The sequence below is a fragment of the Ranitomeya variabilis genome, chromosome 1, assembly GCF_051348905.1.
Source record: "Ranitomeya variabilis isolate aRanVar5 chromosome 1, aRanVar5.hap1, whole genome shotgun sequence".
NCBI classification, from domain to species: domain Eukaryota; kingdom Metazoa; phylum Chordata; class Amphibia; order Anura; family Dendrobatidae; genus Ranitomeya; species Ranitomeya variabilis.
In genome coordinates this window covers 544523751-544595839 of record NC_135232.1, presented here as the reverse complement: position 1 = coordinate 544595839, position 72089 = coordinate 544523751, and the positions used below count along the sequence as shown (strand labels likewise).

Genomic DNA, 72089 nt, shown 5'->3' with positions numbered 1-72089 from the left:
CCCCAAATCGGACCCCCGAGGGGCCCCGCCCACCAAATCGGACCCCCAGTGGCCCCGCCCACCAATTCGGACCCCGAGGGGCCCCACCCACCAAATCGGACCCAGAGTGGCCCCGCCCACCAAATCGTACCCAGAGTGGCTCCGCCCACCAAATTGGACCCAGAGTGGCCCCGCCCACCAAATCGGACTCAGACTTGCCCCGCCCACCAAATTGGACCCAGAGTGGCCCCGCCCACCAAATCAGACCCAGAGTGGCCCCGCCCACCAAATCGGACCCAGAGGGGCCCGTTCACCAAATCGGACCCAGAGGGGACCCGCCCACCAAATCAGACCCAGAGTGGACCCGCCCACCAAAACGGACCCCGAGGGGCCCCGCCCACCAAATCGGACCCCGAGGGGCCCCGCCCACCAAATCGGACCCCTAGGGGCCCCGCCTACCAAATCGGACCCCAAGTGACCACGCCCACCAAATCGGACCCCGAGGGGCTCCGCCCACCAAATCGGACCCAGAGTGACCCTGCCCACCAAATCGGACCCAGAGTGACCCCGCCCACCAAATCGGACCCAGAGTGGCCCCGCCCACCAAATCGGACCCAGAGTGGCCCCGACCCACCAAACCGGACCCCCAGGGGCCCCGCCCAACAGATCGGACCCCCTGGGGCCCCACCCACCAAATCGGACCTCGAGGGGCTCCGCCCACCAAATCGAACCCCGAGGGGCCTCGCCCACCAACTCGGACCCCGAGTGGCACCACCCACCAAATTGAACCCCGAGGTGCCCAGCCCACCAAATCCTCAACCCTGAGGGGCTACAACTACCAAACCAGCGCCTGAGGGGCACCCAAGTGTGAAAGTCTTGCAGGGGCAGCCGGGCACCATTCCAAAGCACTATCTGTAGTTCCTTCAGGAAATACCCATCTAGTTTAGCATCTATAAATCAATTAACATGTTCTAAATAATTTTTGGTTCCAGAGACAATAGGTCTGCCTGGAGGTATTTCCTTATTTTTATGTATTTTGGGCAGTAGATAAAACGTAGGGATTATAGGCTCAGTGACCTGTAGTGCCGTAAATAGATCTTTAGATATAATACCGTCATTTTTAGCTTTGAGTAGTAGATCGTGGAGTTGTGTACAAAAACTTGCAGAGGGATTGTGAGTTTTTTATAGCAGTTTTTATTTCTGAGTTGACGAAAGGCTTACTGTTCATATAAATTGATAGGCCAGATTACAATATTACCGCCTTTGTCTGATGGTTTAATGACCACAACATCCAAGTTCTGGAGTTTTTTTTTTAAGATGCACGTTTATTATGGGAAAGATTGTCATGCCTAATACCCTTAGGAATTTTTTCAAACTCTTTAGACACCAGTTTTACAAAAAGGTCCCATTGGGACACGTGGCAAAGGGTGGAAACTTTTGATTTGGGGCATATAGATAGAGGAATCTTACCACATTCCGGAGTATAAGGCTATGTCTCCACGTTCAGGATGGCCGGCGGTATCGCCGCAGCGGCAAAGCCGCTCGGCGCTAAGCCCCGCCCCCTTTCTGGGACGCGATCATGCCGGATGTGTTAACTCTTCACATCCGGGATGATCGCTCTGTCCCATAGGGCCCTGTGATATGCCTTGCGGGGACGCTGCGTCCCCGCAAGGTGTACGGACATGCTGCGATCTGAAAAGACGCGCAGCATGTCCGGAGTCGCAGGGCCGCCGCGTGCGGGTTTCCACGCATAGTGGAGACGGGAGTTCATAAAATTCCCTCCACTATGCTGGAACATCTGGACGCTGCTTGTTTGACGCTGCAGCTCTGCGCAGCGTCAAACAAGCAGCGTTTCCTGACCGTGGAAACATACCCTTATGTTCTATTGCCAGTTCCTCAAGATTCCTTAAAGCCTCCTGTTCTGTTTCTGTAGGAAACATGATGTGAAGAGTTTGATCATGGAAATGTTTCTTAAAAATTCAAGTCCGTTCAAAAATATGCATATCTTTAATGGCAGTAAAGGGGTCAAAATTAGACTGGGGAGAGAATGAAAGACCTTTAGAGAGGACGGAACAGTCGGTATGAGAAAGGTCATGCGTACTGAGGTTAATTAAATTCAAGTCGCGCTTATTTCTCTCTGGTGACATATCCATGTTCTGCTTATAAGGAAAATGTCTCTGATCACGGTTACATCTTGTTCTATTTCCGAAACGTGTTGTCATGGTAAAAGATGGACAGAGGTATCACTCACAGATGTCATCGAGGAAATGGAGGTTGTGCAAGATAACTGTCTGGATTGTTGTATTGTTTTTCTCCAACGATACACTGTTTTTGCTGAAAATCCTTTAGATCGTGATTATACTTGTGGGTCTGGGTTTCTTGTATACCTTTAACTAGAGTCTCAATATGTTTCTCAATCTGTATATTAGTAGCTTGGAAATTGTCAGCTGACAGTTCAGCTTTCATTTACGTAAACAGTTCATCAAGCTGTTTATCAAGAATCACAAGGGTTTTATTATTGGAGTCGACTAATAGTTCCATAAATCTCTTTGATGCATTATTACACACTTCTTTCCATGCTTTTATGAAATTATCATCTTCAATGGGGAATGACGGTATGACCTTAAGGGTCCCTTTCCACTTGCGAGGAAAACGGATGCGTGCAATCCGATAAAAAATCGGATTGCACTCGGACCAATGTTAGTTAATAGGTGTCTTTTCTTTTGCGATTTTTTTCTCACCCGAAATCGGACTGAGAAAAATCTGGATCGGCTGAGAAAAAAATCGCAGCATGCTGCGTATTGCTGCGATTCTCGGACGAGACTCGCCAATGCAAATCAATGGGTGCGAGAAAAAAATCGCACAGCACTCGCACCATGCGAGTTCTGTCCGATTTTTACGCACCAGTGTCCTTTGAAAAGCCGGTAATTCAGTGCGGTGTACAGTAAAATCACACTGACAGGTTAGAATAGAGAAGATATATACACATAGAATAGGTATATATACATATATATATGTCAGTGAGACACCTATATATGTATATTTATATTTAATGCAGCGATAGATAGCTTAAAAGCCGCTAATTCAATTGCCGGCTTTTTCCTTCTCCTTCACAAACCCGACAGGATATGAGACATGATTACATACAGTAAACCATCTCATATCCCTTTTTTTATTACATCTTCCTCTTCACTAATGTAACAAGTGTCTGTGTGCACAATTTGGGGGCTCTAGCTATTAAAGGGTTAAATGGCGGAAAAAATTGGCGTGGGCTCCCGCGCAATTTTCTCCGCCAGAGTGGTAAAGCCAGTGACTGACGGCAGATATTAATAGCCAGGAGAGGGTCCATGGTTATTGGCCCCCCCGTGGCTACAAACATCTGCCCCCAGCCACCCCAGAAAAGGCACATCTGGAAGATGCGCCTATTCTGGCACTTGGCCACTCTCTTCCCACTCCCGTGTAGCGGTGGGATATGGGGTAATGAAGGGTTAATGCCACCTTGCTATTGTAAGGTGACATTAAGCCAGATTAATAATGGAGAGGCGTCAATTGTGACACCTATACATTATTAATCCAATTGTTTGAAAGGGTTAAAAAACACACACACATAATTTAAAAGTATTTTAATGAAATAAACACAGCGGTTGTTTTAATATTTTATTGCTCTCTCAATCCATTTGCAGACCCTCTCTTGGTAAAACAATAAACACACAATATACATACCTTCTGCTAACCCCTCACGTCCCACGAGGTAATCCATCTGAAGGGGTTAAAATAATTTACAAGCAGGAGCCCTGCAAATGCAGCTGTGCTCGTGCTTGTAATTCCCCGGCGAATGAAGGAAATGTAGGTCATTGACCTACATTTCCTTCAGTCGCGGTGATGCGCCCCTGCTGGATGTTCTCATGAACTGCAGCCTGGGAACTTTTTCCCATGCTCCAGGTCATATGAGGACATCCACCAGGGGGCGCATCACCGCAACTCAATGTAAGTAAAGATCACTCAGATTTCCTTCATTCCCCAGGGATTACAACCACGAGCGAGTGCATTAGCACAGCTCATGGCTGTAAAATAATTAACCCCTTCAGATGGATTACCTCGTGGGACGTGACGGTTCATCTGAGGGTATGTATCTTGTGCGTTTATTATTTTGCCAAGCGAGGGTTTGCAAATGGATTGAGAGAGCAATAAAATACTAAAACAACCTGTGTGTTTATTTCATTAAAATACTTTTTAATCATGTGTGTGTGTGTTTTATTAACCATTTCGTACTATTGGATTAATAATGGATAGGTGTCATAATTGACGCCTCTCCATTATTAATCTGGCTTAATGTCACCTTACAATAGCAAGGTGGCATTAACCCTTCATTACCCCATATCCCACCGCTACAGGGAGTGGGAAGAGAGTGGACAAGTGCCAGAATAGGCGCATCGTCCAGATGTGCCTTTTCTGGGGTGGCTGGGGGCAGATGTTTTTAGCCACGGGGGGACCAATAACCATGGACCCTCTCCTGGCTATTAATATCTGCCCTCAGTCACTGGCTTTACCACTCTGGCGGAGAAAATTGCGCGGGAGCCCACGCCAATTTTTTCCGCCATTTAACCCTTTATTTGAGCAGCTACAGCGGCCAAATTTTGCACATACACACTATTAACATTAGTAGTGTGGAATATGCAAAAAAAATGGGGATATGAGATGGTTTACTGTATGTAAACCATGTCTCATATCATGTCGGGTTTGTGAAGGAGAAGGAAAAAGCCGGCAATTGAATTAGAGGCTTTTAAGCTATCTAGCGCTGCATTAAATATAAATATACATATATAGGTGTCTCACTGACATGTATATATGTATATATACACATTCTATGTGCATATATCTACTCTATTCTAACCTGTCAGGTCGGTTTCACACGTCAGTGGCTCCGGTACGTGAGGTGACAGTTTCCTCACGTACCGGAGACACTGACACACGTAGACCCATAAAAATCAATGCATCTGTGCAGATGTCATTGATTTTTTGCGGACCGTGTCTCCGTGTGCCAAACACGGAGACATGTCAGTGTTCGTGGGAGCGCACGTTTTACACGGACCCAATAGAGTCAATGGGTCCGCGTAAAACACGGACCTCACACGGACATTCTCCGTCTGGGGTCCGTGTGCGTGCAGGAGACATCGCTACAGTAAGCGCTGTCCCCCCCACATGGTGCTGAAGCCGGTATTCATATCTTCCCTGTAGCAGCGTTTGCTATAGAGAAAATATGAAGAATAGTGTTAAAAATAAAGATCCATGTGTCCGCCGCCCCCCCATCCCCTGTGCGCCCCCCCGCTGGTCAGAAAATACTTACCCGCTCCCTCGCTCCTTCCTGGTCTGGCCGCGGCTTACTGTATGCGGTCACGTGGGGCCGATCATTTACAATCATGAATAGTCGGCTCCGCCCCTATGGGAGGTGGAGCCACATATTCATGATTGTAAATGATCGGGCCCACGTGACCGCATACACTAGAAGCCGCGGCCAGACCAGGAAGGAGCGACAGCCGACGGGGGACCCGGGTAAGTATTTTCTGACCAGCGGGGGGGCGCACAGGGGGTGGGGGGGCGGCGGACACATAGATCTTTATTTTAAACACTATTATTCATATTTTCTCTGCAGCAAACGCTACTGCAGAGAGGATATGAATCGCGGCTTCAGCATGATGCAGAGTGGGTACCACACGCTCCGTGTGGTACCCACTCGCCATACGGGCGGCACACGTGTGCCGCACGTATGGCCTCCGTGAGTTCCCAGGCACACGGACACGGATAACTCCGGTACCGATTTATTCCGGTACCGGAATTATCTGGACGTGTGGGACAGCCCTCAGTGTGATTTTACTGTACACGGTGCTGAATTGCCGGCTTTTCAAAGGACACTGGTGCGTAAAAATCGGACAGCAATACGGATGTCATACTGATGTCATACGGATGGTGCGATTAAAAAATCGCATGGCACTCGCATAACACTCGCATGACAATCGCATACGTTCCATCCGTTTTTTCGGTCCAGATTATGGACCATTTTTTATCTCGCAAGTGGAAAGGGACCCTAATGCTGAGGCCCCTAGGAATTATGTTTTACAATATAATTCTCAAGGAATGTTTTATTCCACCATAAGCATGTCCGTTTAGACAAGAGATGTTTAGTATTGGTAATCAATTCATCACTTCTCTGATTACTATTACATTGCACATTAGATCCATTATTAAAAACCTGCTTAATTTTCCCAAGCCAGTTTTGTTCACTTGCCTTGAAGTCCATGTCCTTTGTAGAAACCTGTGCAGAACACAGCAATAGAGAAGATCAGTAATAAAAACAAAGGAGTGCTTAATGTGGTAGTAAGGGAATAGTCGTGCCAAATAAATATTGAGTAAATTAATATATAGTGCCTACTACCAAGAAACCGGACCGGTGTAAAAATACATGGACAGTCGGAAACAAACCATAAACAAACAAAAGCACCACAAACCCACCAAGCAGTCCTATATAAAATAGTTTTATTTTATTAATATGTAATTGAAATAAAAGAAGATACAAAACAGGAAAATAATTACAGGTAAAAATTATAGGCCAAAATCCAAATGGTACGGAAAAAATTGTACGAGGAAAACAAGGACGCACACCCAGGAGAAAATGCGATATAAATCAAGCTGGGTAAAACACAATAGTGTATGAACTGATAAAAAAAACTATAGGGATCATAAATACTAATTCTCTCCTGTGTCATACTGTCTGCTGAGCCGTGTATCTAATCTTACCATGTGATACTGTCTACTGAACCGTGTATCTAAACCTATCCTGTGATACTGACTGCTGAGCCGTGTACTTAATCCTATTCTGTGTGATACTGTCTGCTGAGCCGTGTATCTAGTCCTATCCTGTGTGAGTCTGCTAAGCAATGTATCTAATCCTATAGTGTGTGATGCTGTCTGCTGAGCCGTGTATCTAATCCTCTCTTGTGACTGTCTGCTGAGCCATGTATCTAACCTTATCCTATGTGATACTGTCTGCCGAGCAGTGTATCTAATCCTATCCTGTGATACTGTCTGCTGAGCCGTGTATCTAATCATATTCTGTGTAATACTGTCTGCTGAGCCGTATATCTAATCCTATCCTGTGTGATACTTTCTGCTGAGCTGAGTATCTAATCTTACCCTGTGTGATACTGGCTGCTGAGCTGTGTATCTAATACTATCCTGTGTAATACTATCTGCTGAGCCGTTTATCTAATCCTCTCCTGTGATACTGCCTGCTGAGCTGTGTATCTGATCCTCTCGTGTGTGACAGTTTGCTAAGCCATGTATCTAATCCTATCCTGTGTAATACTATCTGCTGAGCCATGTAGCTAATCCTCTGCTGTGAAACCGACTGCTGAGCTGTGTAGCTAATCCTATCCTGTGATACTGTCTGCTGAGCCGTGTATCTAATCCTGTATGATACTGCCTGCTGAGCCGTGTATCTAATCCTCTCCTGTGTGATACTTTCTGCTGAGCCAAGTATCTAATCTTACCCTGTGTGATACTGGCTTCTGAGCCGTGTATCTAATCCTCTCCTGTGTGATGCTGCCTGCTGAGCTGTGTATCTAATCCTCTCCTGTGTGACAGTTTGCTAAGCCATGTATCTAATCCTATTCTGTGTAATACTATCTGCTGAGCCATGTAGCTAATCCTCTGCTGTGAAACTGACTGCTGAGCTGTGTAGCTAATCCTATCCTGTGATACTGTCTGCTGAGCCATGTATCTAATCCTATTCTGTGTAATACTGTCTGCTGAGCCATGTATCTAATCCTATTCTGTGTAATACTGTCTGCTGAGCCATGTATCTAATCCTATCCTGTGTGATACTGCCTGCTGAGCCGTGTATCTAATCCTCTCCTGTGTGATACTTTCTGCTGAGCCGAGTATCTAATCTTACCCTGTGTGATACTGGCTGCTGAGCTGTGTATCTAATACTATCCTGTGTAATACTATCTGCTGAGCCGTGTATCTAATCCTCTCCTGTGTGATTCTGCCTGCTGAGCTGTGTATCTAATCCTCTCCTGTGTGTTTGCTAAGCCATGTATCTAATCCTATTCTGTGTAATACTGTCTGCTGAGCTGTGTATCTAATCCTATCCTGTGTGATACTGCATGCTGAGCCGTGTATCTAATCCTCTCCTGTGATACTTTCTGCTGAGCCGAGTACCTAATCTTACCCTGTGTGATACTGGCTGCTGAGCTGTGTATCTAATACTATCCTGTGTGATACTGCCTGCTGAGCTGTGTATCTAATCCTCTCCTGTGTGTTTGCTAAGCCATGTATCTAATCCTATCCTGTGTAATACTATCTGCTGAGCCATGTAGCTAATCCTCTGCTGTGAAACTGACTGCTGAGCTGTGTATCTAATCCTATCCTTTGTGATACTCTGCTAAGCCATGTATCTAATCTAATGTGTGATGCTGTCTGCTGAGCCATGTGCCTTAACCCCTTCACCGCCAAGGGTGGTTTGCACGTTAATGACCAGGCCAATTTTTACAATTCTGACCACTGTCCCTTTATGAGGTTATAACTCTGGAACGCTTCAACGGATCCCGGTGATTCTGACACTGTTTTCTCGTGACATATTGTACTTCATGATAGTGGTAAAAATTCTTTGATATTACCTGCGTTTATTTGTGAAAAAAATGGAAATTTGGCAAAAATTTTGAAAATTTCGCAATTTTCCAACTTTGAATTTTTATGCAATTAAATCACAGTGATATGTCACACAAAATACTTAATAAGTAACATATCCCACATGCCTACTTTACATCAGCACAATTTTGGAACCAAAATTTTTTTTTTGTTAGAGAGTAATAAGGGTTAAAAGTTGACCAGCAATTTCTCATTTTTACAAGACCATTTTTTTTTAGGGACCACATCTCATTTGAACTCATTTTGAGGGGTCTATATGATAGAAAATACCCAAGTGTGACACCATTCTAAAAACTGCACCCCTCAAGGTGCTCAAAACCACATTCAAGAAGCTTATTAACCCTTCAGGTGTTTCACAGGAATTTTTGGAATGTTTAAATAAAAATGAACATTTAACTTTTTTTCACACAAAATTTACTTCAGCTCCAATTTGTTTTATTTTACCAAGGGTAACAGAAGAAAATGGACACCAAAAGATGTTGTACAATTTGTCCTGAGTACGCCGATACCCCATATGTGGGGGTAAACCACTGTTTGGGCGCATGACAGAGCTCGGAAGTGAAGGAGCGCCATTTGACTTTTCAATGCAAAATTGACTGGAATTGAGATGGGACGCCATGTTGCGTTTGGAGAGCCCCTGATGTGCTAAACATTGAAACCCCCCACAAGTGACACCATTTTGGAAAGTAGACCCCTTAAGGAGCTTATCTAGAGGTGTGGTGAGCACTTTGACTCACCAAGTGCTTCACAGAAGTTTATAATGCAGAACCGTAAAAATAAAAAATCATATTTTTTCACAAAAATTATCTTTTTGCCCCCAATTTTTTATTTTCCCAAGGGTAAGAGAAGAAATTGGACCCCAAAAGTTGTTGTACAATTTGTCCTGAGTACGCTGATACCCCATATGTGGGGGTAAACCACTGTTTGGGCGCATGGGAGAGCTCGGAAGGGAAGGAGCGATGTTTGACTTTTCAATGCAAAACTGACAGGAATTGAGATGGAATGCCATGTTGCGTTTGGAGAGCCACTGATGTGCCTAAACATTGAAACCCCCCCACAAGTGACACCATTTTGGAAAGTAGACCCCCTAAGGAACTTATCTAGAGGTGTAGTGAGCACTTTGACCCACCAAGTGCTTCACAGAAGTTTATAATGCAGAGCCGTAAAAATAAAACAAAAATATTTTCCCACAAAAATTATTTTTTAGCCCCCAGTTTTGTATTTTCCCGAGGGTAACAGGAGAAATTGGACCCCAAAAGTTGTTGTCCAATTTGTCCTGAGTACGCTGATACCCCATTTGGGGGGGGGGGAAACCACTGTTTGGGCGCATAGGAGGGCTCGGAAGGGATGGATCGCCATTTGGAATGCAGACTTAGATGGAATGGTCTGCAGGCATCACATTGCGTTTGCAGAGCCCCTAATGTACCTAAACAGTAAAAAAAACACAAGTGACACCATTTTGGAAAGTAGACCCCCTAAGGAACTCATCTAGATGTGTTGTGAGAGTTTTGAACTCTCAAGTGTTTCACTAGTTTGTAACGCAGAGCCGTGAAAATAAAAAAATTTCCCCCAAAAATTATTTTTTAGCCCCCAGTTTTGTATTTTCCCAAGGGTAACAGGAGAAATTGGACCCCAAAAGTTGTTGTCCAATTTGTCTTGAGTATGCGGATACCCCATATGTGGGGGGGAACCACCGTTTGGGCGCATGGGAGGGCTCGGAAGGGAAGGAGCGCCATTTGGAATGTAGACTTAGATGGAATGGTCTGCAGGTGTTACATTGCGTTTGCAGAGGCCCTAATGTACCTAAACAGTAGAAACCCCCCACAAGTGACACCATTTTGGAAAGTAGACCCCCTAAGGAACTCATCTAGATGTGTTGTGAGAGCTTTGAACACCCAAGTGTTTCACTACATTTATAACGCAGAGCCGTGCAAATAAAAAATATTTTTTTTTCCCCACAAAAATTATTTTTTAGCCCCCAGTTTTGTATTTTCCCAAGGGTAACAGGAGAAATTGGACCCCAAAAGTTGTTCTCCAATGTGTTCCTAGTACGCGGATACCCCATATGTTTGGGTAAACCCCTGTTTGGGCGCACGGGAGAGCTCGGAAGGGAAGGAGCACTGTTTTACTTTTTCAACGCAGAATTGGCTGAAATTGAGATCGGACGCCATGTCGCGTTTGGAGAGCCCCTGATGTGCCTAAACAGTGGAAACCAACCAATTATAACTGAAACCCTAATCCAAACACACCCCTAACCCTAATCCCAACGGTAACCCTAACCACACCTCTAACCCAGGCACACCCCTAACCCTAATCCCAACCCTATTCCCAACCGTAAATGTAATCCAAACCCTAACTTTAGCCCCAACCCTAACTGTAGCCTTAACCCTAGCCCCAACTGTAACCCTAGCCCTAATGGGAAAATGGAAATAAATACATTTTTTAAATTTTTGAATTTTTCCCTAATTAAGCGGGTGATGAAGGGGGGTTTGATTTACTTTTATAGCGGCTTTTTTGGCGGATTTTTATGATTGTTAGCCGTCACACACTGAAAGACGCTTTTTATTGCAAAAAATATTTTTTGCATTACCACATTTTGAGAGCTATAATTTTTCCATATTTGAGTCCACAGAGTCATGTGAGGTCTTGTTTTTTGCGGGACGAGTTGATGTTTTTATTGGTAACATGTTCGGGCACGGGAGATTTTTTGATCGCTTTTTATTCCGATTTTTGTGAGGCAGAATGACCAAAAACCAGCTATTCATGAATTTCTTTTCGGGGAGGCGTTTATACCGTTCCGCATTTGGTAAAATTGATAAAGCAGTTTTATTCTTCAGGTCAGTACGATTACAGCGATACCTCATTTATATCAATTTTTTTATGTTTTGGCGCTTTTATACGATAATTTTATAGAAAAAATAATTATTTTGGCATCGCTTTATTCTGAGGACTATAACTTTATTTTTTCGCTGATGATACTGTATGGCGGCTCGTTTTTTGCGGGATAAGATGACGTTTTCAGCGGTACCATGGTTATTTATATCCGTCTTTTTGATCGCGTGTTATTCCACTTTTTGTTTGGCGGTATGAGAATAAAGCGTTGTTTTTTGCCTCGGTTTTTTTTTTTTTTTTTTTACGGAGTTCACTGAAGGGGTTAACTAGTGATATAGTTTTATAGGTGGGGTCGTTACGGACGCGGCGATACTAAATATGTGTACTTTTATTGATTTTTTTTATTTAGATAAAGAAATTTATTTATGGGAATAATATATATTTTTTTCTTTATTTAGGAATTTTTTTTTTTCTTTTTTACACGTGGGAATTTTTTTTTTTACTTTGTCCCAGGGGGGGACATCACAGATCGATGACCTGACAGTTTGCACAGCACTCTGTCAGATCACCGATCTGACATACAGCCGTGCAGGCTTACCAGCGCCTGCACGGCACCCGGAAGTAATCCCTGCAGGACCCGGATGCAGCCCCGCGGCCATTTTGGATCCGGGGCCTGCAGGGATAGGAGGTAAGAGACCCTCGCAGCAACACGATCACATCGCGTTGCTCCGGGGGTCTCAGGGAAGCCCGCAGGGAGCCCCCTCCCTGCGCGATGCTTCCCTATACCGCCGGCACACCACGATCATGTTTGATCGCGGTGTGCCAGGGGTTAATGTGCTGGGGGCGGTCCGTGACCGCTCCTGGCACATAGTGCCGGATGTCAGCTGCGATAGGCAGCTGACACCTGGCCGCGATCGGCCACGCTCCCCCCGTGAGCGCGGCTGATCGTGCTGGACGTACTATTCCGTCCTTGGGAATTAGGGCCCACCCCACATGGACAGAATAGTACGTCCAATGGCAGAAAGGGGTTAAGGTACCGTCACACTCAGCAACTTTGCAAAGAGAACGACAACAATCCGTGACGTTGCAGCGTCCTGGATGGCGATCTCGTTGTGTTTGACATGAAGCAGCGATCTGGATCCCGCTGTGCCATCGCTGGTTGGAGCTAGAAGTCCAGAACTTTGCTTCGTCGCCAGGTCGGCGTGTATCGTCATGTTTGTCATCAAAAGCAACGACGCTAACAATGGATGTAATGGAGCTAACAACCAGCGAGAATGAGAAGTGAGTCGCCGTTACGTCACTGGATCGCTCCTGCATCGTTCTGGAGTTGCTGTGTTTGACGTCTCTACAGCGACCTAAACAGCGACGCTCCAGCGATCTAGTTTAGGTCGGCTCGTTGTCTATATCGCCGCAGCGTCGCTGAGTGTGACGGTACCTTAGCCTTATCCTGTGTGATACTGTCTGCTGAGCCGTGTATCTAATCTTATCCTGATACTGACTGCTGAGCCGTGTATCTAATCCTCTCGTGTGATGAGCTGTGTATCTTATCCTCCCTTGTGTTACTGCCTGCTGAGCCGTGTATCTAATTTTTACCGTGAGATACTGTCTGCTGAGCCGTGTATCTAATCTTACCTGTATGATATTGTCTGCTGAGCCATGTATCTAATCCTATCCTGTGTGATACTGTCTGCTGAGCGGTGAATCTAATCCTATCCCGTGTGATACTGACTGCTGAGCCGTGTATCTAATCCTATCCTGTGATACTGTCTGCTGAGCTGTGTATCTAATCTTATTATTATTAATTTATATAGCACCATTAATTCCATGGTGCTGTACATGAGACTGGGTTACATCAAAATGCAAATATGACTTACAGTAAACAAACTAACAATGACAGACTGGTACAGAGGGGAGAGGACCCTGCCCTTGCGGGCTTACATGCTACAGGATTATGGGGAAGGAGACAGTAGGTCGAGGGTTGCAGTAGCTCCGATGGTGTTGAGGTGGTCGTGTGGTTATTACAGGCTGTAAGCTTCTTTGAAGAGATGGGTTTTCAGGTTCCGTTTGAAGGATCCAAATGTTGTGGATAACCAGACGTCTTGGGGCACAGAATTCCAGAGGATGGGGGATATTCGGGAGTAGTCTTGAGGCGATTGGGTGAGGAGCGAATCAGCGTGGAGGAGGGAAGTTGTTGGGAAGACCAGAGATTACGTGAGGGAAGATATTGAGAGATTAGTACAGAAATATACAGAGGCGAAAGGTTATGGATGGCTTGTAGGTCAGCGTTAGTAGTTTAAACTGGATACACTGGGAAATTGGGAGCCAGTAAAGAGATTTGCAAAGAGGGGAAGCAGGAGTGTAGCGAGGAGAGAGATTAATTAGTTGGGCAGCACAGTTAAGGACGGACTGGAGAGGTGCGAGAGTATTAGCGGGTAGCCCACAAAGGAGGATGTTGCAGTAGTCAAGGCGGGAGATGATGAGGGCATGCACAAGCATTTTGGTAGAGTTAGGGTATGTGTCCACGTTCAGGAAACGCTGCGTTTTTGACGCAGCGTTGAGCAGCATGCATAAAAAAAACGCAGCATCCAGATGTTATAGCATAGTGGAGGGGATTTCATGAAATCCTGTCTCCACTATGCAGTAAAAGACGCATGCGGCACACCCGAGAAAACTCACATGCGGCGCGTCTTTTAGGAACGCAGCATGTCCTTACATTGCAGAAAAAACTCAAGGACAACACAGGTGACCTCAGGTGCAGATTTGGTCAGGATTTTGCCTGCATAAAATCCTGACCAAATCCTGAAGCAATCAGTGATAAGCAGTTCTGCTGGAGATAGAGACATTTCTTACTACTTGTGTGTCACTGTTCTCCACTGCCCTTATCTAATCTTATACTTGGTTAACCTCATGCTGCCCCAACCCCCCTACTTACAATGTGTGAAAATGTGTTGCAAATTCTTAGTAGTAAAGCTCCTCCTCTAGACTAAATGTTTACTAGGTGTGCGTCTTCCAAGCATCTCACAGCTGCTACTCAGAAGAGGAAGACTGTAAGAAGTATTATTCTTACAACAAACTTTGCATCACTTAACTGAGTACATGAGGAATAACAGTATTACTGACCACTATATCAGTTGTAGGACCTGGCAATAATTTTGTACAATTGTTTTTAGAAAAAAAAGATAAAAATGCTCCTACCAGAGCTTCTAATCTAAAGAGACATTTACAGTGCTTCCATCCAGAAGTACTGAAAGCAGAGGATGAGAAAGACTGCATCCAAACCAATAAACCAGTGCCCAGCTCTTCCAGCCAAAGGACTAGAGAACTTTGCAGCCATCAGTTGCAAGATATTTTGTCAGTGACGAAGTTACTTTGACAATGACAGTAGATACATTTAAAAAACAGATCATAGAGCTTGTTGTAAAGGATAGTGTGCCTATTTCATTATTTTCACTTCCAGCTTTCATGTGTCTGAATGGGGAAATGGCCCGCAAGCTTGGTGTTTCTCTGGAGAGAGAATTAGAAAATTAGTAATCAAAGAAGCTTTTAAACAAAAGGAGGAACTTAAAAAAACTCTCAAGGAACGCTTTCTGTTTCTTAAAATGGATGCCTGCACACGTCACAGAGTGAACTATTCTGCCATCAATGTCCGATTTGTTTGTGACAAAAATGAAATAGTTACCAAGACACTGGCAGTAAAAGACACCAAAGCTCATCACACCTGTGAGTTTCTCCAGGTCTTGGTGGAAAAGGGTCTGCAAGACTATGAACTTAAAAAAGAGCAAGTTCTTTCTGTCGTAATTGACAATGCTTCAAATATGATAAGTACTATTAAGCTAATGAATGAGAGTAATGATGGTGACCAGCAGCTAGAACATTCTGGGTCTGGGTTCTGTGTTGTGCATACGCTACAGCTGGCTATAAGAGACAGTCTGCAAGAAGGACATGCTGCTGCACTGATTGGCAAGGTGAGAAAATTGGCTACTGTTGCCAGAACCCCTAAAGTTGACTCAATTTTGAAGAGACGTGCTGGAAAAGGGGCAATTATTGATCAAGCCACATGATGGGGCAGTACTTACTTAATGATTCAGCGCTTGGTTGAACTGAAAACCTTTTTTGTAGACATGGCTAACCCTCAACTGACGCTAAATGAAAGTCAGTAGAATCAGGTGACTGAGCTGGAAAAATTGTTAGAGCACCCATTTACAGTGACTAAAAAATTACAAGCAGAGGACTTAACTCCAGGTATTTTCTTAAAGGAGTGGAAGAACCTGATGTTCCACCTGTCCCAAAGAGGAGGGTTAATTGCAAGTGGCATTGCTACATCAATGAAATGGAGAGAGGAGCTACTATTACAAAATAACATTCTTTTGGCAGCTGTTTATGTAGACCCAATGCATCGGATTCTTCTAGATGATCAACAGCTAACTAAAGGAAAAGAAGCTCTGTTTGAAATAGCAGTAAGGATGAAAGGGTTGCAGAACAGTCAGGAGGAACAAGAAGAATTTGGTCGTCCTGCCACATCTTCACCCTCATCAACTGATGAACAATTTTATTTAGAAAAATATTTGGATCACAAGGACCGTGCAAAGCGTTCCCGCATAGAAGAAGAGTCATCCCCATCAAAGAACACATCCAGAACATTTCAGCAGAATTTTTCATGTGCACTAAAAGAAATTGAGAAATTTGACCGTTCATCAAAAATAACAGTGCAACAAGCGATTCCTCTGTATCCTGACATTGTCAGAGATGTTGCCCGAGTGGTTACTGCTTTGCCACCAACCCAAGTTAGTGTAGAGAGGTTGTTCTCTGCTCTCCAAATAATTAGATCAGATTTGAGGGCATCCATGAAGGAGGATCTGACAGAGGCAATACTTTTTCTGAGGACAAATTTATAGATTTCTTCTTATTAACTGCATAACAGTGTTTATTGCATATTTATTTACAAGAGTTTAGAAAAGTTTATAAAAGTTATTTGCTATATTCTAATAAATATAGTTTTTGCTCTAAGTGGTCTGATTACTTATATGATGGTGAGAAACTGAATAAGCATTAATAATGCTGAATAATGTTAATATTTTACAACAGTAAATTTATTGTTACGAATTGGCCATTTATGAAGGAGTCAGAGTCGGAACCTGATAAAATCCAGGAGTCGGAGTCGCAACTGTGGCTTACCGACTCCACAGCCCTGGTCTCCACATCCTCCATGCACATGATAACTGCACTTGATACTTGTCTATCGCACTTAAACACATGGGCTGATGACCAGATCATGCAGCTTTATATGAAAATCCCTATTTATTATAATTGCCAGACCTGAAATAACAAGCACTTTTCACCTATTGTGTCCCCCCCCCCCCCCCCATTTCCTTGTAGATTGTAAGCTTGCGAGCAGGGACCTCACCCCTAATGTCACTGTTTAAATTGTCTTAACTTGTACTGAATTTATTGTCTGTACATGTCCCCGCTTAATCGTAAAGTGCTGCGGAATATGTTGGCGCTATATAAATTAAAATTATTATTATTATGGATGGCTTTGTAGGTCAGTTTTAGTAGTTTAAACTGGATACCTTGGGAAATTGGGAGCCAGTGAAGGGATTTGCAAAGAGGGGAAGCAGGAATGTAGCGAGATTAATTAGTCGGGCAGCAGAGTTAGGGTATGTGCACACGTCAGGATTTCTTGCAGAAATTTTCCTGACAAAAACCGGACATTTCTGCCAGAAATCCGCATGTGTTTTTTTCGCGTTTTTTTTTTTTTTTGCGGGTTTTCCCAACTGCAGGAAGAAAGTTCAGAGGCCAGTAAGGATTTAATTATCCCAAATAATATAATTAAAGTTCCTAACCCTCACTTTTATCCTGTCCAGGCACGCAAACCTGCCATGGACAGATTCCAAAATGTGATGGAATCTCAGCTGAGAAGCCTTTCTGAAGGTGTGCGGGATAGACAGTTACACAGTGGTAACCTCAAACCTAGGCTACAGAAAGCATTGCATGAATTACAAAATAATGACAACCTTGTCATCAAAAATTCTGACAAGGGTGGGTCCGTTGTTGTAATGGAGAAGGCCAATTATATCACATGGGTGGATGATATGCTCTCGGATTCCACTGTGTATAGGTGTCTGCCCGCTAATCCGACCTCACAAATACAAAACAGAATCCATATTCTCATAGATGAGGGGTTTAGTTTGGGAATCTTTAACAAAAAGGAGAGTGACCATCTTAAAGTGCCTAACCCAGTAACTCCAATCTTATATGCTCTGCCAAAAACCCACAAGGAGAAATACCCCCCACCCATGAGGCCGATTGTTTCGGGTATTGGTTCTCTGGGTGAGAGGCTGGGAGAGTGGCTGGATCTGCTCCTCCAGCCTCTCGTCCAGAGGACACCCGGTTACCTTGGGGATAGTACCGATGTCCTCGATTTTATGAAGGATTTCATTTGGCAGCGGGGTTTCTCTTGGATCACCTCAGATGTTACTTCGTTATATACCTCTATACCATATGAAGTGGCGATATTTGCTCTTAAATTCCACATGCAAAAATATAGTGATTTCTCTATGGACCTTGAGTCCTATGTCATAGAGGTCACTTCTTTTCTTATGACCACTAATTTCTTTTGTTTCAATCAAAGATACTTTATGCAAATTAGCGGTGTCTCAATGGGCGCCAAGTATTCACCTTCTATTGCTAATTTGGTAATGAGTTGGTGGGAAGAATCCTACATATATAATGATGAGAATCCTTTTAAAGATTGTATACGTTGGTACGGTAGATACATCGATGACTTGATCCTTATTTGGAATTCCGATGTATCTACCGCACAGGATCTAACAAAATTACTTTAATTGCAATCCTTTTAATCTCAAATTTATTTCACGCCACGATCATATTTGTATAGAGTTTCTGGATCTGAAATTGAGGGGCATACCTAACACCCCCATTATCACCTCCACTTTCCGGAAAAACACAGCAGGAAACACAATACTGCGCGCAAACAGTCACCATCCCAAGCATACAATTAAAAGTATTCCTGTGGGAGAGATGGTAAGGGCAAAACGAAATTGTAGCACACAAGATGATTATTCACAAGAGATCGAGGGCATAAAAGAGAGACTTGCACAGAGAGGCTATAGTGACTGGCATCTAAAAAGAGCAGAAAAAAATTGTCGGACGACGATCACGTTTCCATAGTAAAGAAAATCGAAGCCAACTCCCACAAAACCCAATTACTGCAGTTTTTCAATATAGCAGCCAATTTAATTCCATAAAGAAAATAATAAATAATAATCTGATTATCCTTAAAGAGGATCCCGACATAGCTGAAATTCTGAGAAATGGATGCAGAATCGTGTCCAGAAAGGCACCCTCTCTGGGTTCTAGTCTCTCACCGAGCTCCCTAAGCACTCCTTATGCACAGCCTTCTCATTGGCTCAGCACGAAAGGCTTTTATAAATGTGGTGCTGTGGCATGTAAAACGTGTAAATTTTCGAGTAAACGTTGTAATTTCTCTGATGCTATTAACCAGAACACTTATCCGATCAAAACATTTCTTAATTGTAACACTAAAAATGTGGTATACATTATGGAATGCACAGTTTGTCATCTCAAATACGTTGGGAGCACTATACGTTCTCTCAAAACACGAATTCGTGAACACATCTATGATGTTGAGAACGTTAATGCTAACAGAAACATCACAAGTCTCACAACATCTCATTAGTTGCCATCAGTCTAATCTTGAGTCACTCAAAATTTATGCAATCGAAAAAATAAATAGACCGTTTAGAGGAGGAGACACTGAAGCGACCCTGGGAAATAGAGAAATATGGTGGATTTTTAAACTTGGAACCAGAATTCCGCATGGTTTAAACAAAAGGAAGGATTTAATGCTTTTCTATTGATATGTTGGCAGTTTATTGTTAATGTAGTTTTCCTCCCTATATTAAGTCACCGACTATGTGGGGTATATTCTCTGTATAGTTCCTGTCCATCATTTATATAATAATATAACAACACATTCTCCTACAAACAAATAGTCACTGACATAACCTCCTTTCTCTTTTTTTTTTCCTCCTTGTTCAGTAATTGCGTTAACAACTTCACTACGGCGCTCATAGCGGTGCTTTAATTTATCTTGATAAAGAGAGTCTCTAATTTATGACGACTTTGTGTGTGACTGTTGTACAACTATTTATGAGTCTATAACATTCTTGAGGTGACTGACACCAAAAAAAGCTTGTAGCTCTGTTGATTACGAGTCTTACATGTACTCTATACCTCTAAATGGAGATAACATTTACCGGCACTCATAAAAGTTCGTGTCTCCCTTTTAACAGCATTCCTTGCATTCAATTAATTAATTAATTTTTCCTTAATAAATTCAATTCCCATCAGGGATTAATATTGATGCATCCACTCTCATATATGCCTTTTTGTTTTGTTTTCCTTCTGTTCAGTGACTGCGTTAATACTGCTATTGCGGTTGCAGTGGTGCTTTAAATCTATCCCGATAATGAGAGTCTCTAATTTACGATGACCTCATGTGTAACTACCATACACTGACAATTACTTACGAACCTGAAATATCCTTGAGGTGATTCTGGCACTAAAAGAGCTTGTAGCTTCGTTGATAATGAGTCCCACTTGTACTCCATACCTCCGAATGGAGAAAACATTTGCCGACACTTATAAAAGTTCGTGTCCCTCCTCAAACCGTATTCTTTGCATTAATTCTTCATTAAATTAAATCTTTATTAAAATTTTTTACAATATATTCAGGTCTCAATATTAATGCATCCCTTGCTAATATATTATATTATATATATTTTGTTCAATATTTGTGATTATACTAGGTATACCTAATCAGGATTATTATATCAGTATTTTTTGCAGTTTTAAATGTAATTCTGTATATAGTTCTACACTTATTCATTTATTATATGTGGTTTTTTCAATTTTGTCATTTTTTTGTATTTCTTTACTTAGTTAGAACATTTGTCTTGATCTTAAAATAATGCTTGTCTTGTTGTCATGTCCATGTGTATCTACTTTATTGAACTGATTTACCTAATTAATTACAACACCGGTGTGGTGACCGGATATCAGTATATAAGTACGAGACATGACATACCAGGTATCATGATTAACCCCTTCACCCCCGGAGCTTTTTCCGTTTTTCCGTTTTCGTTTTTCGCTCCCCTCCTTCCCAGAGCCATAACTTTTTTTATTTTTCCGTCAATTTGGCCATGTGAGGGCTTATTTTTTGCGGGACGAGTTGTACTTTTGAACGACATCATTGGTTTTAGCATGTTGTGTACTAGAAAACGGGAAAAAAATTCCAAGTGCAGTGAAATTGCAAAAAAAGTGCAATCCCACACTTGTTTTTTGCTTGCCTATTTTGCTAGGTTCACTAAATGCTAAAACTGACCTGCCATTATGATTCTCCAGGTCACTACGAGTTCATAGACACCTAACATGACTAGGTTATTTTTCACCTAAGTGGTGAAAAAAAATTCCAAACTTTGCAAAAAACAAAACAAAACAAAATTGCGCCATTTTCCGATACTCGTAGCGTCTCCATTTTTCGTGATCTGGGGTCAGGTGAGGGCTTATTTTTTGCGTGCCGAGCTGGCGTTTTTAATGATAGCATTTTGGTGTAGATACGTTCTTTTGATCGCCCGTTATTGCATTTTAATGCAATGTTGTGGCGACCAAAAAAACGTAAATCTGGCGTTTCAAATTTTTTTCTCATTACGCCATTTAGCGATCAGGTTAATGCTTTTTTTTTATTGATAGATCGGGCGATTCTGAACGCGGCGATACCAAATATGTGTAGGTTGGGGTTTTTTTTTATTGATTTATTTTGATTGGGGCGAAAGGGGGGTGATTTAAACTTTTATATTTTTTTTATTTTTTTCACATTTTTAAAAACTTTTTTTTTTTACTTTTGCCATGCTTCTTATAGCCTCCATGGGAGGCTAGAAGCAGGCACAGCCCGATCGGCTCTGCTATGCAGCAGTGATCATAAGATCGCTGCTACACAGCAGATTTGCAGGTGTGCTGTGAGCGCCGACCACAGGGGGGCGCTCACAGCCACCGGCAATCAGTAACCATAGAGGTCTCAAGGACCTCTATGGTTACAATGGAGGAGCATCGCCGACCCCCGATCATGTGACGGGAATCGGCGATGCGCTCATATCCGGCCGCACGGCCGGATGCGGTAGTTAAATGCCGCTGTCTGCGTTTGACAGCGGCATTTAACTAGTTAATAGGCGCACGCAGATCGCGATTCTGCTCGCGCCTATTGCGGGCACATGTCAGCTGTTCAAAACAGCTGACATGTCCCGGCTTTGATGTGCGCTCACCGCCGGAGCGCACATCAAAGCGGGGGTCCCGACATGTGACGTACTATACCGTCACATGTCGGGAAGGGGTTAAGGGTGCTTAGTCACCAGAAACGCGTTGATCTTGGTTTTTAATGTGCTGATGTTTTGTCCTTACACGCTATTTTGAAGTGAAATAAAGCAATGGATTTTTCACTGCATCGTTGAGCTGGATTTTTTCCCTTTCAGGTTTTTCCCAATGCATAGAATTGCGGGAAAAACGCGGAAAATCCGCAAAATTAATGAACATGCTGCTTTTTTTTACCGCAATGTGTTTTTTTCACGGAAAAAAAACGCATCATGTGCACAAAACATGCAGAATACATTCTAAATGATAGGATGCATAATGTATGCTTTTTAATGAGTTTTTATAGCATTTTTATCGCGAAAAACCTGAACGTGTGCACATAGCCTTAAGGACGGACTGGAGGGGTGCGACAATGTTAGAAGGTAGGCCACAGAGAAGGATGTTGCAGTAGTCGAGGCGGGAGATGAATAGGGCTTGCGCGTGCATTTTGGTAGAGTTAGGGTATGTGTCCACGGGCCGTATTACATCCGGAAAAGCTGCGGATTGAACGCTGCGTGGAGCCGCAGCGTTCAATCCACAGCGTCCAGATGTTACAGCATAGTGGAGGGGATTTTATGAAATCCCGTCTCCACTATGCGTGGTAACACGCATCCGGTGGCCCTGCAATTCCAGACATGCGGTGCGTCTTTTTAGAACGCAGCATGTCCGTTTACCTTGCGGTGACGCTGCGCCGCCGCAAAGTAAAACACAGGGCCCTATGTGTGGGGTGCGATGATTCCGGATGTGTGCAATGAACACATCCGGCATCATCGCGTCTACAGAAGGGGGCAGAGTTTTCCGCTCCGTCCAAAGCGCTGGCCATCCTGAACGTGGACACGTACCCTAAGGGTTGAGGAAAGGACGGATTCTGGAAATATTTTTGAGCTGGAGGCGACAGGAGATAGCGATAGCTTGGATGTGCAGTTTGAAGGACAGGGCAGAGTCAAGGGTTAAGGCCCCGTCACACATAGCGAGATCGCTAGCGAGATCGCTGCTGAGTCACAAGTTTTGTGACGCAACAGCGACCTCAGTAGCGATCTCGCTATGTGTGACACGTACCAGCGACCCGGCCCCTGCTGCGAGATCGCTGGTCGTGTCGGAATGGCCTGGACCTTTTTTTGGTCGTTGAGGTCCCGCTGACATCGCTGAATCGGTGTGTGTGACACCGATCCAGCGATGTCTTCACTGGTAACCAGGGTAAACATCGGGTTACTAAGCGCAGGGCCGCGCTTAGTAACCCGATGTTTACCCTGGTTACCAGCGTAAATGTAAAAAAAACCAAACACTACATACTCACCATCTGATGTCCGTCAGGTCCCTTGCACTCTGCTTCCTGCTCTGACTGAGATCTGGCCGTACAGTGAGAGCACAGCACAGCAGTGACGTCACCGCTGCGCTCTGCTCTCACTGTACGGCGGCACTCAGTCAGAGCAGGAAGCAGACTGCAAGGGACCTGACGGACATCAGATGGTGAGTATGTAGTGTTTGTTTTTTTAGGTAACCAGGGTAAACATCGGGTTACTAAGCGCGGCCCTGCGCTTAGTAACCCGATGTTTACCCTGGTTACCCGGGTGCTGCAGGGGGACTTCGGCATCGTTGAAGACAGTTTCAACGATGCCGAAGTCGTTCCCCTGATCGTTGGTCGCTGGAGAGAGCTGTCTGTGTGACAGCTCCCCAGCGACCACACAACGACTTACCAACGATCACGGCCAGGTCGTATCGCTGGTCGTGATCGTTGGTAAATCGCTATGTTTGACGGGGCCTTTACTCTGAGGCAGCGGATTTTGGGGACAGGGGAAAGTGTGATTTCATTTATGTTGATAGATAGATCAGGTAGGGAAGATATGCGAGATGGAGGAAAGATAATTACTTCAGATTTGTCCACATTGAGCTTGAGGAGGAGGATATATCTGGTAGACACTCTAGGATTCTAGAGAGCAGAGGTGACATCTAGGCTGGAAAGGAAGATCTGAGTGTCATCAGCATATAGATGGTACTGGAAGCCATAGGACATTATGAGTTGTCCCAGGCCGAGTGTATAGATTGAGAACAGTAAGGGCCCAAGCACAGAGCCTTGAGGGACAACAACAGAGAGAGGGCGAGATGAAGTAGTTGTAGTATGGGAGTAGGAAATGCTAAATGTGCGGTTGGTAACGTATGAGGAGATCCAAGGTAGAGCAAGGTCTTTGACACCAAAGGAAGAGAGGATCTGTAGTAAGAGGCAGTGGTCAACTGTGTCGAAGGCAGACAGGTCCAGAAGGAGGAGTATAGAGAATTGTCTGTTAGCTTTGGCTATAAGTAAGTCATTAGTAAGTTTGGTCAGGGCAGTCTCAGTGGAATGGTGGGGACGGAAGCCAGATTGTAGGTTGCCGAAGAGTTAGATGCAAAGTGAGAGGTAAGTTCAGCATGGACGTGCTGCTCAAGGAGTTTGGAAACAAATGGGAGCAAAGATATGGGGCGGTAGCTGGACATCGCACTCAGGTCAAGGGAAGGCTTTTTGAGGATAGGTGTGATTGTGGCATGTTTGAAAGCAGAGGGGAAGGTACTAGAAGTTAGTGATAGATTGAAGAGATGGATTAGGGACCGTGTGATACTGACTGCTGTGCCACGTATCTAATCTTCTGTGTGATACTGAGTGCTGAGCCGTGAATCTAATACTATCCTGTATGATCCTGTCTGCTGAGCCGTCCATCTAATCCTCTCCTGTGTGATACTATCAGCTGAGCTATGTATCTAATCCTCCTCCTCTGTGACACTGTGATGCTGTCTGCTGACCCGTGTATCTAATCCTGTTACCCTCTGCTGAGCTGTGTATGTAATCCTCTCCTGTGTGATACTGTTTGCTGAGCCATGTATCTAATCCTCTCCTGTGTGATACTGTTTGCTGAGCCATGTATCTAATCCTCTCCTGTGTGATACTGTGCTGAGCCGTGGATCTAATCCCATCCTGTGTGATACTTTGCGAGCTGTATCTAATCCTATCCTGTGTGATAGTCTGTTGAGCCATGTATCTAATCCTCTCATGTGACTGTCTGCTAAACCATGTATCTAACATTATCCTGTGTAATACTGTCTGAGCCGTGCATCTAATCCTATCCTGTTATATTGACTGCTGAGCCGTATATCTAAGCTTCTCCTGTGTGATACTTCCTGCTGAGCTGTGCATCTAATCCTCTCTGATGCGATACCGTGTATCTAATCCCCAAGCAACTGATGAATATATAAGCGGTGGTGATGGGGGCCGTCTTTTGTTACACCATCAGGGTCATTCACTTGGAAATCAGATGTGGGACTACAAGTACCAGAGGCGGGGGGTCCTCAGCTCAGATGGGACAATAGTGCAGTCTTCAGACCACCATTACACGGGGGTGCAGTACCACATGTGGCCACAAAATGGTGCTGCACACCAGGAGTATCACTCCCCAGAGGCTGCCTGGTCGCACCACAGGATAGGGGTGATGGGTCAGGAAATCAGACACTAGCAGCAATACAGAGTATTTATTGCAAGCGACACAAAGGTAAATCAAAGATTCTATAAACCCCGCCCACACACATGGCCACCATCTTTTTTTCGCTTTCACCCCTTGCTCACGATGCCGCTTCTCCTGCACAGCTCTACCTCACTACCTTCCATAGGGATCGCAGAAGCTTGCAAGTAACTAATGAAATGCTGTGTATACACCTGAAGTGTGGCTCCTCCCCCAAAGAGCCAAATGTGGTTCATGCACGTCGATGATATTAGGGGCAGTGATACCTGGCGCCTTGTTCATGGCTGCTTTAGGTGTAGACTCCGGGAGATGACACCCTGAAGCACCGATGTCCCCAGCTCCGCCTGCTCACTTATTGGGGGATGTCAGGGAATGGTGGGATGTCTGGGAATGGTGGGCTCCAGAATCCAGCATAGCTCTTCTCCGCGCAGTCTCCTTAGCCACGCTGTGATTGAGACGCCGCAACCGCTCCTGCCACAAAACAGAGAAAGCAGCATGTCTAACAGGAGTGCGGGGTGGTAACAAAAGCCAGCCAGGATCCGCGCTGTCACGACCACGCACTATGGTCCCTGAACCACAGGGTCCTCTCACCCCGCAGTCAGGTCACCGCAGGGGCGGCGCTACCTGTGCGTTCTGCAGGATGTTGTTCACCAGGACGACGCGACGACGGGCATTCAGCAGCTTCTTCACATACGGGTCCAGGTCCAGCGCCACCTTCTGGTCCTCGTTTATTCTACACAGCTCTAGAGAACAGGGAAAGTACAACTCAGCCACGTGTCTGACAACCTGGGGATGTCATGAAAGAGGCTCCGCACACTTACCTGACGCCAGACTGTCAATGTGCTCTCGCAGGTCCACCTGGCTCTCCCTGTAGAAAGAGGCAGCGATGAGGGACACCCGGAGACATTACAGGGGCCCAGCCCCGCCCCCCCCAAAAGTGGTCCCACCTCCTCGTCCTTCTTTACAGAGGTCCACCGCCAAGAGTGAGCCCGCCGCCCCGTCCTCCATTACAGGGGCCCGGCTCCCAAGAGTGAGCCCACCGCCCGCTCCTCCATTACAGGGGCCCGGCCCCCCAAGAGTGAGCCCGCCGCCCCGTCCTCCATTACAGGGGACCAGACCCCCCCCCCCCCCAGAGTGAGCCCACCGCCAAGGCCTCCATTACAGGGGCCTAGCCACCCCCCCAGAGTGAGCCCACCGCCAAGGCCTCCATTACAGGGGCCTAGCCACCCCAAGAGGGAGCCCGCCGCCCCATCCCCTATTACAGGGACCCAGCCCGTCCTTCATTACAGGGGCCCAGCCCCCCTCCCCACCAAGAGAGAACCCGCCGCCCCATCCTCCATTACAGGGGCCCAGCCCACGAAGAGTGAGCCCGCTGCCTCATATTTCATTACAGGGGCCCAGCCCCCCTCCCCCCGAGGGTGAGCCCGCCGCTCAGTCCTTCATTACAGGGGACCAGTCCCCCCCAAGTGTGAGCCCGCCACCCCATCCTTCATCCTTCATTACAGGGGCCCGCCGCCCCGTCCTTCTTTAAAGGGGCCCAGCCCCCCCCCCCCCCCCCCCCCCCAAGAGCGAGCCCGCCGCCCCATCCTCCATTACAGGGGCCCAACCCACCAAGAGTGAGCCCGCTGCCCCATATTTCATTACAGGGGCCCAGCCCCACTCCCCCCAAGAGTGAGCCCGCCACCCCGTCCTCTATTACAGGGACCCAGCCCGCCGCACTGTCCTCCATTACAGGGGCCCAGACTCCCCAAGAATGAGCCCGCCACCCCGTCCTCTATTACAGGGGCCCACCGCCCCGTCCTTCTTTAAAGGGGTCCAGTCCCCCAAGAGTGAGCCCGTAGCCCCGTCCTTCATTAAAGGGGCCCAGCTCCCCCGAAAGAGTGAGCCCGCCACCCTGTCCTCTATTACAGGGACCCAGCCCGCCGCACTGTCCTCCATTACAGGGGCCCAGACTCCCCAAGAATGAGCCCGCCACCCCATCCTCTATTACAGGGACCCAGCCCGCCGCCCCATCCTCCATTACAGGGGCCCAGCCCCCCCAAGAGTGAGCCCGGTGCCCCGTATTTCATTACAGGGGCCTCCCGTCCCGTCCTTCTTTACAGGGGCCTAGCCCCCCCAAGAGTGAGCCCACCGCCCGCTCCTCCATTACAGGGGCCCGGCCCCCCAAGAGTGAGCCCGCCGCCCCGTCCTCCATTACAGGGGACCAGACCCCCCCCCCCAGAGTGAGCCCACCGCCAAGGCCTCCATTACAGGGGCCTAGCCACCCCCCCAAGAGGGAGCCCGCTGCCCCATCCCCTATTACAGGGACCCAGCCCGTCCTTCATTACAGGGGCCCATCCCCCCTCCCCACCAAGAGAGAACCCGCCGCCCCATCCTCCATTACAGAGGCCCAGCCCACCAAGAGTGAGCCCGCTGCCTCATATTTCATTACAGGGGCCCAGCCCCCCTCCCCCCCCCGAGGGTGAGCCCGCCGCTCAGTCCTTCATTACAGGGGACCAGCCCCCCAAGTGTGAGCCCGCCACCCCATCCTTCATTACAGGGGCCCGCCGCCCCGTCCTTCTTTAAAGGGGCCCAGCCCCCCCCCCCCCCCCCCCCAAGAGCGAGCCCGCCGCCCCATCCTCCATTACAGGGGCCCACCGCCCCGTCCTTCTTTAAAGGGGTCCAGTCCCCCAAGAGTGAGCCCGTAGCCCCGTCCTTCATTAAAGGGGCCCAGCTACCCCCCAACCCCCCCCCAAGAGTGAGCCCGCCACCCCGTCCTCTATTACAGGGACCCAGCCCGCCGCACTGTCCTCCATTACAGGGGCCCAGACTCCCCAAGAATGAGCCCGCCACCCCGTCCTCCATTACAGGGGCCCAGCCCCCCCAAGAGTGAGCCCGGTGCCCCATCCTCCATTACAGGGCCCTGCCCCCCAAAAGTGGGACCACCGCCCTGTCCTTTACTGGGGCCCAGCGCCCCCCCCCCGAGCCCGCCGCTCCGTCCTTACTTACAGGGGACCAGCCATTCCCCCCCCCCCCCCCTTCCCCCAAGGAGTGAGCCCGTCGCCCCGTCCTCCATTACAGGGGTCCGCAACCCCCCCAAAGAGTGAGCCCGCCGCCCCATCCTCCATTACAGGGGCCCGGCCCCCCAAAGGTGGGCCCGCCGCCCCATCCTTTACAGGGGCCAAGCCTCCCCAAGAATGAGCCCGCCACCCCATCCTCCATTACAGGGGCCCTGCCCCCCAAAAGTCAGACCACCGCCCTGTCCTTTACTGGGGCCCAGCCCCCCCAAGAATGAGCCCGCCGCCCCATCCTCCATTACAGGGGCCCAGCTACGACCCCCCATCCCCCCCCCCGAGCCCGCCGCTCCGTCTTTCATTACAGGGGACCAGCCCCCCCTACCCCAAGAGTGAGCTCACCGCCCCGGCTGCCCCCCCCAGAGTGAGCTCGTTGCCCCATCCTTTATTACAGGGACCAAGCCCCCCCAACAGTGGGCCGCCTTGTCCTTCTTTCAAGAATGAGCCCGCCACCACAAGAATCAGCCACATCTCCATCATCCATTAAAGGGACTCAGACCCCCCCATCCTTTACAGGGGCCAAGCCTCCCCTAGAATGAGCCCGCCACCCCATCCTCCATTACAGAGGCCCGGCCCACCGAGAGTGATCACACCACCCCGTCCTCCATTGCATGGGCCCCACTCTCCCTGACGCTCCATTACAGGCACCCCAGCCTTGCATGACAGGGTCCCGCACCGCACTGCATGTACATGGGAGTCCAGTTGCAGCACCGCCGGATTCAGCAGTTCCAACAATCCCTCAGCAAACACGTCCCTCCCCGGAGACACCGGGGCCGCCATCCTGCACCGAACAGCCAGTGAAGTCATACACTCCCCTCCCCTTAAGCCGCCAACTATCCCGTGATAGACACGGTACATCCGCTAGAGGGCGACGCACACGTTTTTAATTGCAGTGCTGCCATCTTCCTGGAGCCGGCAGGACATGGACCCTAGGGTTCATTCGCCGAGAAGATGGCGACAGCTCCTGAAACTGCGGATGTGATTGAGTAATCTTAGGTCAAATGACGTTCTGATCACATGACCAAGCTTACCACACAGAAACCCAAGCCTGTAACCATGATAGAATCCACCAGCTATACACAGAAGCCATCAGCAGCGTCGGCCCAAGAATCCTCTGACATGGCCGCCAGTGACTTTCTTTCCCTGACAGTTTCCAGTTTTGAACATCATCATTTCAGTGGTTAGCACTGTATGGTGGCTCAGTGGTTAGCACTGTATGGTGGCTAAGTGGTTATGGCTCAGTGGCTAGCACTGTATAGTGGCTCAGTGGTTAGCACTGTATGGTGGCAAGGTGGTTCGGTGGTTAGCACTGTATGGTGGCTTAGTGGTTAGCACTGCATGGTGGCTTGCGATGTATGGTGGCTCAGTGGTTAGCACTGCATGGTGGCTCAGTGGCTAGCACTGTATGGTGGCTCAGTGGTTAGCACTGTAAGGTGGCTCAGTGGTTGGCACTGTATGGTGGCTCGGTAGTTAGCACTGTATGGTGGCTTAGTGGTTAGCACTGCATGGTGGCTTTCGATGTAAGGTTGCTCAGTGGCCAGCACTGATGGCTCAGTGGTTATCATTGTATGTGGCTCAGTGGCTAGCACTGTATAGTGGCTCAGTGGTTAACACTGTATGGTGGCTCAGTGGTGAGCACTGTAAGGTGGTTCAGTGGATAGCACTGTATGGTGCTCAGTGGCTAGCGGTGTATGGTGGCTCTGGTTAGCACTGTATAGTGGCTCAGTGGATAGCACTATATTGTGGCTCGGTGGCTAGCACTGTATGATGGCTCAGTGGTTAGCACTGCATGGTGGCTCAGTTTGCAATGTATGGTGGCTCAGTGGCTAGCACTGATGGTTCAGTGGTTAGCACTGTATGGTAGGGGCACTAATCACAGAGGGATAACTTTATCATCCCCACCGCTGACACCAATATGTCATGAACCTTGGGTGTTTGGTTGCCTTGGTTCTTTTCTGAAGGGGATTTATCTATAGCCCATTTCCCAGTTCCGGTTTGGAACTTGCAGCTCTGGCGCCCCCCTTACCCTCAGGTCAGGCAGGGTACTGCACCTAGGATAAGTAGCCCCCAGAAAGGCTGCCTTACTATGTACTGGCTCATGGGTACACTGCAGCGAGGACGATATAACTACTCCCACTCAGGCGGGAACAATAATTATCAACGCCGTACGTCGCTGCCAGTTTCCCCAAAAGTGCAATTCCGCTGCCCTTAGCTCCTATCTCTAAATCAATGATGGGTCAGGAGCCAACCCAAATTAGTAGCGTAATTTTACTTCAGAGGACGTGACAGTACGTTATAGAGCAAGGAGAAACGAAGCTAGTAATTTCATATATTTTACTCCAAAAGGTAGGCAGTGTTTACAAAAGGGTAAAAGATAATATAAAAAAAGATAAGTATTGTATGGACAGACAATTACAAAAATAACAGGGATTAAAGGTGAAAATTCAACTTACAGTTCTTTCATATCATTCAATGGTACGCCATGTGGTGGCGGGGGAGTGGACCTTCCCAAAATCATCAGATCAGATTGCACAGCCTGTCGTAGCTGAATCCCCTGGCAAAAGACCCCCCTTGTCTGGGCCTCTGAGTTTTATACCTTTGCCCAAAACTAAGGGTCTGCCCCCCCTGGATGACCTCCTGGGGTGGGCAGAGCTATGGAATGCACTCCTCTTTCTTGAGTATATGAAAAAACATCAACCCACATATCTCGGCGTATGAACCTTGTAGAAAGACGACACCCATTTCGTTATTCTCGGCGTGACATGGGGGTTCATATAAGTATAAACATGGGGTAGCTGGGTGACCCGGTTAAGTAGTCATCTGTTTCCCAATTGTGCTGGTTCTGGAACCTAGAAAACTCACTGGCTGGTAGTTCTACCGAGGCACATGCCAAAAATGTATTTGTCCCACTTCTATCATTAATCGGTGCTATGATATTTACGTAACTTGCAAGGACAAAGAAACCTTGGTTTTCCATGTGCTTCTACTTGTACTTTCAGTTTAAGGCCGTAAAACTCCTCAGTGAGGGCTGCTGGCATGCTGGTCTCACATTACAGCTGTATAGCAGGGGAGAGGGAGGGGGGAGTTAAATCGCACACAGGCACATAATAAATTCTTAATATTTTCGGACACATCTTTTGGAATGTGCTACGGAGGCAGGACCTCTCAGTACTCCTCCATGCGCACCTCGGCAGGCTCTCCCCGCTGGGACAACCTGTCTGCATTACCATGATTGCTGCCCTTTTTGTGTTTAACGGTAAAGTCGTACTGCTGGTTGGCAAGGCTCCAGCGCAGCAACCTTACGTTGGTACCAGACACAGATTGTAGCCAGCGCAGAGGGTTGTGGTCGGTCACCACAGTGAAGGTACGACCATACAGGTAGGGCTGCAAACATTGCAGGGCCCAGACCATGGCCAGGCATTCCTTCTCGATGGTGGAATAGGCCACTTCCCCCAGCAGAAGCTTCCGGCTCAGGTACAATACGGGGTGCTCCTGGTTCCCCGAGTCGACCTGGCTGAGCACAGCACCGAGGCCAAACTCGCTGGCGTCGGTCTGCACCAGGAACGGTCGACTGCCTTTAACATGGGAGAGTTGCACAGGGCTGTTTTCAATGCCCGGAAAGCCACCTCAAAGCCATCCATCCATTCGACTATTTGGGTTAGCTTCTTCCTGGTTAGGTCCGTCAAGGTTTTGCCAAGCTACTATAGTTCCGTACAAAGCGCCTATAGTACCCTGCAGTGCCCAGAAAGGACATCACCTGCTTCTTTCTCTAGGGGGTGGGCCAGAATGCGATCACGTCCACTTTCCCAGGCTCTGGCCTCATGAAGCCCCCGCCTACCCGATGCCACAGGTAGTGGACCTCACTCATGCCCATCAGGCACTTTCCCTGCTTTATGGTCAGGCCTGCTTGGTGCATTTGCCTGAGCACCTCCTGAAGATGCTGCACGTGTTCATCCCAGGAGGAATTGAAGACGGCAGTGTCATACAGGTACGCCACCACATACTTCTCCAGTCTCTGAAGCAGGTGGTTGACCATCCGCTGGAAAGTGGCAGGAGCATTTTTCATACAAAATGACATGACCGTGGACTCGTACAGTCCGAAGGGTGTAATTAAGGCGGACTTCTCCTGCGCCTTGGATCTCAGCAGAATCTGCCAGTATCCCCAACTCAGATCCATTATGGACAGCTATTCTGCGCCAGCTAACCGCTTAAGCAGCTCCTCGATGCGCGGCATTGGGTGCGCGTCAGAGGCTGCGATGGCGTTGAGCCCCCTGTAGTCCACGCAGAACCAGGTGGTCCGATCCTTCTTTGGCACGAGGACTACAGGTGAGGTCCACGCGCTTTTTGACCGTCAAATCACCCCCAGTTGTAACATCTCATCGATCTCCTGGCGCATAACCTGCTGCACCTCGCCAGAGATCCGATAGGGTGTTCGCTGTAGTGGGGCATGATTCCCAGTGTCCATCTCATGGACCTCTAACATAGTTCTTCCAGGTCGGTAGGAGAACATGGCCCGGAAGGGTTCCAGCCTGGTTTGCAGTTGCGACCACTGGGGCTCGGTTAACAAGGCGCATACCTCCACGTCATCGATGAACCCACCGGCCTTGGCTTGGGCCAGCATGTCCAGTAGGGGTCTTCCTCCCCGTCTTCGGGCGGGTAGGTTGCAGACCGGTAGGAAATAGGCAATAACTGGAGGAAAGACTAATGTGTATGTAGAAAGTGCACACCCGAGGTACAGAAAATATCAAAAACTACTTTATTATCACCAAAGCTCAAACTTTGTTTTAAATGTTTTTAATCAAGTTTGAGCTTTGGTGATAATAAAGTAGTATTTGATATTTTCTGTACCTCGGGTGTGCACTTTCTACATACACACTAGTCTTTCCTCCGAGCCCCAGCGGCCGCAGCTGCGAACCAGGCTGGAACCCTTCCGGGCCATGTTCTCCAACCGACCTGGAAGGACTATGTTAGCGGTCCACGAGGTGGACACTGGGAATCATGCCCCACTACAGCGAACACCCTATCGGATCTCTGGCGAGGTGCAGCAGGCTATGCGCCAGGAGATCGATGAGATGTTACAACTGGGGGTGATTTGATTGTCCAAAAGAGCGTGGACCTCACCTGTAGTCCTCGTGCCAAAGAAGGATCGGACCACCTGGTTCTGCGTGGACTAAAGGGGGCTCAACGCCATCGCAGCCTCTGACGCGCACCCAATGCCGCGCATCGAGGAGCTGCTTAAGCGGTTAGCTGGCGCAGAATAGCTGTCCATAATGGATCTGAGTTGGGGATACTGGCAGATTCCACTGAGATCCAAGGCGCAGGAGAAGTCCGCCTTAATTACACCCTTCGGACTGTACGAGTCCACGGTCATGTCATTTTGTATGAAAAATGCTCCTGCCACTTTCCAGCGGATGGTGAACCACCTGCTTCAGAGACTGGAGAAGTACGTGGTGGCGTACCTGTATGACACTGCCGTCTTCAATTCCTCCTGGGATGAGCACCTGCAGCATCTTCAGGAGGTGCTCAGGCGAATGCACCAAGCAGGCCTGACCATAAAGCAGGGAAAGTGCCTGATGGGCATGAGTGAGGTCCACTACCTATGGCATCGGGTAGGCGGGGGCTTCATGAGGCTTCCTCCAGTTATTGCTCCTCCTTTCTATGCGTTAGTAGCACCCTGTGATTATTATAATTGCATTTGAAATACAGTATATACTGTGGTGCACCATGCCCTATGTTGTTTAGAGGTAGGAAGTAGGCTTCACGTTTGTGATGAGCCTTCATCATATTGACGTGAAAGGCCTTCCGCCTACCCCGAGCCTGGTCAAGCGTGACCACGTAGGTGACTGGGTTGAGCTGTAGGTGGACGACTTATGGGCTTTCCCAGGTTGTCTTTGGTACGGGGACCAGCACCCACACCTTTTGACCCACCAAGTAAGTCCCCTCCCAGAGGCTCTGGTCATACCAGTGCTTCTGATAAGCCTGGGCCATGTTGTCATGCACCAACTGCGCCAAGGACTGCATTTTGTCACAGAAGCGCATGACATACTCCACTTTGGACACTTCAGAAGGGTTCGGCTCTTCTTCCCAGGATTCCCTTACCAACCCAAGGGGTCCCCGGACTCGACTGCCGTACAGGAGCTCGAAAGAGGAGAACCCCGTTGAGGCCTGCGGAACCTCTTGGTAAGCGAATAGCAGATGTGGGAGGTACCACTCCCAGTCGCATCCTTGGGTCTCAACCAGCATCCGTAGCCTCTATTTGAGGGTACTGTTGAAGTGCTCACACAAACCATTGGTCTTGGAGTGATACGGCTCGATATCAGACGCTTCACCTGCATTTTCTTACAGAGAGCCTCCATTAGGCGAGACATGAATTTGGTCCCTTGGTCGGTAAGCATCTCCTTGGGAAATCCTGCCTGTGAAAAGATGGCCAACAGGGCATCCACCACCTTATCCGCCCTAGTTGAGGACAGAGCCACTGCCTCTGGGTACCGGGTAGCGTAGTCTACCACAGTGAGGACGTATTGCTTTCAAGAGCTGCTGGGGACGGCCATTGGGCCCACAATGTCCACCGCGTTCCACTGGAAAGGCTCCTCTATCACTGGCAAAGGGATCAGGGGAGGCTTAAGAGCAGGCCCTGACTTCCCCATTCTTTGGTAGGTGATACAGGAGCGGCAGTAGTTTGTCACATCTGTCCACATATTGGGCCAATAGAAGTGTTGAGATAGCCGGGCTTTAGTTTTGCTGATCCCAAAGTGTCCATCGAGTGGGATCTCATGGGCAATCCGCAACAACTCACCCCTGAATTGGTACGGGATGATCAGCTGTCTATCCTTCAACCACTCCTTTTTGGATTGACTGGGAAATGTCTCCCGGTATAACCTCCCTCATTCCCAGAACACCCTCTCCTTATCAGCCACGGAAGTGGGCGTCGCGGCGAGTTGTCTCAAGTTCTCCAGGCTCGCATTTGAGTGCAGAGCAGCCTGGAACTCCTGGCTGGAGGCAGCCAGAAGTGACGTCAGGGTTCCTTCCCCAAGGGAACCCTCTGGGACCTGCTCCGGGTCCATCTCTGGTTCAGTCACCTCTGTGACTGAGGAGGGTCCAGAAGGCAGAACGTTATCTCCGTTCCGGCACTCTGACTGCAGGTGACAGCAGCTACGTAGGCTGTCTCCCTGGGGATTTTCACAGGCCCATCAGCCAGCGCTGCTATGGGTTTTACCTCCCCATCCACCCCCAACATCTCAGGAGCAGTGCTATATATGGTGTAGTTACCTTCCTCTGTGGCACTGGTCAGTTGCACAGCATCACCTTCCTCACGGTTCCCATGCATCTCCCCCCATTTCCCTTAGCACCATCGCTTGCTCCTTTTAGTGGTTCCTCAGCCATCCCACCCCACAGAGTGACGTGGCTGAGCACTCCTGCACCTGTAGACACATCATCATGAGGAGATAAATGGTTAGCAGGTAAAACATCCACATTTTCATCATCAGTCTGAGATAAAGCATTATCCAGTATATTACTCTCGGGACACACGCAATTACCCGTCATTATCATCCGCATTAGCATCACTCTTAGCATCAGATTGGGTAGAGGAATCAGGGACGTAATATGCAAGCATTCTCCCCAAATCTGTCCCCAATAAAACATCAGTAAGCAAGTTATAGGACTGTCATGAATCCCCAATGGCTAGGGATAGCACAGGACAAGCAAAGTATAACAAATATCGGACGAGCTCTAGGGTGATGGAACCTGGGCTGACCGCTACCCTACGCCTGACAAACGCAACTAGAGATAGCCAGGGAGCGTGCCTACGTTGGTTCTAGACGCCACGCACCAGCCTAAGAGCTAACTAGTACTGCAGAGAAAACAAAGACCTCACTTGCCTCCAGAGGAATTAACCCCAAAAGGTATAGTTGCCCCCCACATGTATTGACGGTGAAATGAGAGGAAGGCACACACATAGAGATGATGTATATAGTTTTAGCAAATAGAGGCCCGCTGAAAACTAGAAAGCAGAATGATACAAAAGGGGACTGAGCGGTCAGCAAAAAACCCTAATCAAAAAAACCATCCTGAGATTACAAGAACCCATGTGCCAACTCATGGCACATGGGGAGAACCTCAGTCCACTAGAGCAACCAGCTAGCATAGAGACATTCTAAGCCAGCTGGACCAAAAACCAAACAACTGAAAATCAGCACTTAGCTTATCCTGAAAGATCTGGGAGCAGGTAGGCAGGAACCAAACAGAGCACATCAGAACACATTGATAGCCGGCAAGGGAAATGACAGAAAGGCCAGGTAAAATAGGAAACACCCAGCCTCTGATGGACAGGTGGAAACCAAAGGCCGCAACCCACCAAAGTCACCCAGTACCAGCAGTAACCACCAGAGGGAGCCCACAAACAGAATCCACAACATAGGACAAGCCCACTTTCTTCACCCTGCTCCCGGCACCCCAATCTATAAACACCCAGGCCATTGGCAAGGGACAGCTAATGCCCCCAATCCCAGTGATAGTCAGGGTTTTCCCCGGAATAATCTCTTCAGGGGTCGCCAGTTCGGGTCGGATGAGGGTTCGTTCAGCCCCAGTATCCTTGAGTCCTCTAGCGACATGACCCCCACGGTGACGTGCTGCATGTTGTAATAGACCCTTCCAAACTTAAAGAACTGCTGCATTAGGCCCTGGGGCCTTGGCTGGGGGGTTCTTCTGCTTTCCCGGACAGTTGGCACTGATATAAACAGTCTTATTGTAGGAGAAACACTTGTGACGGTCGGTGGTAGGTCTGGTGCTGGCAACGGCAACAGGGCCTCCGCTGAGTCAGCTGGCAGGGGCACTGGAGTTGGTTGCTGGCTTACCCCCTCTTCAGCTGGCGGTGACTGGCTTTCGCACTTCCGGTTTATGAGTGGCCTCATTGGCGTTGGCAATCTGCGCTGCTTTAGCCGCATCTTTAGGCTCTCGGTCCATCACGAACTGTCGCACCTCAGCTGGGCAAAGATGTAGAAACTCGTCTTTGATCATCAGGTCTCGCAGCTGTCCAAAGGTGGTCACTGACAGTCCTTGTGTCCACTGGTCAAAGTGGGTACTGAGTCCATGCACCACATCGCTGTAACTGTCGTGTGGGCCACGTTCGAGGTTCTGGAACTTTCTATGGTAAATTTAAGGTGTAAGCTGGCACTTTGTTATCAGGGCCTGCTTGATGGCCTCATAGTCTTTATCTTGGTCTGGCAGGAGAGAAGCGAATGCCTCCAGAGCTTTACCTTCTAGCCCTGGGGTCAGGGATCAGCCCATTGGTTCCCAGGCAGCTGGTACTGTCGGCAGGCTTTATCAAAGGCCCTCAGAAAAGTGTCCAAGTCCCCATCCTTTTCCATCACAGGAAAGTGCTCTGGCCAGGGCTTAAGGGACTGAGAGTTGATGGATTCCCTGCCCTGGGTGTTGGATGGTACTGCCTCTAGTTAGGCCATCTGCAGTTAATGGGCCCTCCAAGCTTGGGCCTCCTGCTCGCTCTCTCCACCTCCCGCTGCTCCGCTTTCTCTTGTTATTGCTGGATCAGCCTCAGACGTCAATCACGGTCGTCGGTGGGGAGTTGTTTCAGGACCATCTGCAGGTGAAGGTCGAATCCACCCTGGTTTCAAGTAGGGTCGGCATTCCATCGTTGGACCTCTGCAGCAGTATCATTTGTGCTTGGGCTGGCTTCTGTGTCCGCTGGGCTCTGTGCGATTTCCAGTTGCACCAGAGCTGGGACCAGTTGGCTTTTGTTTTTGCCTGTGGCGTCAATCTGTCTCAACCCTCAAAGGGCAATAAGAGTGTCCTTGTTATGCTGTTTATACCAGCCTTATCTTTTTGCAGCCATCACTGCCAAATAAAAGATTGTTTTTCTATCATAAGAGAAAGGGAGGGGGTAATCGAAAGTACACATGGTATCGTCTCAGGACTAGTAAACACTGAGCTCATTCTCCAAAACTTTTTGCGCAGACTCCTCGCAAGAACCATGCAAGTTTTTAGTGAGAGGAATGATTGCTCAAACCAGATCACTAATGCTCTATTATCCCACCGCTCTGCCACCAATATGTCATGAATCAAAGGGGGGATATTTTATCATCCCACTGCTGCCACTAATATGTCATGAATCAGGGGTGTTTGGTTGCCACCAGTTCGTTCTGCAGGGATTTATTTATATCCCACTTCCCTGTTCCGGTTTGGAACTTGCAGCTCTCTGGCGCCCCTTACCCTCAGGTCGGTCAGGGAACTGCACATAGGATAATTAGTCACCAGAAAGGATGCCCAGTCATGTACTGGCTATTAAGCACGCTGCAATGAGGGTGATATAATTATTCCCAGCTACAGCCGAGCAATGCTCTTATAAACCCTGTTCCTTCACTGCCAGTGTTGCCCAACAATCTCAGTATGATCTGTTGCCACCAGTTTTTATTCCTATGACTAATAGCGGGTCAGGAGCCAACCCAATCCGTAGCGTAATTTACTTCAGAGGATGCTGGAGGTATGTTTTAGAGCAAGGAGGACGAGTAAATATTATAACTTTTACTCCAAAAAGATTAGGCAGTATTTACAAAAGTATATAAAAAGATATTACCAAAATGAGACAATTATCGTATGACAAATAATTACAAAATAAAAGGGATTAAAGATGAAAATAAACTTACATTTGTCTTATATCATGGCTGACCATGCAGTGTGGGGGAGGGGCGATACATCAAAATGCATTAGAGCAACTTGCAGAGTTGCTGAGAGCTCTTGTCCTGGGCAAAGACTAGTGCAAAATAAGCTCCCACTATCTTATACTCCCCCTGGCCGTGACATCACTGAGTGGGCTGAGTTATGAAAGCACTCCTTTTTTCTAAGTAACCTAAACGTCCTTAACTTCATAACTCGGTGGGGCAAGCTTGTGGCACGACTACATGACCACCATTGATCTAGGCTCGAGAGTAGCATTCTATTAAGTCTAGTCATGAGCAATGATCTCCGAGTATTTGTAACTGCTCGGAGATTTCGTTTTTCTTGATGCAGCTGCATGGTTTACGGCTGCTAGCCAGCCTGAGTACATGTGGGGGTTGCCTGGTTGCTAGGGAATCCCCACATGTATTCAAGCTGTCTATCAGCTGTAAATCATGCCGCTAAGGCAACGAAAACAATCTCCGAGCACTTACAAATACTCGGGAGATCACTCGAGCGTGCTTGGGAAAACTCGAGAAACGAGTATACTCGCTCATCACTAATTAAAGGGAAGGTGCCATAAAAAAAAAAATTTTTACAGCAATTGTAAAAATGTAAAGAATTAATGTTTAAATTTTCTTAAAAAATATTTTCATTTGTTTATAATTTAGTAAAATATGAAAAATAATTTGAAAAGTTTTGGAATTTCCACTTTTAAACACTAGGGGGAGCAGCTGCTGAAATTTCAGAAAAACCTAGTGTACAACTAGCTCACACTACTGCACTGCAGTAATTATGGGCGGAGTCTGCTGACGTGTGTGTCTCCTCTCCTCCCCTTCTGGGTGTTTGCTAAGGGATAAGAGAGGATGATATTCAGGAACCCAGTGTGCAGCCATTTTGTTGGTGACTGCAGAGTAAGGCTGCCGTCACACTAGCAGTATTTGGTCAGTATTTTACCTCAGTATTTGTAGCCAAAACCAGGAGTGGAACAATTAGAGGAAAAGTATAATAGAAACATATGCACCACTTCTGTATTTATTACCCACTCCTGGTTTTGGCTTACAAATACTGAGGTAAAATACTGACCAAATACTGCTAATGTGACGGCAGCCTTATACTGACAAGTAGACAGTCACCGAGGATGGCAGGCAGCAAGGATTCTGGGAGACATATGGTGGAGGGAGCAGGGTGACAGCAGCACAGAGTATTTCAGGAGAGCAGTGTGCTGGTCTATGGGGGTCACAGAGGGAGATATATGGTGGAGGAGCAGGGTGACAGCAGCACAGAGTATTTCAGGAGAGCAGTGTGTTGGTCTATGGAGGGGCACCATGTTCAGTGCGCGGAGCAGCCAGGGATTGTACATAGAGTGCTGTCTTTTATACACATGGATGGACCGTCTGCTCCACAGAAATCCAGGAAACATTTCTGCGGATTGATGGCCTGTTCTGATCCAGACTTTGCATGCAAAGACCCCATTCCCCTCCTCAGATCCTGTCTTCTCCATCCTGTCCTGGCGATGTGTGAAAGCGAGACGTCAGGCGCAGTCCGGGGTGATGCTGGGAAGGAAATGTAGCCATATAGTAACGATAAAAATGAGACCCCTCTCTTCAGCTGCATCACCAGCCCTGACTGCACCTAACTGAAGGTCATGCTGCCCCCTCTATTACCCCAGACCCACGTGCAGGTGCTCAGCCACAACCACCATAGAATGGGTCCGCTTTCTGAAGATAATACTGCCATAGAGTTCTCACATAATACCGCCATAGTGTTCTCACATAATGCCACCATATAGATCACACATAATACCGCCATATACATCACGCACAATACTATCAAATAGATCACACAATACTGTCATACAGTTCTCACATACCACCATATAGATCACAAATAATACCACCATATAATTCTCACCTAGTACTTCCACATAGATCACACATAATCCCACAATATAGTTCTCATATACCACCGTCATATAGTTTTTACATCATTCCACAACACTGATCTAACATAATATTGCCATATAGATCTCATATAATACCGTCACATAGATCACACAATACTTGGCGGCATAATGTGTGATATTATATATATATTATAATATCCCGGCATAATGTGTGGTCTTTATGGGAGTATTATGTGATAAATATATATAGCGGCATTATACGTGATCCATATGGTATTGTGCTGCTCTAGGGAGGTGAGAGACGTATGGTGGAAGGAGCAGGGTGACAGGAGCACAGTATTTCAGGAGAGCAGTGTACTGGTCTGTGGGTGGGAGGGTGTGCTCACACTCACACGCTCGCAACTGTACTTATAGCCTTTACTGGCTATTAAAATGGGGGACACCCCCCAAAAAAAGACGTGGGGCCCCCTATAATTAATAACCATCAAATATTATGCAGACAGCTGCGGGCTGACATTAATAGCCTAGGAAGGGGCCATGGATACTGTCCCCCCCCCCCCCAAGCTAAAAACATCAGCTCTCAGCCGCCTTCTACATGCGCCTTTTCTGGCGCTTTGCCTGGCAATTTCCACTTGCCCTGTAGTGGTAGCAAGTGGGGTTCATATTTGTGGGGTTAATGTCACCTTCATATTGTCCGGTGACATCAAGCCCATGGCTTAGTAATGGAGAGGCGTCTATAAGGCACCCATCCATTACTAATCCTATAGTTGTATAGTAAATAAAGACTCGGCCAGAATAAAGTCCTTTATTAATCTTTTTTAATCCATACCGAATGCATAATCCTCGACTCCCTCATCTCCCACAACAAAAATAATAAACCACATTGAGGAAAGACACGCGGGGGGGAGAGGAGTGCATAGGAGAGGATTAGATACTGACTGCTGAGCCGTGTATCTAATCCTGGCCTGTGTGATACCGACAGCTGAGCCGTGTATCTAATCCTGTCCTGTGTGATACCGACAGCTGAGCCGTGTATCTAATCCTGTCCTGTGATACCGACTGCTGAGCCGTGTATCTAAGGCAGTGGTATACGCAGGCAGGCAGTGGTATACGCAGGCAGGCAGTGGTATACAGAGGCAGGCAGTGGTATACAGAGGCAGGCAGGCAGTGGTATACAGAGGCAGGCAGGCAGTGGTATACAGAGGCAGGCAGGCAGTGGTATACGCAGGCAGGCAGTGGTATACAGAGGCAGGCAGGCAGTGGTATACAGAGGCAGGCAGGCAGTGGTATACAGAGGCAGGCAGGCAGTGGTATACAGAGGCAGGCAGACAGTGGTATACAGAGGCAGGCAGACAGTGGTATACAGAGGCAGGCAGGCAGTGGTATACAGAGGCAGGCTGGCAGTGGTATACAGAGGCAGGCAGCAGTGGTATACAGAGGCAGGCAGCAGTGGTATACAGAGGCAGGCAGGCAGTGGTATACAGAGGCAGGCAGACAGTGGTATACAGAGGCAGGCAGGCAGCAGTGGTATACAGAGGCAGGCAGGCAGTGGTATACAGAGGCAGGCAGCAGTGGTATACAGAGGCAGGCAGTTGTATACAGAGGCAGGCAGTGGTATACAGAGGCAGGCAGGCAGTGGTATACAGAGGCAGGCAGGCAGTGGTATACAGAGGCAGGCAGGCAGTGGTATACAGAGGCAGGCAGCAGTGGTATACAGAGGCAGGCAGTTGTATACAGAGGCAGGCAGGTAGCAGTGGTATACAGAGGCAGGCAGGCAGTGGTATACAGAGGCAGGCAGTGGTATACAGAGGCAGGCAGGCAGGCAGTGCTAGGTGCTATATAGGGGCTAGTAGCAGTGGTAGATGCATAAGAAAATAAAAACGCTGTACTTACCTTCTTTCCTCTACCAGGAAGTGCTGAGTCATGTTCAGGGCAGAGCAGTGGGACGATCTCCCTGCTCTGCTCTGAACAGGTCGGTAGTGAGCAGTGATTGCAGCCTGTACTGTAATACTAAGTACAGGCTGCAATCACAGCTCCTCGCTGCAGATACTTACCCTGGACGCTCGGCAGCAGCTTCTCCCAACAGCAGCTTCTGCCATCGCACGCACTGAGCTGTGTGTGCGATGGCAGAGGGAAATAAACAAAATGGCCGCGATCTCTCACAGCTGTTATGTGGCAGCTCAGTGGGCATGGCCAAGTCACAGCTGAGAGGCCGGAGATGCGGTCGGAGCCCGACCGTTGGCTCCTATGTCCATGGCTGCCGTAAGTGAGGACTGCAAGTGTCGTGCCCAGACACTTACACCCACACTAATGAAAATGGCGGCCTCCAGTGGTGAATGTAAAAGTGAATAAATAAAAAAGTATGAAAGAGGTACATTTACTTTTGTATTAAAAATAATTGATTGTATAATCAATAATTATTAATACAAAAACTAAAATCACGGCACCCTCCCTTTAAGTCTAAACATGACTTAGCTATGGGACCCAGTTAAGTAGAAATCCGTTTCTCTTATTCTGATGGTGTTGGAGCTTAGGAAACGCACTGGTGTGTAGCCCTATTGTTGCACATCCCAAATATGTAACTTTCACACCTATGTCACTACTTCGGGTCGAATTATTCCATCTTGAATAACTCGGATTCACAATGAAGCACATCGTTCAGACAAAGGAAGGTTTTCTGCTAACCCCCGCATTCTTGAGGGAGAGGGAACGGAGTCACACACTGGAGGTTTATATAGAGACATTTGAACAATTGTCCACCACACTTACAGCTACCGATTGGAGCTCCCTAAAGGCTAAAACCGATAAAACCATCGACGAACACCGTAAGTACCTACAGGACAAAAAGAGGTCTAAGTTTCAACGGGATTCAGAGGACTACGCCTCGGGCCGAGTCTACAGATGGAACGACTCTGCATCTCCATATACCAGGCGAGGCAACAATGGATTTCGACACTACGGGCCTTACAGTTCGGACAGCGACAGTTCCACAAGCGGTTCACAGAATCGTTTTTTATTCAGACGACCCAACTCGAGACCCAACACACGACCCGGAGGCGACCGACAAGGAGGGCCGCCAGGAAATCGAGAACGTATGACCACGAGATCACAGGTAAGGCCCCTAATTCAGTCATCAACATTTCCTCCTACACCCTGAGTCCCGCTGAACTGTCAGTCCTACAAAAGGGCTTATCCTTTTGTCCCACTCCACCATGGGACAAATTCAAATTGACCCAGGACTTACAACGGTTTTACCGTAATCTTCGCCTCAAGACTCACTTTGGACTATCTCAGGACTCTGCTAGGAATAGGATCCCCACGGCTGTGGAAGATCCTATCCCTGAACTCAGTATTGTGAACTTAGGGCTGCGCACCACCAGTAGTTTTAATCCTCCACGTACCAATCATGCTACTGAGGCTTATATTGATCTAACCCAAAGAGAAATCAATGCTATACTAGAACAACATCGCTCGGGAAATTTTCCCACGCATAGCAACATCTCCTCTGTTGATAAACAGGCCATTGAGTCACTCAGGATCAATAAGAATATTACCATCAAGCCGGCCGATAAGGGCGGGGCAATTGTCGTTCAGAATACAGCTGATTACTCGGCTGAAATACTGAGACAATTATCAGACACTACTACATATCAGAAAATCCCTTTTGATCCGACCCCTAACATAAGATCTCAAATTAACAAGATACTTCACAAATATCAAACTCTCAAAATCTTGGACTCTAAAACCAGTCTCTTCCTCACCAACCCACATCCGGTTACCCCAGTCATCTACACATTACCTAAAATACACAAGTCACTCCTCAACCCACCTGGTCGACCTATAGTCGCTTCAACCGATTCCATATTGGCCCCCATTTCCATCTATTTGGAGAAGATTCTCACTCCCCTCACTAAAAAAATGAGATCTTTCATTCTCGACACTGGACACCTCCTCCAAATTCTAAAGCAATTTGCCCTTACCCCGCCTGAATGCCTCCTTGTCACGTTTGACGTAAAAAGTCTTTATACTTCCATTAGGCATGATTTAGGTCTAGCAGCGGTTGGGGATCTCCTTGAACATTCCTCATTTTCATACCACTCCAAACAGCTATGCCTTGATCTTTTGTCTTTGGTTCTATGCAATAATTTTTTTCTGTTTGGCGACCAGTTTTACCTCCAGACCCAAGGTACGGCTATGGGTGCTAACGTAGCCCCAGCATACGCTAATACTTATATGGATGCTTTTGAACAAAACTATGTCTACAATAACTCTCTGTTCCAGTCCCATAATCTCTGTTGGCTTCGCTACATAGATGATGTTTTTTGTCTATGGACAGGCCCACAGGATTCCCTCATCACCTTTACTGATCATCTCAATTCTGTTCGCACTGAGCTCCAATTCACATTGAATTTCAGCACATCCCAAATCTCATTTTTAGACACCCTTGTCATCAGAAACCCTGACGGAGGTCTCAGCACCGACCTCTTTTCTAAACCCACTGACACCAACAGCCTTTTGCATTACCATAGCTGTCACCCGGTTTCCACCAAGAATAGCTTGCCCAGGTCACAATTCAAACGAGTGGCACAGATTGTCTCTAATCCCGATCTACTAAACACTCGTCTCGATGACATGTCACGAAAATTCAGAGCAAGACATTACCCCAGCAATTTACTTGCCAAAGAAAAGACGTTAGCTCTTAGTCCATCTCCCAACCTCATACCATCAACTAAACCAGAACGAGTTCCCTTTGTTCACACCCACCACCCGGTCATGCCCATAATCTACAACACCATCCGTAAACACTGGTCTCTACTGCACAACGCATACCCGCACATAGAAGCCTTTCGGAAACCGCCTCTTATGTGTAAACGCAGACCAAACAACATCAGGGACCGAGTGGTCAAAGCAGACCTCGGTAGCTCTTCCAGGTTACCACGTCAAACCTTTTTGGGCACGGAAAGGCGAGGCACATACCCTTGTCTAAATTGCGCTTGTTGCTCTAATGTGATCAAGTCTAGCACTATCACCCATCCTCATTCCGGCAAACTTATCCCAATCAGGGGATTCTTCACTTGCGAATCCAATAACGTAGTCTACGCCATGAAATGCCCATGCGGGCTCCTCTATGTGGGTGAAACAACGCAACATATCCGTGAACGTATCTCTAGCCACAAGTCAACCATTAGGTGTAAGAAAACCTGGCTCCCCCTCCCATACCATTTTGTTGCGGCCAGTCACTCAGTGTCCCAACTACGCTTTCAGGTGCTCGAACAGGTTGAGCGCCCCAGACGAGGTGGGAACCACATAAAACTACTACGCCAACGTGAATCCTATTGGATTTTTACCTTACAGACACTTACGCCGAAAGGTCTCAATAGGGAACTGGACTTGGTGTGACCAATATCTCTTATCTTGGTGGCCACGTGATCTCCCGCTGAGCCATATGTTATTGCATACTATATTGTCTTGCATTTATTGTATGTTTTCAGTCATAATTTTGTTTTACTCCCTTCATGTAGGTATAAGCATGCTGACCTTCTATATTTTCAAATCACTAACCTATCCTCCCACTTACAGGTAGCCTGAATATTGTTATCCATTACGCTCCACTGGGGTAAGTACCCAGACCTAGTATATTTTTCATTTTATTTTTATTTTTCATTTTTATTTTTCATTTTTTAATCTTTATTTTATTTTTATTTTTTATCTTTTATTTTTTCCTCCTTTTTCTTGTCCTTATTTTTTTAATTTTTATATTTTTTTATATAATTTTTTTATTTTATATTTTTTTATTATTTTATTATTATTATATTTTTTTATTCTTTATTTTTCATTATCATTACCTTATCACTATTGTCTTTTATATTTTTTCTTTATTTTTTGATCAGTTTTTTGGTCTCCTTTTACATCATATGACTATTAGCTTTTCATTTATTTTACACCTTATTCCTTACTTGCTTTTATTTTTGTACCTTTCCTTTCCTTCCCTCCCCTCCCCCCCTCAGGTGGCCTTTTATTTCAATCTTTATGTTTATTTTCATTATGTATTATTTATTATCTTTTATTTTTTATTTTTCATTATCTTTTCCTTTTGTATTTTCCTCTGTATTTCTCCATTTTTACATCAGCTTTTGCCATAACCTCCAATTTTCAATTATTATTATTTTTTTGATATTCATATTTTTTATTTTTTATTTTTCATTCTTTATTTAGTCTTTATTTTTTATTTCATATTTTTTTTCTCCTTTATTTTTTCCTTTATTTTCATTCATTATCCATTCTGACTTTATCATTTTTTCTTCCTCTTGCTCTTCTACCCATATCAGGCTCCCTTTCTTCGGCTCTAACACAGCTGAGCCACTGCTGCCATGTACACATACTACAGTGTCTTCCTGGTTTCATTCACACACTCTTAGGCCCCCCCCCATTTTCTTCAGCTCCAACACAGCTGTGCCGCCGCTGCCATGGACACATAACAGCGTCTATTCACACTGCGCATGCGCCGCTCTCATCTTACCCCACGCTTCACTTCTGGCTTCAACACAGCCTAGCCGCCGCTGTCACGCGCACGCGCACATTACATTCCCCTAGTGCGCAGGCGCCCTTCACACCACACTAGCCCTGCTTTACTCACGCCTGCGCTCTCCTGTGCGTTCTACCCTGGCCTCTCTACACATTGCGCAGGTGCCAGGCTTCTTCCCGCCCCACCTCATTTCCGGTCCCGGGTTTATTTTAATCCCGGTCACCACTCATGGGCCACACCACCGCCGTCCCCTCTGACATAGGACCCACAAGGTATGCTATACTCTGGTACGTTCCTGCGTACCTACTCTAGCACTTCTCCATCTTATAAAGCTCTTCATTCTTAGTTTTTACAGGGACCCCACTCCCTATCCGTGCAGTTCCGGATTTTCTCAGTCCTTCTCCTATAAGTGGTATGTAATACTGTTTTTCATTATCTCTCCTGGCCCCTTGTCTGGCTTCCCTTGGCTAGTTCCGCTGTGGCGCTGCTTTGCTCAATCTGCCCTTTTGCTTTAGCCTCTATCCCTCTCAGCACTTTATCTTTACTTAACGTCCCTTTTTCACCTTTCCCAGGAGCCTTCGTGTCCCTCTGGATGTTAGTTCGTCTCCCCTGTTCTTCTTCTTGAAGGTCAGTTATGTCTAAACACTTTGCATGTTATTATAATCATTGCTGTATGTATTTACCGTACCTACTTTATTATGTCTTCAAATGGCAACTGTATAATATTGGTTGTATGCTTGATACGAGTTTGGCATCACCGTCCACCTCCTCCGCCCTCGCCTCCTTGTTCTGCAGCAGCTCATCTCTATTTTTGATATTCCTTCTCAGGGCAACTCTTTTAAATTTTGTATATATTATATTGTGATAGTGTACATAGTTATTTTTTGTATGGGTTCCCCGCTACCTTCCGAATTCTGCCTAATTTAATATGCTGCCCCTGGTTGGTATCCTTTTCCCATTCCCCGACTATGTATGTTGTAGCTACACATGTATAGTTTTGTTCTATGTTACACATGATTTCTAATATTATGTCTTTCTGTATTTTTTCAGTGAGGTTTGACAAAGGCACATAAGGGTCGAAACGTTACCTCAGCACCTCAGTAACTGTCTGTACTGTTGTGGTGTTCCTATTAAAAATTCTACACATTTATGATGCAAATATACAATTGGAGTGCGGTTGTTTTCTTCAATTTCTGAATGATCTGGATTTTTCCAAGTTCAACCAGCACCTACGCCATTAACTCCAGAGTGCACGTCACTTCCTCTTTATTATATAGAGCCATGATCACATGAAGAAGAGACGTGTGAAGATTATATAGAGCCACAATCACATGAAGACACGTGTGAGGATTACGTAGAGCCACAATCACGAGAAAGAGATGTGTGAGGATTATATAGAGCCACAATCAGATGAGTAAGAGACGTGTGAGAATTATATACACTGCGTGCAGAATTATTAGGCAAGTTGTTTTTTTGATCACGATACTTTTTATACATGTTGTCCTACTCCAAGCTATTCAGGCTTGCGAGCCAACTACAGATTAAGTAAATCAGGTGATGTGCATCTCTGTAATGAGGAGGAGTGTTGTCTAATGACATCAACACCCTATATAAGGTGTGCGTAATTATTAGGCAACTTTTTTTCCTTTGGCAGAATGGGTCAGAAGAGAGATTTGACAGGCTCTGAAAAGTCCAAAATTGTGAGATGTCTTGCAGAGGGATGCAGCAGTGTTGAAATTGCCAAACTTTTGAGCCGTGATCACAGAACAATCAAGCGTTTCATGACAAATAGCCAACAGGGTCACAAGAAGCATGTTGGGCAAAAAAGTCGCAAAATAACTGCCCATTAATTGAGGAATATCAAGCGTCAAGATGCCATTTGCCACCAGTTTTGCCATATTTCAGAGATACAACGTTACTGGAGTATCAAAAAGCACAAGGTGTGCGATACTCAGGGACATGGCAAATGTAAGAAAGGCTGAAAAACGACCATCTTTGGACAAGAAAAATAAGATAAAATGTCAAGACTGGGCCAAGAAATATCGTAAAGGGAAGGTGCCATCAAAAAAATTTTTTTACAGCAATTGTAAAAATGTAAAGAATTAATGTTTACATTTTCTTAAAAAATATTATCATTTGTTTATAATTTAGTAAAATATGAAAAATAATTTGAAAAGTTTTGGAATTTCCATTTTTAAACACTAGGGGGAGCAGCTGCTGAAATTTCAGAAAAACCTAGTGTACAAATAGCTCACATTACAGCACTGCAGTAATTATGGGCGGAGTCTGCTGACATGGCTGTGATGTCTCCTCTCCTCCCCTTCTGGTGTTTGCTAAGGGATAAGAGAGGATGATATTCAGGAACCCAGTGAGCAGCCATTTTGTTGGTGACTGCAGAGTAAGGCTGCCGTCACACTATCAGTATTTGGTCAGTATTTTTCATCAGTATGTGTAAGGCCGGCGTCACACTAGCGAGTTTTACGGACGTATGAGCGCATAAACTACGTCCGTAAAATACGCATTACACACAGCCCAATGATTCCCTATGTCCCAGCTCCTATCAGCCGTATTTTACTGATCCGTAATATACAGTCTTGTACGGCCGTAGAAAATCGCAGCATGCTGCGTTTGTCACCGTATTGCGCAAAAAAATCGCCAATGAAAGTCTATGGGGGCGAGAAAAATAAGGATTCCACACGGACCAGCAGTGTGACTTGCGAGAAATACGCAGCGGTGTTAGTGAAAAGCCGGTAATTCAATTGCCGGCTTTTCATTTCTCCTTCCCAAACCCGATAGGATATGAGACATGGTTTACATACAGTAAACCATCTCATATCCCCTTTTTTTTGGCATATTCCACACTACTAATGTTAGTAGTGTGTATGTGCAAAATTGGGGCGCTATAGCTGCTAAAATAAAGGTTAAATGGCGTAAAAAATTGGCGTGGGCTCCCGCGCAATTTTCTCCGCCAGAGTGGTAAAGCCAGTGACTGAGGGCAGATATTAATAGCCTAGAGAGGGTCCATAATTATTGCCCCCCCCCCCCGGCTACAAACATCTGCCCCCAGCCACCCCAGAAAAGGCACATCTGGAAGATGCGCCTATTCTGGCACTTGGCCACTCTCTTCCCACTCCCGTGTAGCGGTGGGATATGGGGTAATGAAGGGTTAATGCCACCTTGCTATTGTAAGGTGACATTAAGCCAGATTAATAATGGAGAGGCGTCAATTATGACAGCTATCCATTATTAATCCAATTGTATGAAAGGGTTAAAAAAACACACACGTTATTCAAAAGTATTTTAATGAAATAAACACACAGGTTGTTTTAATATTTTATTGCTCTCTCAATCCACCTGAAGACCCTCGCTGTGAAAAATAATAAACAAACAATATACATACCTTCAGCCAGGAGCTGTGCTAATGCTCTCGCTCGTGCCTGTAAACCCCGGGTGCTGAAAGGAAAGCTGAGTGATCTGTACTTACATTGAGTCGCGGTGATGCGCCCTCTGCTGGATGTCCTCATGAACTGGAGCCTTGGAAAAGTTCCCACGCTCGAGATCATTTGAGTTCATCCAGCAGAGGGCGCCTCACCGCGACTCAATGTAAGTACAGATCACCCAGCTTTCCTTTCAGTACCCGGGGTTTACAGGCACGAGCGAATGCTTTAGCACAGCTCCTGCCTGTAAAATGATTTAACCCCTTCAGATGGATTTACTTCGTGGGACGTGACTGCTCATCTGAAGGTATGTATATTGTTTGTTTATTATTTTTCACAGCGAGGGTCTTCAGGTGGATTGAGAGAGCAATAAAATATTAAAACAACCTGTGTGTTTATTTCATTAAAATACTTTTGAATGATGTGTGTTTTTTTAACCCTTTCATACAATTGGATTAATAATGGATAGGTGTCATAATTGACGCCTCTCCATTATTAATCTGGCTTAATGTCACCTTACAATAGCAAGGTGGCATTAACCCTTCATTACCCCATATCCCACCACTACACTGGAGTGGGAAGAGAGTGGCCAAGTGCCAGAATAGGCGCATCTTCCAGATGTGCCTTTTCTGGGGTGGCTGGGGGCAGATGTTTGTAGCCAGGGGGGGCCAATAACCATGGACCCTCTCTAGGCTATTAATATCTGCCCTCAGTCACTGGCTTTATCACTCTGGCGGAGAAAATTGCGCGGGAGCCCACGCCAATTTTTTACGCCATTTAACCCTTTATTTTAGCAGCTACAGCGCCCCAATTTTGCACATACACACTACTAACATTAGTAGTGTGGAATATGCAAAAAAAAAGGGGATATGAGATGGTTTACTGTATGTAAACCATGTCTCATATCCTGTCGGGTTTGGGAAGGAGAAATGAAAAGCCGGCAATTGAATTACCGGCTTTTCACAGATATCGCGCTGAATTAAATATAAATACAGAATATATATATATGTGTCTCAATGACATATATATATATATATATATATATATATATATATATATATATACTGCATATATGTTTTACCGAACATTTGAGCACATAAATCCATTAGATGTCGGTTTTGCAAGCCTGCGAAAAAATATCGCAGTACAGATGCCATACGGATTACATACGGAGGATGCCATGCGCAAAATACGCTGAAACACCCTGACTACGGATGACATACGGACCACTATTTTGGGGACTTTTCTGCGTATTACGGCCGTAAAAAACGGACCGTATTTACATACGCTGAGTGTGAGGCCGGCCTAAGCCAAAACCAGGAGTGGAACAAGTAGAGGAAAAGAATAATAGAAACATATACACCACTTCTGCATTTATCACCCACTCCTGGATTTGGCTTACAAATACTGAGGTAAAATACTGACCAAATACTGCTAGTGTGACGGCAGCCTTATACTGACAAGTAGACAGTCACCGAGGATGGCAGGCAGCAAGGATTCTGGGAGATATATGGTGGAGGGAGCAGGGTGACAGCAGCACAGAGTATTTCAGGAGAGCAGTGTGCTGGTCTATGGGGGGCATCCTGTTTGGTGTGCGGAGCAGCCAGGGATTGTACATAGAGCACTGTCTTTTATACACATGGATGGACCGACTGCTTGTCTGCTCCACAGAAATCCAGGAAACATTTTTGCGGATTGATGGCCTGTTCTGATCCAGACTTTGCATGCAAAGACCCCATTCCCCTCCTCAGATCCTGTCTTCTCCATCCTGTCCTGGCGATGTGTGAAAGCGAGGCGACAGGCAAAGTACGGGGTGATGCTGGGAAGGAAATGTAGCTATATAGTAACGATAAAAATGAGACCCCTCTCTTCAGCTGCCTCACCAGCCCTCCCCTGACTGCATCTAACTGGAGGTCATGCTGAAGACCCCAGACCCGTGTGCAGCTGCTCAACCAGAACCACCCTAGAATGGGTCCCCTTTCTGAAGATAATACTGCCATAGTGTTCTCACATAATACCGCCATATAGATCACACACAATACTATCAAATAGATCACACAATACTGTCATACAGTTCTCACATAATACCACCATATAGATCACACATAATACCGCCAGTGTTCTCACATACCGCCATATAGATCACACATAATACCGCCATATAGATCACACATATTGCTGCCAGTGTTCTCACATAATACCGCCATATAGATCACACAATACCGCCACATACTTCTCACAATGCCGCCACATAGATCTCACATAATACCGCCATATAGATCACACACAATACCACCATATAATTCTCACAATACTGATCAAGCATAATACCACCATACAGATCACATAATACCGTCATATAGATCTCACATAATGCCATAATACAGCATGACCCCTGCAGCTCCTGTTATCGCACGCAATGAGTTGTATGTGCAATGGGGAAAGACATGCAGGGGGGAGAGGAGTGCATAGGAGAGGATTAGATACACGGTTCACCAGACAGTATCACACAGGATTAGATACACGGCTCAGCAGACAGTATCACACAGGATAGGATTAGATACACGGCTCAGCAGACAGTATCACACAGTATAGGATTAGATACACAGCTCAGCATAGTATCACACAGGATAGGATTAGATACATGGCGCAGCAGACAGTATCATACTGGATAGGATTAGATACACGGCTCAGCAGACAGTATCACACAGTATAGGATTAGATACACAGCTCAGCATAGTATCACACAGGATAGGATTAGATACATGGCGCAGCAGACAATATCACACAGGAGAGGATTAGATACACGGCTCAGCACAGTATCACACAGGAGAGGATTAGATACATGGCTCAGCACAGTATAGTGATAGATACACGGTCTGATGTCCTGTGAGGAGCTACAGTGAGAGGCAGGGTCGGAGCAGCACAGAGAGCCTCCCCCTCCCCCCTCTGTTACCTCTCTGCAGCTCCTGAGGACATCAGACCGCAGCACTTCACCCTCTCTAGCGATTCTAGAGATCACAGCCACACACCAGGCAGCATAGTAGAGGATAGGGAACGGCCGCTGCTGACAGTGTGAAAGGGGAGACAGCTGGAGCTGTCCCTCCTATAACACTGCACCTCTCAAGTCACAGTGGAGCTCACACACTGTGGGCTGAAGAAAGATGGCGCCGACCTTCTGCCTCTGCTATGATGTGGAGACAGCCCAGGGGGCGTGGCCAGATCACAGCAGGGAGCAGCTCAATGATAGGTATGGGGTCGGACGCCGACCGCAGCCTCCTATGCCCAGGGCTGACGTATTGGCAGAGTGTAAGTGTCGTGCAGCTACACTTACACTCCTGCAAAGCAAAATGGCGGCGCCCAGTGGCTGCAAAAATAATTAATAATAAAAAAGATATTAACATTAAAAAAAATAATTTTGTATTAAAAATAATTGTTTATATAAACGATCATTTTTAATACAAAAACAAAATTGCGGCACCTTCCCTTTAAGACTGACTTTTCAAAGGTTTTATGGACTGATGAAATGAGAGTGCCTCTTGATGGGCCAGAGGCTGGATCAGTAAAGGGCAGAGAGCTCCACTCCGACTCAGACACTAGCAAGGTGGAGGTGGGGTACTGGTATGGGCTGGTATCATCAAAGATGAACTTGTGGGACCTTTTCGGGTTGAGGATGGAGTGATGCTCAACTCCCAGACCTACTGCCAGTTTCTGGAAGACAACATCTTCAAGCAGTGGTACAGGAAGTCAGTATCGTTCAAGAAAAACATGATTTTCATGCAGGACAATGCTCCATCACATGCCTCCAACTACTCCACAGCGTGGCTGGCCAGTAAAGGTCTCAAAGAAGAAAAAATAATGACATGGCCACCTTGTTCACCTGGTCTGAACCCCATAGAGAACCTGTGGTCCCTCATAAAATGTGAGATCTATAGGGAGGGAAAACAGTCCACCTCACGGAACAGTGTCTGTGAGGCTGTGGTGGCTGCTGCACGCAATGTTGATCGTAATCAGATCAAGCAACTGACAGAATCTATGGATGGAAGGCTGTTGAGTGTCATCATAAAGAAAGGTGGCTTTATTGGTCACTAATTTTGTTTTGTTTTGTTTTTGCATGTCAGAAATGTTTATTTCTAAATTTTGTGCAGTTATATTGGTTTACCTGGTGAAAATAAACAAGTGAGATGGGAATATATTTGGTTTTTATTAAGTTGCCTAATAATTCTGCACAGTAATAGTTACCTGCACAAACAGATATCCAGATAGCCAAATCTAAAAAACCCACTCCAACTTCCAAAAATATTAAGCTTTGATATTTATGAGTCTTTTGGGTTGATTGAGAACATAGTTGTTGATCAATAATAAAAATAATTCTCTGAAATACAACTTGCCTAATAATTCTGCACGCAGTGTAGAGCAGCAATCACATGAAGAAAAGACGTGTGAGGATTACATAGAGCTGATCACATCAAAAGACGTGTGAGGATTAAATAGAGCCGCGATCACATGAAGAAGAGACGTGTGAGAATTATATAGAGCTGCAATCACATCAATGTATATATAGCCGCGATCACATCAGTAGACATATAAGGATCATATAGAGCCGCTATCACCTGAAGCGATTATATAGAGCCGCGATCACATCAGTAGACATATAAGGATCATATAGAGCCGCTATCACCTGAAGAAGAGACATGTGAGAATTATATAGAGCCGCGATCACATGGAGAAGAGACGTGTGAGGATTATATAGAGCCGTGATTACATGAAGACGAGAAGTGTGAGGATTATGTAGAGCCGCGATCACATGAAGAAACGTGAGGATTATATAGAGCCGCGATCACATGAAGAATAGACGTGTGAGGATTATATAGAGCTGAGATCACATGGAGAAGAGACATGTGAGGATTACATAGAGCCATGGTCACATGAAGAAAAGACTGAGGATTACATAGAGCCGCAGTCTCATGGAGAAAAGACTGTGAGGATTACATAGAGCTGGTTATACAAGATGGCAAAAAGTGGAGAGCACAATCTAGAATTGTATAAATGAGTATGTATATAGGGGATCTACCTGGCGTATGTCAAAAATTGGGAACTGGAGTTTGGAGAAAAAAAGAGATATACTATATTCCAGGGACTACCAACCAATTATACTGGATAACAAATTTTATTAAAGTCCGAAAACACACAGATTAAAACCATTTAAAACCAAGAACAAAGAGCAAATACTCCATATTGGAATGGACCACCCTGGAAATGCATATGGAAAATATAAATAAACTAGATGGCAGCCCGATTCTAAAGAATCGGGAGTCTAGAATCCATATATACTTTATTTATTCAAATGTAAGAATAATACAATTAATAAATAATAGTAAGAAAGAACAAAAAATGGCTGCACTCACCAGCTCTTGACAATTCTTGTTATTTAAGGTACAGTTACACAGGATCCATGAACATGCTTATGAGGGGAGTGATGAAAGACATCAGACAACAACTTTGCGTGTTGTGGCAAATGCCACAACAACGGTTCTTTGCTTAAGAACAATAATGTAAATAATAAATAATATGTATCAATAACTATGTATATTGGTATGTTCTATGACATTTTAAAATATTTCATTATTATGTGGAAAAGCTCTTAGTACCCATACTGGCGCATACTTGTGTGCCCATCAGGTATTTTCACAGTAATTTTACATCTGATGGGTTGGTATGAAACGTTTTTAATCATCTCTTGGGCTTAGCTAAGCCTTCATTTTAAATAATTCTAATAAGTTCAACAGAAATAAAAGCCTTTTTGTGTATCCAAATTTTTTGTGTTTATTTTTACAGAAGTGTAAAATTTAAGAAATCAACGTTCATAGTACACCGATGGGCTAATATAAGCATGCCCATCAACCACGTCACGGTAGCCTTTGAACTGATGGGTCCTAACTAACTGATTCCTATTTCTTAATACTCAAACCTCTTTCACATCTGCATGTTTCTGATATTTGCAGAAGTAATGTTAAAAACAATACAACTTCTACACTTGGCACCAAAGAACTGACCTACAACACACTTTCAGCAAGTGCCATGCAATGTAGATGAAGCTTGGAGTTAACTTGCAGTAAATGCGGCAAACGCGGCTTCGACAATTGCATTAAATGCAGCCACAACAAAAACACGGGTAAGTGGAGATTTTGTGGCGAAAACTGCAGAAACCACATGTGCCGCACCTGCCGCAAGTGAAGTACAAATTCCGTATACATTGCATGCAACTTACAGCAAGAGTGGCGTGGGTCAGCCCTTAGGCAGGAAGTGCAGAAATAGCCTTTTTTCCACCATAAATTCTCCAAATAGCAGAAAAATGTTGATGTGAAAGCAAAATCTCTATTCTTTCCCTATCTATCTAAATATGTACCTATCTATATATCTATTTCTATGTACAGAACACACCTGGAGATAGAGATGTGTGTGAACAGCCATCCCACCCGTCTCTTACCTGTTCACAAAAACCTCACCCTTTTTAAAAACAAAATGAAATCTCTCAGCAGCTATACTGCTGGAGCTTCAAATACAGGTTCCTATCACCAAATACAGGCATTTGGATGATACACATCTTACATCTTGTACTTAATGTGTGTTCTACTTACCTATAAAAATATGTATTGATATATCATATTTCTAAATTTATGTAGATATGATATAGAGTTATTAACCCTATATGCTAATGAGTACGTATGTTATATACGTATTTCCTACATAAGTACTTAAAATCTATATGTCTATGGCTACACTAATTTTTTTTTGTTTTTGTTTTTTTTCCTTATCTCTATACATAGAATTTGCCTATTGCTGTCTATGTTATTAGAAAAACTGAATAATGAAAAAAAAGAAAAGTAACTTTAAACTAAAATATTTTTGTAGATAATATTACGTGTGAAGACTTTAGTACTATCAGCCAATAATTGTCCTTGAAGTGGTGTATTAACCACTTTAACCCTCACATTGCAACATTGCTTCACCCTGGAAAAAGCAACATACAATTGACCATGGGCAAAAGCAGGTTCTGGTAGATAAATGCCAACTCGATGGAGGGTCTGGCCTTGAGATTTATTTATGGTCATTGCAAATGCGGGCTTGATGGGAAATTGTCTCCGTCTTAATTTAAAAGGTAATCCAGTCTCTGATGGACACAAATCAATTCGTGGAATGAATACCACATTTCCTGCTGCTGACCCACTAATTACTTTAGCCAGTATGATATTGGCATGTAAGGCAGTGACAATGAGCCGCGTACCATTGCAGAGACCTTTGTTCGTGTTCAGATTACGTAATAACATGACAATGGTGCCAATTTTAAGTTTCAGCCGATGTGAAGGCATTCCAGTTGGTGTTAGTGAATTCAAAAACTCAAGTGGGTATTGATCGAGGTCATCAGCTTCATCAGGATCGATGGAATCATCACTGATATATTCAGTATAGTCACCTATCAATAAATCCATGACTTGGGAATTGACTTTCTCAACGTCCTCATTTTTTGGACATAAAATTGCATGAGATGCAGCTGTATTTATGCTTTCGGTGTCATTCACATCAATACAAAGATTATCTCCAAAAATTTCAATTATTAAAGAGCCAGTGCATACCATGTCTGGAGGAATTTCAATTACATCATCTCCAAGGTTATGTTCATTAGATAGTTCACCATTTCCCAGTTGAAGCAACCAACTGCTGTAGTGAGGATCAATGGAGCGCATGTTGTTAATAAGTGGCAGGCGAGTAAAATGTTGCCAGTGTTGTGAATATTTTATACAGCTCTCTACAACATCAGTTCTTGTCCCATGAGGGATGACAGGAAGACATTGTCTAAAGTCGCCTCCAAAAACAATCACTTTACCTCCAAACGGTGTTTTTTCTTTGTGAGCTACATTTGTTGTCATGACATCACGTAAAACTCTATCAATGACATGCAATGCATATTTGGATAGCATTGTGCACTCATCAATAATAAAAAGTTTAGTGCTGTGCAAATCTTTTGCTGCATCGGTATCATTCTTAATCCTGGAAACAGATGTTTCATTCACAGGAATTGGAATCCCATAAAGAGAATGAATCGTTCGTCCACCTTGTAGCAAGTTGGCGGCAATTCCAGTAGTGGCAGCAGGTGACACAATGTCTCCTTGTCCGCTTAGCTGATGTAGGAGTAGATGATATAGGTACGTTTTTCCGCTGCCACCAGGACCATCAAGGAAAAAACACTTTGCTGTAGAATTAGTGTCTTCTAAAGCTTGAGTGATAGCATCAAAAGCAAAAAGTTGGTCCTCATTTAGAGTAGCTTTCATTTCAGCAGCTGCTGATAACTCATAATCTTTATCATACTGTGGGAGGAGGTGTTGTTTCTTGACTGGACGTGGCAAATTAAAATCAGTATAAGTTTTGCCATGAGCTTTAAGAACATGTTGGACATCTGTCATAGCATAGCCTTCACAATTGACACACTCCAGAGTGTCGGAGTGGTATGCATAGCAGTAGTCTTCTACAAAGTGTTCCTTAAATTCATCCCATAAGTCCCGAGGTTTAGCTGGAGGACCAAAAATACAAATGTAGGCAAACATGTCACGTAGCTGTGCTGGCATGTTGAGAATACTGGCATCAAGTAATGTATTTCTCCACAGACTATCATCAAATAGTAAGCCAAGAGCTAATGCCGCATCTTTGAAGGTTTCATGTGTGACTCCGTGTACAGTTTTTATGCTGTCAAAACTGGTTGCACCTTTGACATGTAACAATAACAATCTTAAATAGTAGCGTTCTTGGTCTTTCACACTGACAGTATACATTCGTCCAATCACAGAACCACCTGCTCGCTTTCTAACTTCCCAAGAACCTTCTTTCCAAACATAGTTTTCGGGAATTTCACGGTATAAATAAATATGAGCATGATGGTCGTTCTGATTAAGCTTGAAGTAGGCCATAAGTGTAGAATTTTGATGGAGCTTTTGTTTGATGTTTCCAATAGAGTCATCCTCATGAAAATAGAGTGGCTGAGAATGCGGTAGATGTACAGCAAGGCGAATGATGCTATGAGATTGTTTATGCATTGGATATGAGAATATTCGCCAAGCTGCCTCTGGTGCACTGACATATCTTGAATCCATGAATTGGTGTGTTTCATCATGTTGGATGTTAGTCTGGCAGATTTCAAGATTGGCTTTATCATGTCCTTTGTAGACGTATTTAAATAAATATTTCACAGCCTGAATGGAACCACAAACTTCGACATTTATATGGCACTTGTATTTTAATAGCAGGAACGGATTATATGGAACCACCCACGAATTGTCAATCATGTTAGAATGGTGTTGAAAAGATGGGCCAAAGTGTCTGCGATAAGTAGGATAGGCGTCCTTAGCTATGATGGTTCTTGGTTGCAAATCTTTAGGGAAACCTTTTGTACACTTCCCCAGATCCATACAGGGAGAATTTGGGTTGTGTTCTCCACACGGACCATGAATCATATGTTGGAGAACAATTTTATGGAGCTGAGGGTAGTGGGTAGGATTGGGAATTTCAGCCCACACTGTATTGTCTATGTCCTCCTCAGTCCTTAATTTGGAGTTGCTGTCCAGAATAATCAAAATGTGAGCGTGTGGAAGGCCACGTTTTTGAAATTCAATTACATGAACCATAGCGCAAACTTTACCAAATAATACGTTGTTAATGTCTTTTAAGAGTGCTTCCAGTTTTATTTTGAAAACACGTGCCACCAAATCAGGTCTATGTTCCACACGCTGCCAAGGTTCCAAATTCTCAGTAATCTCATTCCATTTCGGATTACAGGTCATGGTGATGAATAGATCAGGACGACCATATTTAGTCACAATAGCCATGGCATCCTGGTACCGCTGCTGCATATTCCTGGGACTGCCTTCAAACGAAGATGGTAAAATGACCGTTTTTCCAATGGGGATGCCCTTCTCAATGGATTTTTTCTGGAGATGTTCCTGGAGTACACAATAATCCTCTACTTTCAAATCCTTTTGGTGTTGACGGATATAATTTAGGCGATTTGCCTCGATTTTCACATAAGCATCCACTAAGTACTGCTGAGTGAGTTTGCCACCATTCAGGAGTGGATTAAACTGATTACGGACAGACAGCACATAGCAGTAATATTGCAGTTGTGTAACTCTGCGTGGACTTTGCCCTTGTTGCTTGAGGCCATCATGCCAGCCCTGGTCTCCGTAAGGGAAAAATAAAGGATAGAGTAAAGCATCTAAATTACTGTGTAGAATGCTGACCTGTTGTGTTCTTGGCGCCAAAGGATTTTTGGGGTCCGGTTGTAAATGTATTAAAATATCACGATTAAATGGTGGCTCTCCATTGTCATTTTCAAATACGACAGCAACTTCATTGACAGTTGGATTATTATATCGGCGAGGGTCTTGATTCCGATCTTGTTTAAGGGCCATGATGATATTTGGCATGAGAGTGCCATTAGCTTCAGCTTTAAGATGTTCTTCATGTTCCACATCTCGTAACATTTTGTAGGCAGCAACAAAGGGATTCACATTGTCTAACTGAAGAGCAATTATACTTATCAAAGTGGGATGACATTTTTTATTTTGTTCACAGTTTAAACGTTGTTCATTCGCGGTAGCGGTATCCAAAATATACAGTTGGGCATAAGCTGGAACTTGATCATCACTGGGATGTAGGGTTCCAGTACGATGATATATTTGTCCATGTATACGGAAACAGTAAGGGCCATGTCCAGGTGGAGGGGATATATTGGCACCCATGGAGGCGAAAGCAAATGAGCTGTTAATACTACGAATATTTTCCATGAGATTCTTACTGAACTCACTCTCCCCTGTCAGCAATCGTTTAAAGACCTCGGGATATTGGGGTATAGGTATATGCACTTTACTCTTGTGACAACACAGAGTAAAATTTTTATCTGCTGGTATCTCAGCATTAAAATGTAATGCTTGACAATGTTCACATAAATAGTTCATAGGACCACAGGAGTGTTCTACTATGGTACTGTCATCATTAGTAAAACCTGTAGGATGTTGAGGTACAGGTTGTGGTAACGGAGCATTGGAATGTTTCTTTAAGCCAACATATATAAAGCGTGGACCTGGTAGAGGATCTTCACTGTCCACAGATTCAATCACTGAGGAGTTGGAAGGTGTATCGTGGTCAGGGTTTATTAATATGGAGGTGCAAGCGGTTTTTTTGCGCCGTTCACGGCATGCACCAGCTGCATTTGGTAATGGTTTGTTTGTTGCCTTAGAAGAGTCAGGTGTGAAGCATGTCTTATAAGCAGACTTAACGGTGTACAGGCGACGGCGTTTATCATTTGGAGTGTAAGTAGGACAGTGTTTGCGCTTACGTGCAGATTTACCAACGGTTAAAGGAGCTTGAGGCTGCACACATTCTATGAATGGAGACAAAGAAGCTGTATTATGGGCAGAATCTATGACTGAGGACGTGGAAATATTATGTTTGCAACGTTGAGAGCGTGCAGCAGCAGCTTTATTACTTAATCGATTAGTTTTGTCCTCAAAAGACTCATTAGTAATGCGTTTATTGCAAGCAGCATTAACAGTGTCCAGGCGCTTCTGTCTGTCCTCTGTAGTCTCGTTAGCACGCTGTTTGCGCTTACATGCGGCATCGGCGGCTTTTCGCTCTGCGTCATTGGTATACTTATTATCAGACCTGATGTTACGTGCGCCATCAGCAGCTTTGGGCTCTGTGTCATTAGTATACTTAACAGTGTCCAGGCGCTTGCATCTATCCTCTGTACTCTTGTTAGCACGCTGTTTGCGCTTACGTGCAGCATCGGTGTCTTTTCGCTGTGCGTCATTGGTATACTTATTATCAGACCTGATGTTACGTGCGCCATCAGCAGCTTTGGGTTCTGTGTCATTAGTATACTTAACAGTGTCCAGGCGCTTGCATCTATCCTCTGTACTCTTGTTAGCACGCTGTTTACGCTTACGTGCAGCATCGGCGGCTTTTCGCTCTGCGTCATTGGTATACTTATTATCAGACCTGATGTTACGTGCGCCATCAGCAGCTTTGGGCTCTGTGTCATTAGTATACTTAACAGTGTCCAGGCGCTTGCATCTCTCCTCTGTACTCTTGTTAGCACGCTGTTTGCGCTTATGTGCAGCATCGGCGGCTTTTCGCTCTGCATCATTACCATACTTTATATCAGACCTGATCTTACGTGCGCCATCAGCAGCTTTGGACTCTGTGTCATTAGTATACTTAACAGTATCCAGGCGCTTGCATCTATCCTCTGTACTCTTGTTAACACGCTGTTTGCGCTTACGTGCGGCATCGGCGGCTTTTCGCTCTGCATCATTACCATACTTTATATCAGACCTGATCTTACGTGCGCCATCAGCAGCTTTGGGCTCTGTGTCATTAGTATACTTAACAGTATCCAGGCACTTGCATCTATCCTCTGTACTCTTGTTAACACGCTGTTTATGCTTACGTGCGGCATCGGCAGCTTTTCGCTCTGCATCATTACCATACTTTATATCAGACCTGATCTTACGTGCGCCATCAGCAGCTTTGGACTCTGTGTCATTACTATACTTAACAGTGTCCAGGCGCTTGCATCTATCCTCTGTACTCTTGTTAGCACGCTGTTTACGCTTACGTGCGGCATCGGCGTCTTTTTGCTCTGCATTATTAGTATACTTTATATCAGACCTAATCTTACGTGCGCCATCAGCAGCTTTGGGCTCTGTGTCATTAGTATCCTTACTATTAGAGCTCATGTTGGCTAAGCTAAACAGCTTTAAGCGTGGTGGTGGCAAACAACAGGTTAATAAGAGGCAGTGTCAGGTAGTAGGAGAATAGCCAGTTAATAATAGGCAATAGTTCTTTGCAGGAATACAGATATTAATAAATAGGCAGTTTATATTGCAGAGAAATTGCTGGGCAATAATGGACAATGTCCTTATGTGGCAAATAATAGAGCAATATACCCAGTGTGGCAAAGAAGAGGTTAATAAACGGCAGTCTCTCAGTATAACAGTCAGTGAATAATAGGCAGTATATGGAGAAAACACCAAACAAAAGTTCAAAATTGGTGTGAAAATGTCACTGAACCACTTCACAACTAAATATATATAGTTTTGGTAAATGGTATTATCATTTTTTTGACGAAATTCGGCAGGAGCTTGAAGAGCGACGTCACTGGGACCGCCTCCACGCAGTAGAAACTTGCTGTGAGGTAAAAATTAAAAAATCACACCAAAATGGCGGGCGGAGTGTGTCACAGTACGGCACATTTCTGATTGGTCGCTCGCGGCAGGCGGCAACCAATCAGAAAAGTGCCGCGCACCATGAAGGCATATATCTTTGTCCACCCTGAGCGGGTGTAGGATGCTGGTGACGTCACTTATCTCCGGACATTATCTCCGGACAAAGCCACGGAAGTTGGCACAAATTGCCGGAAGTAGTATTCTAGGCAATTATATATTAGATTGTCCTGTCACCAGCCATGTGTACGATTATCGGCCGAAAGCCTCTCTGGAACCAATAATCACCCCATGTAAAGGTATCTTTATAAGTTAAAGATTCAGAATACTATGACTTTTATCATATCCTGAACAGTCAAGTTTTTTATGAACCGTTAAGGTTTTCTGGTTGAAGTAAAAAAAACTCTGAGTGTTTACAGTTTGAAACCATGAAATGTTGAAAAATTATGTCATTCTTGAGTATATCACTCAATGGTGCTCATAAACGTGTCAAATTTGATCTATAATATACTTTAATATACGTTACTTTAATCTTTATTATACTTAAGAACAGGGCCCCAGACATCACACAGGGGGTCTGAAACACCGCACAGTGGTCCAAAATATCGCTGTGCTCTGCCTGGGGCCCCATATGCTGCCTGGGGCCCCTGTGCTCTGCCTGGGGCCCCATATGCTGCCTGGGGCCCCTGTGCTCTGCCTGGGGTCCCTGTGCTCTGCCTGGGGCCCCTGTGCTCTGCCTGGGACCACTGTGCTCTGCCTGGGGCCCCATATGCTGCCTGGGGCCCCTGTGCTCTGCCTGGGGCCCCTGTGCTCTGCCTGGGGCCCCATGTTCTGCCTGGGGCCACTGTGCTCTGCCTGGGGCCCCATAGGCTGCCTGGGGCCCCTGTGCTCTGCCTGGGACCACTGTGCTCTGCCTGGGGCCCCATATGCTGCCTGGGGCCCCTGTGCTCTGCCTGGGGCCACTGTGCTCTGCCTGGGGCCCCATATGCTGCCTGGGGCCCCTGTGCTCTGCCTGGGGCCCCATATGCTGCCTGGGGCCCCTGTGCTCTGCCTGGGGCCCCATGTTCTGCCTGGTGCCCCTGTGCTCTGCCTGGGGCCACTGTGCTCTGCCTGGGGCCCCATATGCTGCCTGGGGCCCCTGTGCTCTGCCTGGGGCCCCATATGCCGCCTGGGGCCCCTGTGCTCTGCCTGGGGCCCCTGTGCTCTGCCTGGGGCCCCATGTTCTGCCTGGGGCCACTGTGCTCTGCCTGGGGCCCCATAAGCTGCCTGGGGCCCCTGTGCTCTGCCTGGGGCCACTGTGCTCTGCCTGGGGCCCCATATGCTGCCTGGGGCCCCTGTGCTCTGCCTGGGGCCCCATATGCTGCCTGGGGCCCCTGTGCTCTGCCTGGGGCCCCTGTGCTCTGCCTGGGGCCCCATGTTCTGCCTGGGGCCCCTGTGCTCTGCCTGGGGCCACTGTGCTCTGCCTGGGGCCCCATATGCTGCCTGGGGCCCCTGTGCTCTGCCTGGGGCCCCATATGCTGCCTGGGGCCCCTGTGCTCTGCCTGGGGCCCCTGTGCTCTGCCTGGGGCCCCATGTTCTGCCTGGGGCCACTGTGCTCTGCCTGGGGCCCCATAGGCTGGCTGGGGCTCCTGTGCTCTGCCTGGGACCACTGTGCTCTGCCTGGGGCCCCATATGCTGCCTGGGGCCCCTGTGCTCTGCCTTGGGCCACTGTGCTCTGCCTGGGGCCCCATATGCTGCCTGGGGCCCCTGTGCTCTGCCTGGGGCCCCATAGGCTGCCTGGGGCCCCTGTGCTCTACCTGGGACCACTGTGCTCTGCCTGGGGCCCCATGTTCTGCCTGGGGCCCCTGTGCTCTGCCTGGGGCCACTGTGCTCTGCCTGGGACCCCATGTTCTGCCTGGGGCCACTGTGCTCTGCCTTGGGCCCCATAGGCTGCCTGGGGCCCCTGTGCTCTGCCTGGGACCACTGTGCTCTGCCTGGGGCCCCATATGCTGCCTGGGGCCCCTGTGCTCTGCCTGGGGCCACTGTGCTCTGCCTGGGGCCCCATATGCTGCCTGGGGCCCCTGTGCTCTGCCTGGGGCCCCATATGCTGCCTGGGGCCCCTGTGCTCTGCCTGGGGCCCCTGTGCTCTGCCTGGGGCCCCATGTTCTGCCTTGGGCCCCTGTGCTCTGCCTGGGGCCACTGTGCTCTGCCTGGGGCCCCATATGCTGCCTGGGGCCCCTGTGCTCTGCCTGGGGCCCCATATGCTGCCTGGGGCCCCTGTGCTCTGCCTGGGGCCCCATGTTCTGCCTGGGGCCACTGTGCTCTGCCTGGGGCCCCATAAGCTGCCTGGGGCCCCTGTGCTCTGCCTGGGGCCACTGTGCTCTGCCTGGGGCCCGATATGCTGCCTGGGGCCCCTGTGCTCTGCCTGGGGCCCCATATGCTGCCTGGGGCCCCTGTGCTCTGCCTGGGGCCCCTGTGCTCTGCCTGGGGCCCCATGTTCTGCCTTGGGCCCCTGTGCTCTGCCTGGGGCCACTGTGCTCTGCCTGGGGCTCCATATGCTGCCTGGGGCCCCTGTGCTCTGCCTGGGGCCCCATATGCTGCCTGGGGCCCCTGTGCTCTGCCTGGGGCCCCTGTGCTCTGCCTGGGGCCCCATGTTCTGCCTGGGGCCACTGTGCTCTGCCTGGGGCCCCATAGGCTGCCTGGGGCCCCTGTGCTCTGCCTGGGACCACTGTGCTCTGCCTGGGGCCCCATATGCTGCCTGGGGCCCCTGTGCTCTGCCTGTGGCCACTGTGCTCTGCCTGGGGCCCCATATGCTGCCTGGGGCCCCTGTGCTCTGCCTGGGACCACTGTGCTCTGCCTGGGGCCCCATATGCTGCTTGGGGCCCCTGTGCTCTGCCTGGGGCCACTGTGCTCTGCCTGGGGCCCCATATGCTGCCTGGGGCCCCTGTGCTCTGCCTGGGGCCCCATATGCTGCCTGGGGCCCCTGTGCTCTGCCTGGGGCTCCTGTGCTCTGCCTGGGGCCCCATGTTCTGCCTGGGGCCCCTGTGCTCTGCCTGGGGCCACTGTGCTCTGCCTGGGGCCCCATATGCTGCCTGGGGCCCCTGTGCTCTGCCTGGGGCCCCATATGCTGCCTGGGGCCCCTGTGCTCTGCCTGGGGCCCCATGTTCTGCCTGGGGCCACTGTGCTCTGCCTGGGGCCCCATATGCTGCCTGGGGCCCCTGTGCTCTGCCTGGGGCCACTGTGCTCTGCCTGGGGCCCCATATGCTGCCTGGGGCCCCTGTGCTCAGCCTGGGTGTAGGACACTGGTGACATCACTTATCTCCGGACATTAGCTCCGGACATTATCTCCGGACATTAGCTCCGGACAAAGCCACGGAAGTTGGCATAAATTGCAGGAAGTAGTATTCTAGGCAATTAATCTCCGGACATTAGCTCCGGACATTAGCTCCGGACATTAGCTCCGGACAAAGCCACGGAAGTTGGCACAAATTGCAGGAAGTAGTATTCTAGGCAATTATATATTAGATAACAGTGTCAAAATATACACATGTCACACAATACAGGTGTATTATTTTAGAACCCACATATAAAACCATACAAAAAGATGTATGATAGATATGTATAGAAAAAAGTATCTTATAAAAAGTGTAAAATTGTTAACAAAGCTAATGTGTTGTTAATGGGTGGGTACTATTACAAGTTGTACACCTCAGAGGCCTAATTACATATGGAACTCAATTCATGTGGGTTCTAAAAAAAATACACCTGTATCGTGTGACCCCTAGGGCCTAATAGTTATCAACAAGAATATTGGCTATATTCATACTTGGTACTATTACTCCCCTTGCTTATGGTTGGTTCTCTGTGTTCCTGTGTATGCATCATACATATTCTACGATTTGTAACACACAGTATAATTAACCTCTGACCGTAGTCTTTGCAATTACATGTGTATATTTTGACACTGTTATTTATTTATATTTTCCACTAGATGGCAGCCCGATTCTAAAGAATCGGGAGTCTAGAATCCATATATACTTTATTTATTCAAATGTAAGAATAATTTGGTGGGCGGGGACCCTCGGCCTCCGATTTGGTTGGCGGGGCCCCACGGCCTCCGATTTGGTGGACGGCGTCCCTCTGCCTCTGCTTTGGTGGGCGGGGCCGCTCGGCCTTCGATTTGGTGGGCGGGGCTCCTCGGCCTCCGATTTGGTTGGTGGGGCCCCTCAGCCTCCGATTTGGTGGGCGGGGCCCCTTATCCTCCGATTTGGTGGGCGGGGACCCTCGGCCTCCAATTTGGTGGGCGGGGCCCCTCGGCCTCCGATTTGGTGGGCGGGGCCCCTCGGCCTCCGATTTGGTTGGCGGGGCCCCTCGGCCTCCGATTTGGTGGGCAGGGACCCTCGGCCTCCGATTTGGTGGGCGGGGCCCCTCGGCCTCCGATTTGGTTGGTGGGGCCCCTCGGCCTCCAATTTGGTGGGCGGGGACCCTCGGCCTCCGATTTGGTAGGTGGGGACCCTCGGCCTCCGATTTGGTGGGTGGGGACCCTCGGCCTCCGATTTGGTGGGCGGGGCCCCTCGGCCTCCGATGTGGTGGGCGGGGCCCCTCGGCCTCCGCTTTGGTGGGCGGGGCCAGGCCCCTCGGCCTCCGCTTTGGTGGGCGGGGCCGCTCGGCCTTCAATTTGGTGGGCGGGGCTCCTTGGCCTCCGATTTGGTTGGCGGGGCCCCTCGGCCTCCGATTTGGTTGGCGGGGCCCCTCGGCCTCTGATTTGGTGGGCGGGGACTCTCGGCCTCCGATTTGGTGGGCGGGGACCCTCGGCCTCCAATTTGGTGGGCGGGGACCCTCAGCCTCCGATTTGGTGGGCGGGGACCCTCGGCCTCCGATTTGGTGGTCGGGGACCCTCGGCCTCCGCTTTGGTGGGCGGGGCCCCTCGGCCTCCGATTTGGTGGGCGGGGTCCCTTTGCCTCCGATTTGGTGTGCGGGGACCCTCGGCCTCTGATTTGGTGGGCGGGGACTCTCGGCCTCCGATTTGGTGGGCGGGGACCCTCGGCCTCCGATTTGGTGGGCGGGGACCCTCGGCCTCCGATTTGGTGGGCAGGGACCCTCGGCCTCCGATTTGGTGGTCGGGGACCCTCGGCCTCCGCTTTGGTGGGCGGGGCCCCTCGGCCTCCGATTTGGTGGGCGGGGTCCCTCTGCCTCCGATTTGGTGTGCGGGGCCCCTCGGCCTCCGATTTGGTGGGCGGGGACCCTCGGCCTCCAATTTGGTGGGCGGGGACCCTCGGCCTCCGATTTGGTGGGCGGGGACCCTCGGCCTCCGATGCGGTGGTCGGGGCCCCTCGGCCTCCGCTTTGGTGGGCGGGGCCGGGCCCCTCGGCCTCCGCTTTGGTGGACGGGGCCGCTCGGCCTTCGATTTGTTGGGCGGGGCTCCTCGGCCTCCGATTTGGTTGGCGGGGCCCCTCGGCCTCCAATTTGGTTGGCGGGGCCCCTTATCCTCCGATTTGGTGGGCGGGGACTCTCGGCCTCCGATTTGGTGGGCGGGGCCCCTCGGCCTCCGATTTGGTGGGCGGGGCCCCTCGGCCTCCGATTTGGTTGGCGGGGCCCCTCGGCCTCCGATTTGGTGGGCGGGGACCCTCGGCCTCCGATTTGGTGGGCGGGGCCCCTCGGCCTCTGATTTGGTTGGCGGGGCCCCTCGGCCTCCGATTTGGTGGGCGGTGCCCCTCGGCCTCCGATTTGGTTGGCGGGGACCCTCAGCCTCCGATTTGGTGGGCGGGGACCCTCGGCCTCCGATTTGGTGGGCGGGGACCCTCGGCCTCCGATTTGGTGGGCGGGGACCCTCGGCCTCCGATTTAGTGGGCGGGGCCCCTCGGCCTCCGATGTGGTGGGCGGGGCCGCTCGGCCTCCGCTTTGGTGGGCGGGGCCGCTCGGCCTTCGATTTGGTGGGCGGGGCTCCTCGGCCTCCGATTTGGTTGGCGAAGCCCCTCGGCCTCCGATTTGGTTGGCGGGGCCCCTCGGCCTCCGATTTGGTGGGCGGGGACTCTCGGCCTCCGATTTGGTGGGTGGGGACCCTCGGCCTCCGATTTGGTGGGCTGGGGACCCTCGGCCTCCGATTTGGTGGGCAGGGACCCTCGGCCTCCGATTTGGTGGTCGGGGACCCTCGGCCTCCGATTTGGTGGTCGGGGACCCTCGGCCTCCGCTTTGGTGGGCGGGGCCCCTCTGCCTCCGATTTGGTGGGCGGGGTCCCTCTGCCTCCGATATGGTGTGCGGGGACCCTCGGCCTCCGCTTTCGTGGGCGGGGCCCCTCGACCTTCGATTTGGTGGGCGGGGCTCCTCGGCCTCCGATTTGGTTGGTGGGGCCCCTCGGCCTCCAATTTGGTGGGCGGGGACCCTCGGCCTCCGATTTGGTGGGCGGGGACCCTCGGCCTCCGATTTGGTGGGCGGGGACCCTCGGCCTCCGATTTGGTGGGCGGGGCCCCTCGGCCTCCGATGTGGTGGGCGGGGCCCCTCGGCCTCCGCTTTGGTGGGCGGGGACCCTCGGCCTCCGATTTGGTGGGCGGGGACCCTCGGCCTCCGATTTGGTGGTCGGGGACCCTCAGCCTCTGCTTTGGTGGGCGGGGCCCCTCGGCCTCCGCTTTGGTGGGCGGGGTCCCTCTGCCTCCGATTTGGTGTGCGGGGACCCTCGGCCTCCGCTTTGGTGGGCGGGGCCCCTCGGCCTTCGATTTGGTGGGCGGGGAACCTCGGCCTCCGATTTGGTGGGCGGGGCCCCTCGGCCTCCGATTTGGTGGGCGGGGCCCCTCGGCCTCCGATGTGGTGGTTGGGGCCCCTCGGCCTCCGCTTTGGTGGGCGGGGCCGGGCCCCTCGGCCTCCGCTTTGGTGGGCGGGGCCGCTCGGCCTTCGATTTGTTGGGCGGGGCTCCTCGGCCTCCGATTTGGTTGGCGGGGCCCCTCGGCCTCCGATTTGGTTGGCGGGGCCCCTTATCCTTCGATTTGGTGGGCGGGGACTCTCGGCCTCCGATTTGGTGGACGGGGACCCTCGGCCTCCGATTTGGTGGGCGGGGCCCCTCGGCCTCCGATTTGGTTGGCGGGGCCCCTCGGCCTCCGATTTGGTGGGCGGGGACCCTCGGCCTCCGATTTGGTGGGCGGGGCCCCTCGGCCTCCGATTTGGTTGGCGGGGCCCCTCGACCTCCGATTTGGTGGGCGGGGACCCTTGGCCTCCGATTTGGTGGGCGGGGACCCTCGGCCTCCGATTTGGTGGGCGGGGACCCTCGGCCTCCGATTTGGTGGGCGGGGACCCTCGGCCTCCGATTTGGTGGGCGGGGACCCTCGGCCTCCGATTTGGTGGGCGGGGCCCCTCGGCCTCCGATGTGGTGGGCGGGGCCCCTCGGCCTCCGCTTTGGTGGGCGGGGCCAGGCCCCTCGGCCTCCGCTTTGGTGGGCGGGGCCGCTCGGCCTTCGATTTGGTGGGCGGGGCTCCTCGGCCTCCGATTTGGTTGGCGGGGCCCCTCGGCCTCTGATTTGGTGGGCGGGGACTCTCGGCCTCCGATTTGGTGGGCGGAGACCCTCAGCCTCCGATTTGGTGGGCTGGGACCCTCGGCCTCCGATTTGGTGGGCAGGGACCCTCGGCCTCCGATTTGGTGGTCGGGGACCCTCGGCCTCCGATTTGGTGGGCGGGGCTCCTCGGCCTCCGATTTGGTTGGCGAAGCCCCTCGGCCTCCGATTTGGTGGGCGGGGCTCCTCGGCCTCCGATTTGGTTGGCGAAGCCCCTCGGCCTCCGATTTGGTTGGTGGGGCC

The 72089-nt window shown here is 47.8% G+C and overlaps 1 protein-coding gene across 1 annotated transcript; it reads right to left on the bottom strand.

The window, feature by feature from the left end:
* Positions 1–25452: 25452 nt before the first annotated feature.
* Positions 25453–29348, bottom strand: SNAPIN (SNAP associated protein). The gene is made up of 4 exons (XM_077254989.1): positions 29187–29348; positions 26279–26325; positions 26082–26200; positions 25453–25928 (listed from the first exon to the last, which is right to left on the bottom strand). The coding sequence occupies exons 1-4, from the start codon at positions 29315–29317 to the stop codon at positions 25806–25808; spliced, it is 420 nt and encodes a 139-aa protein (XP_077111104.1). The 5' UTR covers positions 29318–29348; the 3' UTR covers positions 25453–25805.
* Positions 29349–72089: the final 42741 nt, after the last annotated feature.

What these genes read in the sequence shown, in the direction of transcription:
- SNAPIN (XM_077254989.1), bottom strand. Translation starts at nt 29,317, where the DNA reads ATGACTTCACTGGCTGTTCGGTGCAGGATGGCGGCCCCGGTGTCTCCG. An exon ending in TCCCATGTACATGCAGTGCG is followed by an intron (nt 26,326 to 29,186) that starts GTGCGGGACCCT and finishes CTCTTTCTACAG; the next exon opens with GGAGAGCCAGGTGGACCTGC. An exon ending in ACATCCTGCAGAACGCACAG is followed by an intron (nt 25,929 to 26,081) that starts GTAGCGCCGCCC and finishes GTTTTGTGGCAG; the next exon opens with GAGCGGTTGCGGCGTCTCAA.